General features: G+C 40.8%; 2 protein-coding genes across 4 annotated transcripts in view; both read left to right on the forward strand.

Annotated features, from left to right (window-relative positions):
• The first annotated feature begins 11,917 nt into the window (after nucleotides 1-11,917).
• Nucleotides 11,918-58,452, forward strand: INTU (inturned planar cell polarity protein). 3 transcript variants are annotated; one of them, XM_037129995.2, is made up of 16 exons: nucleotides 11,918-12,125; nucleotides 18,073-18,614; nucleotides 25,352-25,437; nucleotides 29,750-29,956; nucleotides 34,207-34,325; nucleotides 36,000-36,089; nucleotides 38,388-38,465; nucleotides 41,445-41,634; nucleotides 44,381-44,434; nucleotides 47,886-47,948; nucleotides 48,660-48,881; nucleotides 49,497-49,970; nucleotides 51,300-51,397; nucleotides 52,888-53,077; nucleotides 55,379-55,536; nucleotides 56,457-58,452. In XM_037129995.2, the coding sequence occupies exons 1-16, from the start codon at nucleotides 11,983-11,985 to the stop codon at nucleotides 56,566-56,568; spliced, it is 2,826 nt and encodes a 941-aa protein (XP_036985890.2). In that variant the 5' UTR covers nucleotides 11,918-11,982; the 3' UTR covers nucleotides 56,569-58,452. The 3 variants fall into 3 exon arrangements, with proteins under 3 accessions (XP_036985890.2, XP_053514039.1, XP_053514040.1); XM_053658064.1 differs by having other exon boundaries at nucleotides 34,210-34,325; XM_053658065.1 differs by lacking the exon at nucleotides 29,750-29,956.
• A 3,321-nt stretch (nucleotides 58,453-61,773) lies between these two features.
• SLC25A31 (solute carrier family 25 member 31) overlaps nucleotides 61,774-71,912 on the forward strand; it is a 16,885-nt gene continuing 6,746 nt past the window's right edge. Inside the window, exons 1-3 of the mRNA XM_037129968.2 lie at nucleotides 61,774-62,017; nucleotides 70,534-70,661; nucleotides 71,476-71,593. Of these exons, the coding sequence (XP_036985863.2) occupies nucleotides 61,774-62,017; nucleotides 70,534-70,661; nucleotides 71,476-71,593 (490 nt within the window). The remainder of the gene's footprint in view (nucleotides 62,018-70,533; nucleotides 70,662-71,475; nucleotides 71,594-71,912) is intronic.

Raw genomic sequence — 71,912 nt, forward strand, 5'->3', positions numbered from 1 at the left:
AATATCCTTTATTTTGTATCCAATATCAATGTATTTCTAAATCTTGCCTTTCTAGACTATACACATTGAGAACATAATCTTAATTGGCTGTCTGGTCCCTTGCCTGGCTCATAACTGATGCACATAAATGTAATTTGGGAAAATTTCCCATGTATCAGTGCAGTTTAATATGCCTTTTCTAGTCTCTTTATATAGTTATCAAAATGTTCTTACACTTTATTCCATAGTCATTAGAATTTGCAAACTAGCTCAGCAATGAGTGATATCTTCAAGTACAGAGATATCAGGGCCTACTTCCCGTTATTTATAAACCATTCAACCCAACAGCTTTGCTGTTGGAGGCCCCTACTGTCCAGTCCCCTTCCCCAAGACTGCTGGTTTTATGTCTCTAATACTATTCCTTACACCTTTTAAATTGTCTACCGTGAAGGGATTTTTGAACATAACTAATTACGTATTGTTTCTGTGTCCTCATCCGTCTACATCCCCACGACATAAACGCGAGCCAGGTGTGATAACCCCTGACTACCTGTGCAGCCATTACCTCATTTCCTTTCAGGTTTCTCCTCTTAGGTTTCATCTCATTTCTTTAATTCTCAGTTATGTGGACACGAACTCCTTATTTTTCCCACTTCACCATGCCACTACTTCTACTCGGACACGGCAGACCACAAGGCACTTACCGAAAACACCGGGGCTCTGTAGCACTTCCGTCTGCTCCCCCTTCCCACACCGGCTCTCACACATGCTTACGGCAAACCTCACTTGCAGTTGTGTGATGCCCTCAAAGGTAGGGTGAAGGGGTGGTACGGTCAGCAGCTCCCACAAACACTCAGAAGAGCACGTTCAAAACACATCCCTGTATTCTAGGACCAAGTTGCATCTTCCACCTCAAGAAGGTAGGGGTGTCATCGCTGGTCTCTGTGACACTCAGCTGATCCCCAGCTCCTGAAGAGGGGTTACACGGTGGGCCCTAGGGAGAGGACTATGTGGAAGAAAGGTCCCTTCTCCCTTGTTTTGTTTGAAAGATTTGCACACAAAAAGGAGTTAGATCGAGGCAAATCAATTGTATCACTCCATATTATGTATTAAAATGTTTAGGATGAAAACAAAACCTAAATGTACACTCAGTGGTCTGGGAAATGGTAAGGGTATATTACCAGGTTATCAGTGGTGGAGACACAGATGTTCCTGCTCTGTGCCAGCAGAGCGGCAGTGGGGACAGGGCAGAGCCCGGCTGCCTGGAGCTGAGAGCCAACTCCTCAGGAAGTGAAACAAGACGCCTCCACTCTTTAGGAAGATGAAACTGGAACCAAGTGATAGAGGGCTTTTAAAATCATGTCTAAATAATAGCACAGTGATATGCACTTAAGAGTGATCATTAAATATTTGTTAAATAAATGAGAAAACGGCAAAGATGCTACGTTGTTACCGCCTTGTCGTTATGCCTGTTGGTGTCTGGAACAGCACTGATCATTAGCAGAAGGAAAACAGCCATGACCACAGGTTCCAGAGGGCGCCGGTTTCATTACTTACTACTCACGTTCCACAGGCTGTGTGTGCCCAAAGCCCTGTTCTTCTTCCTTATTCCTACTCAGCCTCCTCCGCACCCGCCTCTCAATCCATCCTGCCTCTGTCTAGTGTCTGCTGTGGTCAGAGTTTTGAGGTCTGTTTTTGCTCCATTTTCTAGTGTAATGGTGGACCCTCAAATTCTTCATAAAGGAACACCTACCTACTCAATAAGTAAAACCTTCCTGCTAACTGATAGTAATTTCAACCTGCCGTTAGGCCAAAAGACCCCTCTTAAACAATGAGGCGTAAATGAGATAGAGAAGCCTGTTCTGTCCCTGGTAAAAGCCAAATAAAGCTAATCTCTTTAAGAGTGAAGACTAGATCCAGGTATTTCTGTCCTGTAAAACATCTAGATATCCTACGTTTGCATGCTCTGCAGGGTAGAAAAAAGACACCACTCCACGCTTTTGTCCATGTCGTGTCGTATCTTCTTTTTATCTTGACAACAATTTGAACAGGGGAAGATTTTAATTTTAGTTAAGTCCAGGTTTCTTCATGGATCGTACTTTTGGTGTTTTATTTAAAAAGTCATCACCACGCCCAAAGTCATCCAGATTTTCTCCTATACTATCTTGTATAGGGTAGAATGTATTTTTTTTTTAAGCAAATAGGTCCCCAAAGGAGAATATAGGGTCCACACTAGACAGGTCGGCGACCACCTTTTAGTTATCCTTTTATAGACAGAAACTCAGAAACTAGAACTCAGTCTCTGGTACGTAGTTAGGTAATCAATATATTTACACAGATGGATAGATGGATGATATGGATATGATGTCTTTCGGCAGAATTAAATTTCCACCAAAACAGACACCTAAACTCATCTCTTTTGCCCACTCACTTTCCAGTCTTCTGAGGAGCCCCTCAATATTTCTAGCCCTCCAGGCTGCAGGTGGGAGCTTCTTTAGCTGGGGGCGGTGCCTGACTCGGTGTCCCGGGGCCAGCACTAGGCGGCGAGAAAGCGCAGCTCTGGGTAACCGGGCCAGAGGAGCCCGACGGCTGGCTGCTGGTGCGCGGTTTCTTGCAAGAGCGATTGGACAGTAGTGGAAGGCGGGGACCCATCCTCGAAAAAGGGGCCCTCGGGACTTGGTCAGCCCCGGCGGGGTGGCGGCCAGTAGAGCACCTATCTGCCTTCGGACTCTGGTGCCAGGGTGGCTGCGCCCACCCAGGCTTCCTGTGGGTTATCAAGAGGGCAAAGGAGATGCACAGCCGCTGCCCTCCAGTTCCAGGTTGTCTGGCATCCGAAGCTGCCCGGCTTTTCCATCAGCTCCCGGGTTACCAGCTGCAGACCAAGCTCCGTCCTGGGCAGGCGGCGCCAGGAGCGCAGGGCTGAGAGCTGGGCGCCCCCTCGCCTTCCGCCCGCTACCTGCTGTGGGCCTTCGCGGCGCCGGTCCAGCCGGCATGTTTCAGGTGGGCAGGTCCAGTGTCCCCAAACCTGCGCCCCGGAGTCTGGAGGACCTGGACTCAGTGCAGCGCGTCCTCCTGCACAGGTCAGTGCTGGCCGGGGCTGGGGGCAGACCGCCCTGCGTTCCGGGCCCCGGGGAGGAAGGGGCGACGCCTCCCGGGGTCTCGCGGAAGTCTCCTTGGGATGCTCCCGGTGCGGGGCTTGCGTGGGAGAGGCCGTGGGATCCACGCCCTTGTGTTCCAGAACTCAATGCTCCCGACCCGCGGGCTCTCGCTGCGGGGAGTCTGGTCCCATGCGGTCCGGCATACCCACCCCCAAAAAACACTTTCTAAAGAAGCAAAGAAATTATTAAGCAACACTGTTCTTTAAACATCTCTAGACATTCTCCAGGAAAAAAAATAGTCGAGAGTTTTGTTAGGAGTTTGGTTGTGATTGGCGTTAGAACGAGCCATTTTGAAGAAATCTAATTTTAACACCTCCCCACCCCTAACACACACGCACGCTGGCGTCCGCGAAAGAAATTTTGGGCACAAAAGAAATAACTGCAAGAAAGAAATTTAAGAGTTCCTCTGGAGGGATGAGAACCCCAACTTTCCATAGACTGTTGGTGTATTAACTTACTGCTGGTACCTTTGGCCAGCCTTACCCTTTATGCAAAATAGACTAACAGTAAATTCCCTAGTAACGGTGATGAGTTTATAGAAGAGGGAGAAATAAGAATCCACAAGGAAAACAAGTTCCTTGTCCATTTTGAGATTGAGAGGAGGGATGAAGCGCAGGCATGTAAAGCTGCTTTAACTGTAGCAAAGCCCTGGCTCTGTAAAACGTTACATGGGACAACTCTTCCAGAAGCACAGCAAAAGGATCTGAATACGTTTGTGGTGGGAAAGAGTAAGTGGCGCTTAGTAACTGTTGGAGAGGTTTGTGCGAGTTCTCTCATCTGTAAACGTTTCAAGTGACCCTTTTAAGTCTGCACAAAACCATATGAGCCATAGAAACCCTGTTCTGCTGCAAGTGTGAGGCAAACAGAAACACATCGTGCAAGCAAGGGACTGCGGCTCTTCGGTGTAAAAGCTGTCTTCAGAAACCCACAATTTTCCACAGTTGGCTTCCTTCCCCTTCAGCCCAAGAGAGCCCCTGCCATATACAATAGAATATTACCAAGTGAGCCGCTAACAGGGGATTCTGCTAAATTCCCAAAGACAGTTTCCCCTGCGTGTGAAAAAATTACTGTCCAGAAATAATCCTCCAGAAGTATTAACTAGAAACTCATTCACAGCCCAACTTTGATAAAGCTGGAAGGGGTGTTTGTTTTAAAAGCTGAAGACCTTCCTGCAACAGAATTTCTTCATGTTTTAAAGGTCAGGTGCCAAAAAAAATTCTTAACTAATAACACTACAGTGTTTCAGATCCAAAGCACAAACCTGTCTGAGTGAAACAGGGCAAAAGAATATGTTTGAGATGTACTCATCGAGACTGAGATGATTCTTTCAGAAGTAAGCAGTGGAGAGTTTCTGGGGGGAAAAACCCTGCTCAGTAAATGAAAAGCTACTTTATCTGAATTACAAATAACTGCTCCCACATGCTATAGGAACCAATGGAATCTGAAACCATGAATGTGTGTGTTGGTATCACAGTGAGCAGTGCTTTCTTTTTAACAGTATATGAAAGCCTTTTCACAACGCATTATTTTTATCAGTGGTTATTTATTTGTTACTTAATGTTTTCAAACACAGTTAAACATTTTAATAAACCTATGAAGGTTTTTCTTTCATGGAGCTATATTTTCACACATGTTCAAATATATTTAATCAAATACCCTTTGCTTGTAATATTAGACATAACATAATAGAAATTGGATAACTTTTAAACCATATCCATCTATTCACCATAGTTCTCATTGTGTAGTCCAGTACATGACCTATTATTTTAGGTCAGCTTAACAAAATGTTTAGGTTTTTTCTTTAAAACATCTCTTCTAAGACTAGCCACAAAATGTTGGAAATTGCATTAAAGAGACCAGGAACCTTGAGTCATAGAAAATTTATAGACAAGGGAAACTAGCAGACTAGTCTCTTGGATTTTTATGTCTTATTTTGAAAGATGTCTTCTGAGTGTTTATTTTTTAATTATTTGTATATTTCCTGTTGTGAATATGGTTTTCAAAATGTAAAGCATTAAATTGCTATGCTTTTGAAAAAGATACTGCAGCCAAACCAAAATTGAAACAAAGTTGCAAACTTTTCTCTGCATGTGGTGTTAGCTTTAAAATATGTCAATACTAAAATAACAACATCTTGGCAAAAAAAATGTTCAGCTATCCTGATTTTTGATAAAATGTTACACATAGGTTGTCCAAGTCAGGGAAAAGTTTTTGCATTTCTCAGTAACTTTTACTTAAGAAAATTAACGCATCTGTGATCTTGATTATAAGAAGTACCCAAATACAATAATATTCGCACTCAGTACTTTCAAAGATTTGTTTAAAGTTTTGCACCAGGCTCTGGCAGTGCAATCACTCCCTTGGAGTCCTATTTCAAACTTGGTTGTGTGACTTGGCACAATATTTAACTTGTCTATATTTTCATGTTCTTCTAGTAATATGAAAAGTTAATCCCCACCTTATTGGGTGGTGGTGTGAATTTCAGATGACATATAAGTGCTCTAAATATGTAGAGTTCTAGCCCTGACTGGTGTGACTCAGTGGATTGAGCGCCAGCCTGTGAGCCAAAGGGTTGATGGTTTGATTCCCAATCAGGGCACATGCCTGGGTTCCCAATTGGGAGCGCATGAAAGGCAACCACACATTGATGATTGCCTCTCATGCCTCTCTTTCTCCCTTCTTTTCCCCTCTCTAAAAAATAAATAATCAATTAAAAAATAAAAAATGTAAATGTGAACATAAGGGATTATGTTAACAACTGTCCTAGATATTAAAACAAAGCACAAAGATTGCTATCCTAAAGGCTGAGAAAATTCATCTAAGTGACTTGCAAGGCCTAATGGCTGTTTGGTGCCAGTTGCAGCCAGAACGCTGTTGTGTTCTGACGTCTGAGCCAGAGAGAAAGTGAGCTAGAAGTGAGTCTTTGAAAATGGCCAATGACCTACATGTCATTCTTTTGTCAACAGCAAAATGCACATATTTAAAATACCTTGAATAGGTCAAACTCTCAGGGGTAAAGGTTTGCTCCATTAGATATTATTTATGATAAGCAAGATATCCTTTTAAATTCAAAAAGTATTTGAATTGGGGTTTGGTTGAATCTATAAATTGCTTTGGGTAGTATGGACATTTTGATGACGTTAATTCTTCCAATCCATGAACATGGTATATGTTTCCATTTATTTGTGTCTTCCTTAATTTCTTTCTTCAGCATTGTATAATTTTCTGAGTACAGTTCTTTTACGTCCTTGGTTAGGTTTATTCTTAGGTACTTTATTTTTCTTGTTGCTATAGCAAAGAAGTTTTTTTTTTGCAATGCAATTTACAACAGCCAAGTGCTGGAAACAGCCTAAGTGCCCATCAGTAAATGAGTGGATAACAAAAATTACAGTAAATTTTCACAAAAGAATATTATGCAGCAGAAAGAAAGAAGGAACTCCTAACCTTCACAACAGCATAGATGGAAATGGAGAGCAATATGGGAAGTGAAGTGAGGCAGTGAAAGAAAAATACCATGTGATCTCACCTTTAAGGGGAATCTAATCAACAAAACAAACAAGCAAGCAAAATAGAACTAGAGATAGGGAAATAAAGAACAAACTGACAGTGATCAGAGGGAAGGGAGGAGGGGGATAATGGGGAAAGAAGGGGAAGTGTTGTCAAGGAAGATGTATAAAGGACCCATGGACAAAGACAAGGAGGGGAGATTAGGATTAAATGTGGGAGGTGGGGGTGGGTATGGCGGAGGAGAGTAATGGGGGAAAAATAGGGACAACTGTAACTGAATAAGAATAAAAAAAGAAAAGTGAAAATTCAAAAAAAAACAAATTCAAAAAATAAAACTAAAATAAATAATAGACTCAAAACATTTAAAATAGATAGCTCACACTGCTCTATCTCTTAGGGTGTAAGGCATGAGATTCCAAGGGTTGTCTCACTTGTTTCTCCACAATGCTGCGTAGTAGGCAGGGATTCTCATCGCTGTATTCTGATGAGGAAACTGCCCACGTTCACGTGGTTTAGTACCAGAATCAGGATGAGAACCCAGCTCCTCGGACTGGGGAATGCACAGCACTTATGGCTGGTCAAGCATTTTCTCAGTTGTCATCAACTTACTGTAGGGTTGCACAACGCAGTGACCTTTGCTTTTTTAGGTGCCACTGGGGGCACTTAGCACTCATTTACAAGCTATGATTTTTTTTGGTAATTCATCTGTCTTCCTTTGTTTCCTACTTTCCTCTTCATTGGCAAATTGTCAACCGTTAGCGGTTTCTGCCGCTGTTATCCTCCTTCATGTCTGAAGGCAGCCTCCCTTCCTTCTGGGTGACAGCTAATAATCTCTGGCTGCACGACACTTCACTTAATTTGTTATAATTTCTAAATGAAAATGCCAAGCAAGGGTAATTAGGAGTAAATGAAAGGTTTGGAGCGTGAACTTTGTGCCATCTGCTCCAGTTACTTTTCTGTTTACTTCTTCATTCTCATCTGTATTCCATTATTATTCAAATAGAAGATGCATGATCTTAGAACCACTTCTATACATTTTTACAGATAACTCAATTTTTATATAGGTGAATGATAATTTTAGATCATAATGTAGCTCTATAAAGAGATGATTGCCAAAATGTTACTTTTATATATTATGTTTCTATCCCAGATTTTTAAAATTCCATATTATAAGTCTCAGTTTTTTAAGTGTAATTTGCTGACCTACCAAGTTATTTATTCATGATTTAAAAAATTGTGTGGTTGTCAGTATTACCCCATAGTTCGTGAATTATTATTTCCATGTTCACAAGTAAAGCCATATTAATTAATCTCTAACAAAATTTAAAATTTTTTAATGGCCATGACCTCCTTTGGCCTTGTTTGCATTTACTTCTCAATGCCAGCGTCTATTATTACTAGGGAAAGAGCTCTTGAACCTGCTGAAGGTACTAAATATTTAATTATGCTCTTATCTGGTGTATTTTATGTCAGAATTGTATTGTTTGCCTATTTGAGATGATAATCTATGCAAATAAGGACTTTAAGTCACATATATATGTGACTTAAACGAAACATTTTGAGGCCTCAGAAGATGGCTGGTCATTTGTGAAGTAGAAAATGAGAATATACCCCAATCCAACCCCTGTAAGTCTTCCTGCAATTGCCAGTTAGGAAACAGACAAATTGTAGTATCTTTAAAAGACCCTGAAAAAGGTATCGTACTTTTTTCCTTTCTTCATCCTCTCCAATACATCTAAGGTTGTTAAATATTAATTTAATTAGTACAAATATGACATCTAAAGTTAGAAATCTGATGAGCTCATACCATACCATGAAATAATCATTTAAAATGATGGCTATTATTTCTTCTTTTGTGAAAGATCACAGAAAGTGGTAACTTTATGGGTAGAGAGTATTTTGCCTATTAAACTAACATATAGAAATGAATTAGCCAAGGAAGTTGATAGACCTCAGACATATCTAGTATGAAGGAACATTTTTTTAAAGATATTCTTTTCTGTGGCATTCCTTACTCCAGTTCGACCTTGTATAAGAGGAAGATTAAAAGAAAAAAAAAAAAGCGAGCCAGTCCTTTTTTCCTGGAGCTTGTCATTTGGCAGAGAGCAAAGGCAGATCATCCCTAAATAATTTAGACACTAAGCAGACTGGTACTTGTTATAAAAGAACTTCATGGGCTACATTGTGAGGGAAGGTGGAACCAGGAATTCTTACTGAGATAGGAAGAGAGTCTGGGAAGGCTTCTTGGTACTATTTGAACTGGATCTTGAAGGGAAAATGCAGTGTTTTGGATAAGTAGCATCCTACAGTAAGAGAACTGTGTGAATTAAAAGGCCCGTAAAATAGTTTCCTGGACACTTTTCTGTGCTAGGTATTTAACATGCGTGAACTCACTGGCCCCCAAGCAGTCCCGTGAAGCAGGACCCAACACCCACATTCACAGGTGAGAAGTGGAGCTTGGAGAGGCTGCTCTGCTCAAGATGGCACAGATGATGGGTTCTGGAGCGGGCAGAGGCATGTCTGCTCAGCTCAAAATCCGGGGGTGGGAGCGGGGCCCAGCCCCCTGGGGAAACGGGCAGTGGTGTGAAGCACAGAGCTGAGGAAAGGCTCAGGGCAGCGTTCCCGGGTCGACCTCCACCAGGCACCGCGGGGCACGTGTTTAAAGTCGAGGTTTCCAGGGGGATGGCCCTAGAACTGGGATTCTGCTGCAGTGGGACAGGTGTTAAAATGTGCATGTCTAACAAGGACCCTAGGTCGTTTTTTAATCAAGCAAGTGGAGCACACCTGTTTAACCCAATTAATGTATAGCAGGAAATAAAGGCATCTAACTCTGTAATTGGTGCTCAATTGTTTGTAGAGGTGTACTTTAAAGAAAATCGAACTACACAGTTTGCAATTCATGCTCTAATGGGGTAGCATTGAAGGTTTATGAGCAGGGAATATAATTATTAGATATCTGTAGAAGAATGAAGTCTTATTTATAGGAATAAAATGGATTTTTTGTTTAAACTTAAAATATGCTTTAAAAAATCCAGTAAGGTGCTTTTAAAATGAGGAAAGCTTAACTTAGTAAACAGGTACCTAAATAAAAATAATTTTTAAAAAATTTTACAATGGAATCTTAAGTAATTTTTAACATTTGAGATTGTGGTGAGAATAAGCATGTACGTTTTAACATGAAACATAATATAACTACTGTAGCGACTCCAACTTTTAAAATAATATTGTTTCTCTGATTTTACAATTAATATCTTTTGGGGGATCTCAATTTCAAAAATATTTGGAAATACTTATTTCTCTTGCTTTCGGGATCCACTCTCCTCAAACTTCTGACCAGCTTGCTTCCTCCATCACTTTGAGCTGGCAAGGTTGCTCCGCACTCGTGTTTGCCAGAGGAAAAAAAAAAACACCATCTCATCGGGATTGGCTCAGCATCCTTATTGGAACGGATACGTGGACATCCACGCCTGCACCCTCCTTTGGGAAGTAATGTTGAGGAAAAGGTGTCAGCAAGGTCATACCGTCTGTCTGTGCCCTGAGTGCCATCCCCTCCTGCCACCTCACACACCTCTTTGGGACATTATCCCTTTATGACTTAGTCTCTCAGTTCTCCAGTTTCAGGGATGTGTGGACCTCTTTTAAGGGAAAAACTATCGGGGATTCCCAGGGATGACTTAAACATTTTTTTACCATAATTTTAAATAAACAGCTATAAAAGCTGTGCTATATAGTCTTATATAAGATAAAAGCAATTTTACAAATTAATACACATAAACTACAAAATAAAATTTGGTAGCTGGTATACTAATAGAAAAAGGCACATTTAAAACTGAACACAAATGAAAACATAATGGACATAGTTTAACGTGACAATGGAAACTAAACTGCAACTTGACAGTTTCTATAACTGACACAGGTTCCTTTGGGTTCTCCATGCATGTATCACTTGGGGCTGAGGGGCGACTCATCTCCCAGTACTCTTCTTAGTTTCCAACATTACACCCTATAATAATAAAATAAGTTAAGACCTCCCCTAAGAAATGTGCTGGGGCACTACACACCCTAGTTTGTTTTCCTTTGGGTGTTTCTTTAGAAGTCTGTACTTATCCTGTAATACTTATCACTGTGTGTTATAAAATGCCCATTCGCCTTTCAACCTCCACCACCTGCCCTTGTACTTCAAACCAAATCCCCAGCACCCATTCAGTGATATCATAAAATAATGTTACGGTATATCTTTCATTTTCTTGTTGTAACAGGAATATATTCCCCATTCATTCCTCTTTAAAAAATTTATGTTAAGATCATAATATTCATATATATAAGTGTATAAAAATTTTCCCGCTATTGTTGAACATTTAGATTGCTTTCAGCTTTCCCCTTTTATAAATGTTATTTGCACTCTTTACCATCCAGTGGTTATTGACTTTTAAGTTTGATTCTTGTTTGGATTTGGTTCGTGTAAGGTATTTACTTCATAGTATGTGACTATTTAGCACAGTATGAATAGAACAAGTAATTAGAGCAATGTCTAACTCAATAAATGCTAGCTATTTTGTGCTTTAAAAAATACCTGTGTAGGTTTTTGCAAGTGACAGGTAAAACCTGTTTTAGTGATGAGAACACTTTATTATATTATAAATTTTTGACTTAGAAAATTTCACAATATTGACTTAGCTGATTTGACACAGCATTTGACTTAGCTGACTTCACAATATTGTCACCTATTTGAAGTGCCTGTCTACAATGTCTGCTTGGGAGAACTGTAGCAATGTTTACAAATGCGAAACAATAAGAAAACCAAAGAAGCAATGGCGTGTATGCATTGCGCGTAAAGCAATGTTTGCATTAACACCTGGAGAGTACTGCTTAACAGCATCCCTTCCCAGATCAGACGCAGAAGCCCTGAGGAAGGCAGAAGGTAATTTCCTTTATCTCAAAGGAAACGCAGGCTGAGAGTCTCTAATGTTCCGACAGCTCTTCGGCGGAGAAACAAAGTGCTAACCGGAGGGGGGAAAAAAACTGGGTCTCCACCTGTTTTACTAAGTACACTGCTCCAGAGAAGCGAGCTTAAGAGGAGAGCATGCGGAATTTTAGCTACTTCCATTCCTCCGACACGCCCTCCCAGAAATTTCAGCTCATTGGCTCCTTTCAGTCTTCCTAATCTTCCCGGGGAAGCTTCTCTGTCTCCTTGGCAACCTCAGCTGCCACCAATTGCAGCCAAGGATTGGTGATCACGTGGCCTGTGCCGCCTCTGTAGCGAAGGAAACATGGCGGCTCTGGCAAGTAGTAGATGTGAAATTTGAATCGCTCTACTGTGGCTGCTGCATCTCCGCTGATGGCGACTGCGGCTTTGTGCGGTTCCGGTCAGAGCCCAGAGGGGCTCCTTGGAGACCTGTCTCCGCAGGAAGATGAGGACTGTGATCCTGAAGATGGGGCGAGCGACTCGGGTTCCTATTCGTCCGCCAGTAGCGATTACGAGTAAGGTTCTGGAAGAGGGACAATGAAATCCATCCCTTCGGTGCCCAGAGTGGAGTGTGCACGTGGGTTGGGGGACTGCGGAGTTTTGGGTGGTTGGGACTAAGTGACCTTAAATAGCAGCGATTTTCCACCATTTTCATGTCATGGCACACAAAAAGTAGTTGCTAAAATTCTGGGCCACAACAAAAAACGCTTTTTTTGCCAGTCTGGTAAAAAATAGCTATAATTTTGATTCATTTACGCTGGATGGCAATTGTGTTGGCTGTTGTCATTTTTTTATTTGTCAATCCAAGGTAAAGGAGGTCAGTGTCCCTGACTAAATAATCAGGTGCTGCAGGTTTTTAAAAGTCTTGTGGCACATCTCTTGAAGATCGCTGTTCCACAGTAAGCGGGATTTATTTGTGCCACGTTTCAGTTGTGTTATATCATGAGCCGAAATGAGGTGCCATTCTTTGCTACTGTAGGTTTTTTAGGATTCTCAGATGAGGAATCTCTCCTCTTTCTGGTGGATTCCATAATATATGAGGGTTTGTCTGTTAGAGCAGGGGTGTCAAACTCATTTTCACTGGGGGCCACATCAGTCTTACAGTTGCCTTCAAAGGGCCGAAATAATTTTAGGACTGTATTAATGTAACTACTCCTTAACTGTTAAGGAGTTGAAATTACATTCGGCCCTGTGAAGGCAGCCGAGGCTGATGTGGCCGCCGGTGAAAATGAGTTGACACTCCTGTGTTCATAAAACTGCCCTGTTGCAGTGTCTTCTTGCTTTTTTAGCATCATGGTGTTTGTGACTTCAACCTCATTAGTACTGAGAGCAAAAGGACACCCTACAGGTTTCATAATACAGCTATTTAAAGTACGTAGTTTTTTCCTGTTATAAAAATTAATATATGTGTAAAAGAAAGAAAATCCATAGTTTCACAGTGGAGGGCAACTGCTCTTACCATTTTGGGGGTGTTTTTCCTATATTTTCCTATATACCCTCATGGTTTTCTTGTTTGTGTTCTTTTATCATAATATAATTTTTAAAATGCAGAATACCTAACTATTGCTTTCCACTTTTTTAACCTTAATAATAATGAAAAATTACTTTGCTTCACAGTACTGCCTCTGTTTTAAGGGAATCTCTATCCATTACTACTATGGATTAAGAACTTGTTGGAAAAGTCACTTAGCGGTAGCTTGAAATGACAAAGACTGAAAGGTCCAGGTGCCAAAACATCAACCAACCTGCCCTATAATGGATTGCCATATACGTCACTTTTAGGATGACATTTTTTATGTGTATTAGGAGTAACAGTTACTTGGCAATTACTGTCATCTATAAGTATGTAAAACATTTTTCATTGTCTTTAAAAACATGGAGGAAAAGCATTACTAAAGCTACTTAATATACTCCGGAGCAGGGGTGTCCAACCTGTGGCCCACGGGCCACACGATGCCCAGGATGGCTATGAATGCGGCCCAACACTAAATCGTAAATTTACTTAAAACATTATGAGATTTTTGTGTGGGTGATTGCGTGCTGCAGTGTATTTATGTGTGGCCCAAGACAACTCTTCTTCCAGTGAGGCCCAGGATGCCAAAATGTTGGATACGCCTTCTCTAGAGGCTTAATGAGGACAGATCACATTCTTGAAGACTTGAACAAATTTAAGAATATCACATATTTTGCATAATCTACTACTGTCATTATTTTTAAATAATTAGAAAATTCATGGTTATCAATCGAAGCTGCCAGAAGGAGGTCTGAATTTCATGGAACCGATTTGGTCTTGCTAAGAGAACTATAGGCAGTGAGACTCAAAGTATTGGTTTGCCTACATCTTAAAGTCATATACTTCTAGCTCAGAGAGAATCTGTCACTTGCTTATAGCCACACAGCTGAATGTGGTCATTATAGGAACTCAGGAGACCTGATTTCAACTGGGGCACCCTGATTGGGATAGAATTGAAAGATGAATAAGCTAGTTGTGTTTCCTAGGAAATGAACCATCCAAGAACCTTATGTCAGGAAAATTCGTTACTTCAAAGTATTTTGTAATTCAGAAAAATATATATATATCCATCAAACTTGGACTATAACTGTAACTACACAGTTATTTCTGATGAGAACAAAATAGACTAAACAAAATAAGAACCTCACTGAGAGGCATATACACAATGACAACTTTACAGCTTGTCATTGTACCATGGGCATCTCAGAAAAGAGATGAAAGAGTATTTATATTAATATTGATTATTGTGACCCATATTTTACAAAAATCTGAATTAAAACTGCTAGTTTTAATTCCTTTTTTAAAGTAAACCGTTTGTTTTAGAGTAAGTTTAGATTCACAGCAAAGTTGCCAAGATAGTAGAGTTCCTTCATGTCCTTTAGTGGGTTTGCCCTGATGCTGATAACATCTCACGCAGTTATGGCACGTTATTCAACACGAAGACATTAACACTGGCACTGTGCCGTTAAGTAAACTCCAGACTTTCTTTGGATTTCACCATTCCTCTACTTATGCCCTTTTTCTGTTCCAGAATCCAATCCAGGATATTGTATCGCATTTAGTGATCAAGTGCCCTTAGTCTCTTCTGGTCTGTGGCTGTTCTCGGTCCTCCCTTGTGTTTCATAACCTGCATCTCTTGGTTGGGGTGATGTCAGCCAGGTTTCTCCACAGTGGTTGCTGTTTTTCCCTTTCCACGGTCTGTTCTTTGGAAGCACATCACTAAATCCAGTCTGCGCTCATGGGGAGGAGAGATTAAGCTCTTTCTCCTGGAGTAGGGACTGTCTACACAAAGAACCAATGTCTCCGTGTCTTCTTGGTTCATTTTCTTTTCACTATGCATCACCTTCTTTTACAGAGTCTCAGGTTTATTTCCTGTCATTCTTCCTGTCTCTCTACTCCCTTCCTGTAATTTTTCTTTTTAAAAAAATTTCTTCTTCCTCTTAAAGTGAAGTGGTTTTACCCTAAATGTTGAGAAAATGGATCTCATGTGTTGTGTTGGACATGTAGATGGGTCTTTTGGGCAAAGGTCTCTGCATGCACAGACCTGTAAAGGTGATTATTGTTGTCCACGGTGGGGGGCGGGGCTGGAAACCAAGCACAAAGCCCATCAATAGATGGATGACCAAATGTCTTACAGCGCTGATGAGGACAATTAATGCAGCCATTGGGGATTTCTGAATTGTATTGTTATATTGATAAATGAAAGTGATACAAACATACATTTCTACTTTTTAGAAACAATGACAGAACAATCCTATGTGCTTTTATGTGATTGTAAGAACATAGATTTTTAGTACTGTTTATGTCATGAAATGTAGGGAGGGAAGATGCCGTGTGTGGTGACTGCGTCCCGTCTATGTAGAGTGAGTCTGTGCGTCTGTGTACGTGAAACGGTGCACGAAAGCAGTCGCCAGCTAGAAATCTGGTCGACATTCATCCTTTCCTCTCTGTCATCCTCTCCCCTAATCCGTCTCATAGTCTGGGTGATTCTCCAGCATTTCTTAAATGTTTTTCCTGTTTTTCTTTTTTTTCTGCCTTTGACTTCGTTATTGTCTCTGCTTGGGTGACCAAAAAAAGCCCCCTAAATGGTTTCTTGTCTTGAGTCTCAGCACCTCAAATCGGTCTCTGCCCTCTTGTCAGAGTAGATCTATCCAAGGATAGCTGACAGGTAAACATGAACTTGATCGATGCCCTCTTAGCTCCACTGAAAATCCCAACCCCTTTGCCATGGTCCAAAGGCCGCGCAAAATCAGGCCTTGGCTGCTCCTCCTGTTGTCACTCCTGAGTTAAGCTCCGGCCACCGCAGGCTACCTTAGGTTGTCCACACCGGCCACGCAGACTGTTGCCCAAGGCCTTTGCTTATGCTGTTACTTGTTTTTGGAGTTCTCTTCTTTATCTGCTCCCCAGACTCCTTTCCCTGGTCCCTTATTCTTTTAAAACTCAAGTGCAGTGGACAACAGTGTAGTGATTTGGGGGGGGGGGGGTAATAAGGGGACTAAATGGTAGTAGAAAAAATAATAAAGATTAAATCAGTGAGAAAGAAAACCTCATGTCTGGGGTCTCATCTACCAGAAAGTCTTCCCTACCTCCCCCTTAGTCTCTGGCTAAGCTCAATGACCCCTTTGTAGTACTTACCATGTGTATTGTCATGAATTCTTGCTCAGTTCCTCTTCCCCACCAGACAAGGGAAGGGACTGATGTTTTCATCGTTGTAGTTCTAGATTACTCTTGTGCCTGGCTCTGTTTATTTGCTCTGTGGTTGAATGCCACCCCCTGAGCACTGCCCCCCGCAACTTGCACAGATGTTTAAATCATAACCAAAAAGTGGTTTCATATTTAGATTTTAGAGATTGAAATAAACTTCACATTTAATAGATAGGGGTAAATGTTTTGTTTGGGTCTTATACTGTACTTGTAATGCAAATAACATACCAGATTAAAGAGTGAGATTTGGGATTATAAAACAAACATGTCCGTTCATTGTTTACATCAATCTATATCTTCTTTAAGTAGTTGTGTATAATCATGGTATTTATATCGTGGTTTTTAAAATTGTGGTGCCATTGCTATCAGAAAGTTTTACGGTGGTGACACAGTTGTTTAGGTTGTCCCGTCAGAGCAGAGTGCAGTTATGAAACACTGACTTCTGCAGGTACAGGTGGGGTGATTGGAGCAACTGATGTGTGATGAATGACCTGCAGGAGCTGGTGCCAATTGCCTAAACGATGCCACACACCGGCAACCAACAAGTGCCAAAGAAATACTGGGTTGGCTCTTTGGGGCTAGTTGTGCCCTTGTTGCACCTTTCGCATGTAGTTGAAAATTATGTGTTAATTGCCAACCACAGACTGAGGCAGTAGTTAGTTTCAGCGTTGAGTTATAGAGAAGTGCATTTTTGGACCGATTTTCACAGTGCTTAGAAGGAGACTCGAGTTAAAAGAATGAGAATTGCTGGTACGCACCAAACTGTCGTCTCTGATTGAACTATTAGACACAAATTACACCCTTTCATGCCAGGATATTACAGCTCATGTTTCCAAAAGGACTCTCTCCACTAGTGGTTTTTCCACTGTAGCCAGTTTTGCTTTAGAGAATAGCAGTTTGAAAAGTCAGTGCTGGTACCACCGAAAAGGGTGGAGTTTATGATTAGGTATGTTAGCTTAAGATGAGTATTTTTGTTTTTAATGCTATGTCAGTCATTTTTAGTGGCGATAATTTTATTTCTTTCAGTGGCTTGTTTCCCAGTTAAAAGGTTTTTTTTTTTACAATCACACGATGAATTATGTGATAGTTGGTTTACTTTTCCTACTACAGTTATTTGTAAAAAGGAGTTTTACAGAAATTATAGGCTATAGAAGTGATTAATTGTGATTATGAACTGGTTGTTTTCAGCAATGATTTCTATTAATGGTGAAGGGAGTGTTTCTTTTATTACTAAACAAAGGCTATCAGTACTGGTCTTCAGCCTTCATTTTAACATGACAGCCACACTGAAAAATTTCTCTGCAAATAGTGTATTTATACGTACAATTTCCAAGTGGCTTCTGTCTGTGAATATAATTGCATAATCAACTACTAATGTGAATTATTATCCAGGGACATTGTGTGATGTGAATAACAACCACACGGGGGCCGAACTAAATTTCTTTAAAAAAACAAAAACTTAGATTCTGGAAAGGGACCATCTCATTTTTTTGTTTGCTTTTCAGTCCTTGTAGATTCCTTCTCCCAAAACCCATTCTTCAAAGTGCTACAAAAACCATCCTCCAGAATAAACTATGGGTGCTCACAATAAGTTAGGGATAATGAGATTCTAATAATCAAGGAACTTTTACATCTCCCACCTCCCTGCACCCTGCCCCCACCCTCACCCCTGCGCCAGGAGGACATAGCTGTTTCTTGTACGTTCCACTGCTCTTCAGATGATCTTTTCTTTCTTTTTTCCCCAGTGACCTTGAGCCCGAGTGGCTGGACAGCGTGCAGAAGAATGGGGAGCTGTTTTACTTGGAACTGAGCGAGGGCGAGGAGGAAAGCCTCCTTCCTGAGCCGCCTGTGGTGAACCATGTCCGGTTCAGTGAAAACGAGATCATCATTGAAGAGGATGATTACAGAGAAGGAAGAAAGTATGAGCCCAGACTCAAGCGGTTCACCAAAATTTTAAAAAGTAAAAGACTTTTGCCCAAGCGCAACAATAAGAAAAACAGCAAAGACAGCGGGCCGGTCTCCATTCTGAAGCATCAGCCCCACCAGAAGACGGGGGTCCTTGTCCAACAGAGGTACAAGGACGTGAATGTGTGTGTGAACCCCAAAAAGCTAACGATCACCAAAGCCAAAGAGCAGCTCAAGCTGCTGGAAGTGCTGGTTGGGGTCATCCATCAGACCAAGTGGAGCTGGAGACGAGCTGGAAAGCAGCAGGCGGGCGGGGAGAGGCTGGTGGTCCACGGGCTGCTGCCGGGAGGGCCGGCCATGAAGAGCGGGCAGGTGTTCATCGGTAAGTGCCTCTGCTGACCGTCCGGGCTTGTTTGCCGAGATGGCGGTTAGTGACACCTTGTGAGGACCGTGATCAAACAGAGGTACCGCCAGCGTCTGAACAGACCCTGGGCTACACGGTGACCCCTGGGACCGAAGTGGCATCATTAAGGGCGCTGTGCTACCAGGCACAGTGTTCCGGAAAGAAACTAAAGTGCTTCAGTGCCATTAGTGTACGTGTGCGCCTTGCTCGGGCCAGGGGAGAGCTTAACCGATTTTTGAGTTTTAAATTATATACTTTTATGTCATCTTGGTTATATGTGCTGACACGTAAAAGAAAATAAGCTGATTGCACAGTGATAATTTAGGGTTGAATGACCTATATCCAATAACATGACACAAAAATGTATAATTTATGAATAAAAATACTTGAAAATTGTATGTTTGCACTTGAGTGCACTAAGACCTTGGAGTGGTTTTAACTGTTTTATTTGGCATATTTAGCAACAGTGGTGTTGTACAGAAATTTCCTTTTTCGGGTGCTTGCCATAAAATGTTCCTCCAATTTTGAGGGGGGAAAAATAAATTCACAAGTTATTCTGAACATATACTAAGATGAGCATTTGGCGTTCGACTTAGTAGTCACTTTATTACTTAAAGATAAATTAGACAAATGCAAGAATTATATTATGAGTAAAACTTAAAGGTATTAACAATGCTAAAAGCTCACAGTCTTAAGTCGATCTAGCCTAGGAGATTTAGACAAAGGAACTTTTGCTGATGCTTTAGAAACATTTGAAACTGTTTTTAAATTAAGTCTAAATTTGACTTCTGTGTTCACTGATTCAACAAATGTTTTTGAGCATCTTCCGAGTGCCAGGAATACAAAGGTTAGTGACCTGAACACCCCTGTCCTGGAGCTCCTCCTGGAGAGGAGTGGCTGGGCCGGAATCGGCTGGTGGGTTCACGCAGCAGGGCAGGTGCCGTGATGGGGGTTTGCAGGGACCACTTGTGTGGGAAGGGCAGCTGGGCAAAGGAGGGTTGCAACAGGATCTCCACACTCTCCTCTTACAGCGTCACGCTGATCCTCATCCCCTGGAGAGCTATGGCCTGCATGTCTCCCCCCGCCCACCCCCCTGAATCTGGGTGGGCCTGCGACTACAGCTTAGGTGCTGCTGGGTGACTTAGGAGGTGTTATTAAGGCAAAGGTGATGCTGCTTCTGCCTGGTTTTCTTGGAACCCGGTCGCCCTTCTGTGAGGGAGGCAAGGCCGAGTGAAAAGGCCATCAGCAGAGTCCTGTCCAGTGGCCCCAGCCACCACAGCAACAGCCACCAGATGCGAGTGAAGAAGCCTTCCCGGTACTCCAGCCCCAGCCACCGTCTGGCTGCCACGACAGGAGGAGCCCTGAGTGAGAACATCAGCGGAGCCCAGTTGATCCCAGAACTGGGGGAGATGATAAATGGTGGCTGTTCGTTTTGTTTCGTTACTGAGGTATGGTGACGTATAACATGATATCAGTTTCAAGTGTCCATCATAATGCTTCGATATTTGTGAAGTAATAACCCCAGTAAGTCTAGTTCATACATCACCACACGTAGTTAAAAATCATTGTTGTTTTAAGCTACTGAGTTTGGGGGGAGTGATTCGTTACGCAGCCATTTACACTCTCTCAGATCCTCAACTTTCTTTTTGGAATATGGTAGGATTGGGCCAAAATATCTCCACAGTTGTTTCTTTTAGTTCTGTCAGAGGAGGCCAGAATTTGTGCTTATGAAGTCCTGCCTGGCTGTCGCTGACCCTGTAATTTTAGGGTTCCGTGTGATGGGAGTTCCCGGCTAATGCTACACACAGCCCTTTATACCCCGGGTTCCCCATCTGCGGATTCAACCAACCTCTCCTGGGAGGCACTCCAACAATTGTTACTTTATTGCTGATGAGTACTGTGTAGTTGGGCCTGTGGTGGTTGTACCTGTACTGAACATGCACAGACTTTTTTCTTGTCATTATTCCCTAAATACTGCAGTAGGACACCTGTTTACAAAGCATCCACACTGCATCAGGCATTACAGGTAATCTAGAGATGGTTCAAAGTATGTGGGATGAGGTGTGCAGCTTGTGCAAACAGCCCACCATTTGTGTCAGAGACCTGGGCAGCCGCAGATTTTGGCAGTTGTGACAAAGACCATATGGCCTGCAGCGCCTGAGATACTGCTTACCCTTTGTAGAGGAAGTTTGCTGACCCCAGATATAAAAGGAGGGAAAACTGTGCTGGAACTGTTTGTTGAACCATTTTTTAGCATGAAAATGTCAAACAAGGTTATTGTTGTTTAAATTATAATTTAATAAATCTATGTTACTCGACTGGTAAAATTATAATTATAAAAACTATGTACCAGTACAAAAGTTTTTATTTATTGAGAGGTTTAAAAGGATAAATGTCTTTGATACCTCATTGGTGTGAACACAGGTAAAGACTAAAAATAATTTGCAAGCATGATCGTGGCAGTAGTGTTAGGGTCACTGATGATTTTCCCAACATTTCTGCAGTACTTTCTGTTTCAATGAGAAATAAAAGCTGCATTAACTTGTGCAGCATCACCAGGGAATGGGGTATTTTACCGAGTCAAATGTCCCGATTGATAGTTACAATGTATGAGCTACCATTATTCAAGAACTTCTAGAATGGTAGATGGGCAGAGCCCTTTCTTTCCTCTGCTTTAGTACTTGCAGATTACAGCTGAGGAATTGATATTCCAACTCAAAAAAGATAATAAAAATCATTATCTTAAAACTTGAGAATTTGTCAGTAAATACATGAAGCTTTAATGCATTAACTTAAGTCTATAAAATGTCAGTATGGGAACTGTGTTCCAAAACCCAGATTCTCTTCCCCCTGAAGTCAAATTGGGCTTAATTTAAAGGATCAGTGTAGAGTCACAGTCTGACCCACCCTGCTGTCGGATGCCGCTTTCCCAGTCCTTCTGTGCAGAGGTCCCCCCTTCTAACCAGACTGATTTATGTTTTCCCCATGACCACCAAAGGCACCTTGTGTATCCATCTCAGTTCTTTAAACATTCGTGGTCCCTGACTCAGTTCGTGCTTAGCCCACATTGCTTTGTGTGTCTAGCAGGGTGTATTCATTTTTATTGCTGCTATGACAAATCACCACAAACTTAGTGGTTTAAGAAGGCACAAATTCATCATCGTGTAGTTCTGGAAGTCAGATGTCTAGAATGTTTCTTCCTGCACAAAAAAAGCACCCACGGGGCTGCATTCCTTACAGAGATCCCACAGGGAACCCCTTCCCTTGGCCAGCTTCCAGAGGCCATGTGCGTTCTTTGTCTTATAGTTTTCTTCCTGCATCTTCAAAGCTTTTGGTGTGGGACCCTGAAGTTTCTCTGACTCTGACCCTCCCGTCTCCCTCCTATAAAGACCCTCACTTAGGCTCACTTGGGTCTTCTCCCCACCTCAGGGTCCTTAACCTAACTAAGTACACCTGCAAAGTCTCCGTTGCCACGGCAGGGGAACGCATTCACAGATGGCAATGTGGATATCTTTGGACGATGGTTACTCCGTCTGCCACAGTGGGTTGGTGTTTTTTTGTGGTTTCTGTTTGCTTTGGTAAGATCTATTCTTTTCCCTACATTTATGTGTCATTTGTTTCCAAAGTAATTTCTTAAGCTGTATACTCATTTCATGTAATATAACAGAGCACGATACAAACAGCAGTAAACAAACTTTAGCATATTTTCATAGCCCGTGGGACCTCACGAAGTAGCCCTTCAGGACACAGTTGCTGTTTGCCAGATGTTGAGGAATTGATAGGTTTTCTCAGATGATTAACTTTACACTGAGGAATTGATTTAAGCACTGTGATAAACTGATCTCACCTTTTTATGCTGTATTTGATTCCTGACGGTATCTCTTGATCAATGTTTCTTCTTTTTTCTACCTGCCACTAATCCCTAGACCACTTCTTATTTAACACTTGAAACCAGTTCATGCAGCCGGGTTCCTTTCAGCCTTTGAAACGGGACAGTGCGTCCTGGTGACTCCCCTGCGCTTGTGGAGAAAGAACTTTCCACCAGTGCAGCTGCCAGCTGCCAGGACGTGACGCCCGGGACGCCTGCCTTCTCCGAGTCACCTCACAACAGGCTCAGGACACTCGAGGAGGCAAATCTCTAGGAGAAGGAGAAGCAGGTGTGACACTGCTTCTACAGAGATAAAATTTTCCACTTAAAAGTATTGCACTACACTTAACTCTAAAATGTATTTGCAGATCTTCTATGCTGATACTGGTCTCCTACTTTCAGAGGCTGAGGAGACGTGATGTCCTCTCAGGGGACACTCAGCTGCAGAACTGTGTTCGTCAGGGTTTGGAGAGGGGTCATTTGGAACATTATCCGATGGAGTTTTGCTCTAAAGGAGCAAGTTTTAAATGGTGTCACTGCGTAGGTGTTCTGATCATCTTATGGACAGTGGAGCCCATGGATAGAATGGTCTAGAAGTGGTTTTGTCTTGTGTCAGTACTCCAATATCCTTCATTATTTCTTTCTAAAAAATCTACAGCCACAAATCATGTGATATAGTACATTTGTTTAATCTCCTGTTTTTAAAAAATGGGGGATATGTTGCTTCCCCCTACCACCAGCTTAACCTGAAGTTGGAAGTTTAGTTTGCAAGTTCCTACTTTTAAGAGAAGTTACCAGGCTGCTCAGAGGGCTGCGGTGGTCGGCCGTCATACGGCCTCAGTGCCCGCACCTGCAGAACTGTGAACCGAGCAGCTGGAACCCTAGGGCAGGCTGTTGAGGGCCCTCACGGTGATGACCTGCAAGGTCCGCTGCTCACTCTGCACCCGACCCCTTCTCCTGTGCTAGAGGGTCAGGGAGAGCACGGGAGGCCGGCAGAGAGGGGGGAATAGCAGAGCTAAAGGGACAGCCTTTTCACCTGTTCCATAACCCCCACTCCAGGGCCACATGAAGAGGGCCAGGTGACCCTGCACACATACCTGTAGTGAGTTGTGTTAAAGGGAGAGCAACTTTGACCTTAAGGAACATGAATCTTCTGTAAAGAACAAATACTGGTAGTAAGATATTGAGGGAGCACTCTCTTGATACTGTACATTGAGCAAACTTGACCTTTTCTCTGGAGGGAGACACCACCTTTGTCACCCAAGGCTGTTCGGTGTGCAACGGGGACCACCCAAGCACAGAACTTATTTATAAAAAACTGTGCATTCTCATGTGTTTAAACTTCAGTCACCTTCAGAGTACTCTCCATGTGATACAATACACCTATCGAGACATTTTTTCTACTGGCCCAAACGCTTTTTGAACTCGTCCATTTTAATGCCTTTTAGTGCTTCTGCCTTTTTTGGTTTCACCTCTTCCACACTGGCAAAGCACTTCACTTTGAGGACTTTTTCATCCAGGGAAACAAAAAAAGTGGCTTGGGGTGAGATCAGGTGAATAGGTGGGGTAGGGCACAGGGGTCATGCTGTTTTGGGTCAAAAACTATGGGCAGGTGCACTCGTAAATCACCCATCATGAAATGGGCAAATGAATCGAATGAGTCTCCAAAAAAAATCCAGTGAAGCCAGACACAGCTTCTCACAATAACACCAGCTGGTACACAGATACAGATGGGTTCCCAGAACACTTACCTGGCGGAGGAAGCCTGTATCACAAGGGGCCTGCCCTCCAGAAGATAATTTGGGGTTTTTTTTTTGGGGGGGGGGTCCCGCTCATGCAAGCATCCTTAAATGACAAACCAGAACAAAGACTCTCAGTGCTGTGGTTTGCAAGATAGGCAAACCATGAGAGACCAAACCAATGGAGAATTGTCTATCAGCACTATTTTATCTATATACATGTTTACTGCCCATCTTCCCCAAAGAATATTAAGCTCCATGAAGAGATTTATGTCTGTGTAATTCAGTTCTCTATCTGCAGTGCCTGGCACACAGTAGGTGCTCAATGAATATTTGTAGGATGAATTAATGAGTGGGTAAGTATGAGTTATTTGATCAGATTCGTAGTGATACATTTATGATGAGAAATAACCTTGTTATATGTATATTTCTATTACTGTAGCTTAGTGGTGTTTTGATACTACTCTTAATTATGATGTGAAAGTAAATTTCCATCTTAAGACTGATCCTTTTTATATCAAAGCCCCCAAATGTATAAACATACAAGTTTAAAGAAAAACCATTTCAAAGGAGATTTTTACCAAAACATGCTGTGGATTTTGATATGTATGGGGGGCCTTTGAAACACAGAGCTGTGTGCAGACACAGATCGGTAACAATGAGCACCACAGCATATCAAGTTACCGTGCACTGCAAGGATTTATTCGAATTGCAGCTGAACTTTTTTACTGTGGGTATAAGTGGTTAAATTCAGTTTTGTTATGTGCCGATGCTTGGTTTATGCTACAAATTTTCCACTTATCATCTGGGCTTCCATAATTCCTCCAATTGTCTCAAAAATGAGAATATTCCTGTCTTTAAATACTCATAGGTTGTGTTCAGTCATGGTGCAGTGTTGGGCTGTAGTACAGTTTAGGAAAGCGCGGAGTCGGAGATTTGCTCTGCCGCCAGTGAGCTTTATAACCCTGGACGAGCCCCTGGATGTCGGCACCATGTTTTCCACTGTCCTTCAAAGAGGTCGGAACAGATGCTTTGCAATGCTGCAGTCCTAGATCTTTTTGGCTTGGGGATGTTCACACAGCTACCCTCTATTGTTACGTTTTCTCCAGGCGATGTCCTTGTTGCTGTGAACGATGTCGACGTGACTTCTGAGAACATAGAGAGGGTTCTGTCTTGCATTCCTGGACCTATGCAGGTATGGACGCTCTTTGGTTCTTACGATGAATTACATAAATTAAGTGCATCTTGCACTATTTTCTCTTTTAAAGATTCTGGAAATTATCATGCTTAATGGGTGAGTTCTACTTACATACTTGGGTATTTAAAATGTTTTAGATCGTTAAGATTTTTAGGTCTTGGGGAGTGTTCTTAAAAGAGAACAGTATGCCCTGACTGGTGTGGCTCAGTGGGTTGGGTGTCGTCCCGCAAAGCGAGAGGTTGTTGGTTTGATTCCCAGTCAGGGCACATGCCAGGGTTGTGGGTTCAATCCCTGGTTTGGCATGCCTACGGGAGGCAACTGATCAGTGTTTCTCTCTCTTGCATTGATGTTTCTCCCCTTCTCTTCCTCCCTCCTTTCCCCTCTCTCTGAAAAATAAATAGATAAATATTGTTTAAAAAAAAGAATGAGAGATAGAATTTTCAAATAAAACTTATCCTAAGTAAAGCAGGAAGAAGAATGATAATAAAAACATACATGTTGACCAACTTGCCGTCATAATACCATTTGTGCTGATGAAAATCCAGTTCCTAGAAAAGTCATTTGAAATAGTCATGGAACTGTTTGTTCTCTGACTTGGTAAAATCATTATTGCTATCAAGTTTTTTTCTGTGGCTTTATTTATTTTAAAAACCATACTCTCCTCTTGATTTTTCTGTTATCTAGTTTAGCCTTGCTCCTGAGTTTTTGTTTAGCTATTTAATGAATTATGTTTCATTCCTTGCAGGTAAAAATAGATCTCTTTCATATTAAGGGATTTTGATACTCCAAGCGTTGACATTTTTGTATCTGAGATGGCATTTTCGGGTCATTAGATGTATTTTGAGAGTGCTGTACCTCTTATGTAAGAATGTTCTGCTCTCGTTGGCCTGAAGAATTCACTTTCTCTCTTTCAAGGGGCAAGGAGGACGTAGGTGAGAGACTCCCCTCAGGTGGTAAGCGGGTGACGCAGTTTTGGAGACTGATCGGGATGAACAGAATCCCTGACAAATCAGAATCTGATCTGCATCTGATCTGAGATTCCAGCATATTAGGACACATGATGAAACTTGTTTTCTAAGAAATAGGATTTTCCTACACTCACTGCCTTTGTTAAATCAGTCTCCCTCTCCTTCGCTCTGTCTGTCTGTCTCCCTTGCTCCGTCCCTCCCTCTCTGTCTCTTTCTCAATTCAGCTATCTTTGGAAATGTAAAATTAAAAGTGTAGCGGATTTGCATTTTAGGAGTGTATCGCTCTGGGCGGGACTGGAGGCTGGGCACCAGGTGGTCTGCTTTGGAGGAGTCTGGAAGAGAGGGGATGACGGCTGAGGTGAGGTGTTGGCTGAGGATATATATACGAGAGGAGGAGGCTCCATTTCAGACAGGTGGGAGGCAAAGGGGATAGTTCTTCTGCAGGACAGAGAGGAGTCCAAGGTGCCTTCCAGGTTGCGTCTCGAGTAATTCAGTGAGACTGCCCAGAAGGGCAGAGGGTCAAGGAGAGGGAAGGCGCTTGTTAAATGGGATGAGTTAATGGGATAGACGTGGAAAGAAGGAACATTAAAACAATGATTTTGGAAGTGAGGAGTTGTAGAGAACATGTCCCCAGACCTGAGGACAGGCACATCTTCTCCGGAGCTGGGAGAAGAAGAGAGAACGGACAGACAAACTGTGCAAATCTGAGACCATTTTGAGGGAGACAGGAGGTATGGAACCATGAAACCATTCACGGTTTATCTCTGTGCAAGAACAACAGGAACCTCTTTTTATAAGAAGCCTCATATAAATTATCTTATATGAGATGTTTTGAAAGGTTTCTTTTCCTGTAAAACATATAATATCCTAACATTTACATGCATCAACTCCCTTTTCAAAGTAGCACTTAACTCCTCATTTGGTTATCTATCTCCTTCTTTATTATTTTATCAAGGCAACCAGGTCTGCCAACGCGTACAGCACTTAGCGTGTAAACTTCTTCAGAATGTCTTGCTGAAGTGTAATTATTTTTGAGTTACAGAGCCAACCTGATTTAAATCTGAAGAAGGGTGGCCAAAATAGTTCCCTGAGACCTTTCATGGCCGGCCCTGTGGTGCGTGTATTGGTTTGAGTCTGTAACGGTGGGGAAAGGTCCTCGGACCACAGAGAGCGCTGCTGTTTGCCAAGTGCAGCACTGACGCTGGTTTTCCAGGATCTGGTCTTACGTGTTAGGTTGCTGCTGCTGCCTGAAGTAAACCTGGCGAAGTGTTACTTGAAGTCTACAAGTCATTTCCTTTTGTCGTTGCTGGGGAATCACTGCCTTCCCTGTTCTGAGGTTGCCGTCTCCGAGGACCACCTGTCTGCTGCTTCCCAGCACAGCACAGACCCAGCCCATCTCTGCGACACCTGCTTCACTAGGGTGTCGCTCCTCTGTGCAGCCAAGTCCCCCTGCCCCCGGGCCTCCCCCCAGCCCAGCGCCTGAGAACCCACATCAGAGCTTCCGTCTGTCCTGTCTGAACTGTCATGAAGTCGGCGCTCAGGATTTCTCCAAATTCTAGATTTCTCACATTTCCACGGAACACCCTCAGAGGCCCTCGTTAATTTGGACACTCCTAAATCATTCACAGATAAAAGAGGCCCCCGACCACCCAGCCATTTACTTCATCAGAGCCTGCTCAAGGATTTTATGTGTTCACGGTTGGGTTTATATTTATATTCGTGCACACAAATATTGAGCATCACCGACCACAACAGATGCCACCCTCAGAGAATGGTCTTTCAGGCCACATAATGCCTACATGTTGCTTGTTTGGGTCAAAACCACATGCCAGACACCATTTTCACATCCTAAACTCATTTCTGAAACAGTGTCTTCAACTTCCTCACCTTAACCATATATGAGTTTCCATCACATAAATCTTGATTGTTCTCATGTAGAATCTTTATTTATTTTTTAAAGTTGCGTAATATTTCCACCCCCAAAATACACTAATTTTATACTCAGCCTTCTAGTGAAAACTTCTTTTCGTCAGTGCACACACTGGTGCTTTGAGAGGAGCGGGCGATCCTCGGCCAACCTAGCGACAGACCTCCTTTTGCAAGGAAAGGTGACTGAGGAGTGGAGGCTACCTTTCAGCAGCTGGGAAGGGGCCAAAACCTGGACGCTCGCCAGTGCGGTTTGACATCAGGCCTTGAAATGAAAACCGCCCTGGTAAAACTGACAGATAGTCTTTCTTAGGGCCGCGGGCCAAGTCCCAGCACGCTGATTGTTCTTTACTGTGTTCGCGCATATTCTAAAGGGTTAGAGAAGGATGCTTCAGCCTCACTTCACTTGAAAAAAGCACCAGTTCTAGTTGTGTGAGGTTTTTTTTTAAAAATAATATGTTTTATTGATTATGCCATTACAGTTGTCCCATTCTCCCCCTTCACTCCTCTCCACCTGCACACCCCTCCCCCACCCTTCCCTCCTTTAGTTTATGTCTACGTGTCTCGAGTTCTTTAGATTCTATATCTCCCCTACTATTCTTGCCCTCCCCCCTGTCTATTTTCTACCTACCGTCTATGCTACTTATTTTCTATACCTTCTCCTCCTCCCACTCCCCTATTGCTAATCCTCCATGTGATCTCCATTTCTCTGGCTCTGCTTCTGATCTAGCTGTCCTCTTAGTTTGCTTTTGTTTTAGGTGTGGTTGTGAATTGTGAGTTTGCTGTCCTTTTCACTGTTCATATTTTTATCTTCTTCTTCTTAGATAAATCCCTTTAACATTTTATGTAGTAAGGACTTGGTGATGATGAATTCCTTTAACTTGACCTTATCTGAGAAGCACTTCATCTGCCCTTTTATTCTAAATGAAAGCTTTGCTGGATAGAGTCATCTTTGATGTAGGTCCTTGCCTTTCATGTCTTGGGATACTTCTTTCCAGCCTCTTCTTGCCTCTAAGGTCTCTGTTGAGAAATTAGCTGACAGTCTGATGGGGACTCCTTCATAGGTGACTATGAGGTCGCTTTTAATCCCTAACCTCCTCCGTCACTTTCCCCAGATGAGTCGGTGCTCTCAGTGCCTACGATGTGGTGCTAGCCCTTCTCACACTGTCAGATCACTCTGATTTTTGTCTTTCTGGAGCATTTCCTGTTTGTGGGATAATGTGTGCAGGACACTAGGCCAGAGCCGAGATACAACCATGAACAGAGTGCACAACCTCTGCCCCCCAGGAGCCCACACTGTAGGGTGGCGTCGCTGTGCGTGCCTGAGTGTGTGTGTGTGTACAGAGCCGCCTTTGCAAAAACTGCAGCTGATTTCCCCTCGGTGAAACATCAACGCATTGTTTTAATGTGTAAAGGTGAAACTGACGTTTGAAAATGCATACGCTGTGAAGAAGGAAACGACGCAGCCAGTACAGAAAAAGGCCCAGCCCAACACAGAACGGGATTTAGTCAAGCTTCTCTGGGGAGAGGAGGTCGAAGGCGCCGAGCAGGGTGCGCTCCACACGCCACACGTCGTCCTGTATCTCACCCTGGAGCTGGACTCCGAGGCTTCGAAGGAGGAGGTGAGTGTCTGCTGCAGGTGCTTCTCCAGGTGCTTCTCTAGGTACGAGAGAAACACGGAACGACGACCCTGCACAGTCTCCCAAGGGAAGAGCACGCAGCTTCTCAGTCATTCCGTGTCTGTATGTTTTTGGTATGTTTCTTCTGAGAAGCTCGATGAATCCACTTGTAGAGATGTGAATTTGTTTCTGCTGTCTTCTTTAAAAATTCTGTTTGAACTGACTGCTTCATGGTATTTTGGTTGCCTGTGTCATTACTATTTTTATTCTATACTCTATTTTTTTGTGTACACTCTTAACATTGTATTATATTTGTCTTACACATTCTAAAGTGAAACATTACCTTTACCCTTTTCAAAATGAGTCAAGGCCTTTAAAATGCCTTTGCTCCAGTCATTCCCCCCCGAACCCACATGCTGTTGTCTTGGATATTTTAGGGCCATCATTTTTTTAATTCCACAAATTGGGCATGATTGTACTATTATTAATAATTATTATATTTTACACTTTATAAAATATAAATTATACATTATCAAATTCATGTTTCATACATGTTTCCTGGAGGTGGACCTTCTTTAAATTTATGTACACACTTACCGATTTCTCCTCTCACCACTCTTTCCCACATCTCAGACTGTGCTCACTTGATCATTTTTTCTTTTTCCCAAAACACGTGCTTTAGGAATTTCTTTTTAGTGAAAGTTTGTGTGTGATAAGTTGTTTTCATTATCTACCGCTGATGTGGTTTTCACCCCTTCTCACACATTGAATTAGTCAGAAGAGGCCACCTGCCCTCCTGTCTCAGTGGCTCAATGTAACGTGAGTTGACTTCTCACTTCAATGTGAGCATTTCTGCCAATGCAGTTCAGTGTTTTGAGCCCTTCATTGAGTGGTTCCCTTATTCCCAAGGGCTTCTGTGTCCTCTACTGTGTCTTTGGCCTCCAGTTGGCTGTCGCAAGAAGAGAGGAAGCATGTGGTAACACGTGGCACATTCCTGAGGCCTGTCTTCAAAGTAGCACCATCGCTTCTGCTCGTGCCCCAGTGCCTAGAGCTAGTGATATGGTCTCCCCTGATGCAAGGAGGTGAGAAATGTAGTCAGTCGTCCTGTGTGGCCAGGAAGAAGATGAGGTGAAGACATGGTCTTGCTTATGCTAACCAGGCAGAAAGTGATTTTCTGCAATCTGTTCAAAGATAGTATTCCTTTGTCTTCCGACTTCCATAATTGCTGTTGAGAAGTCTACTGTCAGTCGTTCCTCTGTAAGGAATGTCTTTTGTTTTCTCTGTTCAGTTTCTTGATTCTGCTCTGTTTATACTGGTTTTAACCTCTCCATTGTGTTTTTCCATTTTAATAGTCACAGTTTTATTTTTAGAAGTTTCTGAAAATCTGCAGTGCTACTCCTGGCAGTCCCGTTGCTTGCTCATCTTAGTGAATCTCTGTTTCTCTAAGCATTGCATACAGAGCTCTTCTCTGTTCTGGGTCTGCCCATCTCACTGTCTCTGAGTCCTGAGGGGACTCTGACTTGCCGTGGCTTGCCTTCTTATGTCCTTGGATGTCGTTGGCTGAACTTACTGCTTGCTTTTATCTGTGGGAGTCCTGTGTTTCTAAACTGGCGATGCTTCTAAACTGCTTCTGCTTCTGCCTCTGACCTGGGCACTTCAGCCTGACTCAAGGATCTGGGTTTAACACACGGGTCTTAGGCTTTGCTCACCTCCTGAGCCACTAGCCCAACACTCAGGGTCTTGATCAAAGCTATTGTAGGCATCCACCCTTGGGACAGCCCTGCCTCTGCCCACTCACCACTCCCAGCCGAGGCCCCAGCTTGCTTTGCAGTGGTGGGGAAAGGGGAGTGGAAGGGTGTGGAGAGGACGTCCTTGGAAACCTCTCTACTTCTTCCATGCCCAGCAGTTCAGACAGGCGTGTGCTGGCCATGCATCTAGTTGTTTCATAGCACAGGGGTCTCTCAAAGCATCTACTTCACCATAATGATTCTGCTTGGAGCAGAAGGGAGACCTGAGAAGTTTCTACCTAATTTACATTTCTTTGTTTTTGAAATCCTTGCAGTCTGTATTCTCAATGCCACAGCCATTTTATCCCAGGGTTGGGATTTTCTTCTGTTACTTCTTCACATATCAAAATTTAGCCAGTAACTGAAGTGGAAAAGAAGGGATTCACTTACTCGTATTTTTGTTACTTTTCTGTGTTCTGAAATGCACAAAACCTAGAGTTAATTATTCTGATTTCTTGCATGCATGATTAATCCTTGGTATCTTCAAAACAAATGAGAAGTTTAAGCATCTGCTATATAAAACGCAACAAATTTCTGGGATGGCAGCACCCCGACCCTTTCCAGGCTGTCTTCAAGTAGGATACCACTGAGGCCTTTTGTCTGCCCATGGGAAAGTGTGTAGACAGTTCTCCGCGAGCAGGTTTCTGTCTGTGGACAGCCCAGTATTGACACTGTATTCAGCAGAGGCTTTTTCTTCTCCCTGAATAGAATGGAAGCTGCTGCAGATGCGTGCTGCTAACAAGTGCTGGAAAATGCAGCCAATTAAGCTGGTTAGGAATGGTGGGGGCCAGCCAGGCCTTTCACCGCCAGGCTCTGGGGGCCAGTTGCTGCAGGCAGTGGGAATAGAGGTTTTCTCAAAGGACCTTTTTTACTGGTCATTTTATTTTACAATAAAGTGTCATAGGGTCATTTTGTTTTCACGGGAGTTACATATTTCAGAAAAGCTTTGTTTTCTTTGAGTTACATGATTTGGAAACTTAACCAAAAAACGAAAAAGTATCAAAGGAAATACGGTTATTTGATTCAAGTGCTGTTTGTTATTTGGCCAAATGCAATAAGTTTATTGACTAGCCAAGTTTTAAATGCATTATGAAGACATAACAGGAGATCTCAACTGATACTGGACTTAATTTCTAGAGGTAAAGCATTTAACTGTTTTTACACTAGAAACACTGTGAAGAAATTTGAGTTGTTAGGCAGAATGTATTTGGCCAACATATTCCATAGCAATTTGCATATATCGAATGTGCTATTACTAAGTATAAAAAACAGATGTGTACAGTTTATTTATATTTTTCCTAGTGTAAAAGTTGCCAAGATGTACACACCATGTCATATAATTATTTCTTGTAAAAAGAGGCCAGAACAAGATATAGAACACTCAGAGAGATCAAAAACCAGGGAAAAGATCTGGTAATGTTTTAGGAGACTGGGCTTCTATAGTGTCTATATTCATATTTATGTATATTGCCATTTAACTGTATTAGTGGAAGGTACTCTGAATTCTCCAAGGTTTCTATCTGGAAGTTTTGTTTTGCCTTCTTTTTATTTGCCTTGTAAGGAAAATGGCATGTTGCTTTAAGTAACAGCAAATAAGCGAGGTCCAGAATGATTCATCCCTTTGTGTAAAAGCTTGGGCACATTGCACATCCTGATTTTGAAATCTGTCATTTGGTTAAAACTGCATGTTTCCTGAGAACGTGCTTTTCTTGAAAGCAGAAAAGTAGTTAGCATTTTGTGATTATCTTATAGATGTAGTATTTTTCCATAATTTGGAATGTGCTATCTTTCAAAGATTTCTTTCAGATTAATTGTAGTGAACAAACTCTTTCAAATTCAAGACAAGTACAATTTTATAACATCATATGCTTCTTTCTCCCTATCTGCGCTATTCTAATGTACTTCCATGTTCTCACTTTTTAAGTTCAGTGTTGTCTTGGATTTAAATAAAGATTTAATAAATAATAATGAATTCACAAAAAAATGGCAAAAATTATCTTTTTCAAGTCAGTGTGAAAGTAATTAAATTTAGATATTCCTAAAAATTACATGTGGTATCTATGTGAATATTGACTACAGAAGGTAAAAATATTTGTATAATGAAATATAATAAAAAGTATTAGAATTTGTCATAGAGGAGATTAAAGTTTAGAACATTGTTTGAAATCAGTTGAAATTATTCCAATTAATTAGTGTCCCACTCAGTATATATTTTAGTATTGTGACCAGCTCTGATATTCTCTAACTTATTTTCAAATGTAATATTTTAAATGCTAATTAATGTGTTAAAATTCCAGGCATATTTGCCTTCTTATGTTTGAATAAAACTCCCACTGAAGCTGAAAGGATTCTTTCTGTTGTTGCTGTTCTTTTCTTAATATAAAATCTGAACTTTCCATGACAAAAAAAAATAATGATGGGGATATTTGGGGAGTGTGGTCATGTTTGTTTGTTTTCATTTGACAGCAGGAAATTCTTTACCATTACCCGGTATCCGACGCATCTCAGAAACTGAAAAGTGTGAGAGGGATATTTCTTACACTGTGTGACATGCTGGAAAGTGTAACTGGAACACCAGTTACTAGGTAATGACTGACTTTTATTTAGCATCAGTTCTTTTTCTTTCAAGTTCTTTGCCTTGATTCTGACAAAATACTATAGAAGTATCCATTATCCAGAAATGCTTATTACATATTATACACATATGCAGGTAAAGCTACATTGCATGCTTGTGTATACAAGCATGCAGTGTGGATTTATCTGCAGATACTTTGTTTTTCAACAGTATCTGCAGATACGAAGTCATTTCAACCAGTCGTGTGTTTGAAGTGTAGGTTCGCAACACCACTGTAGAGCTGGGTGTTTTGGTGCATTTTCAGTCACAAAGCCGGGCCAGTGACCTGTACTTTAGAATCTGTTTTGTGTACATGATAGATATATCTTAAGCTTGGCATTATGATGAACCTAGGCTTTTTCATGTTTTTATCTTGATTGTTAACTTTCTGGGTGAGTAATCCCTTTGTGGTTGGTAAAAGTGACTAAATGCTTATTCTGTATTTTTCTATCATAGTTCTTACAACAATAATAAGAAAAAAACAGAATATCCTTTAAGAGGCATATTCAGAATGTAATATCATCTGGGCAAGTTTTTTCAGTGATGGATAAGCAAGACTGAGGTCGAATCGTTTTTGGAAAACTAAAATGCATCATGTCATCAGTTATATAGAAAAATATCCCATTCCACGGGGACTTACGCAGCCCTAACCTTGAAGTGCCACAGTTAACTGACAGGAAGAGGAAGCTCAAAGCTCTTAAGTGTTGTTTAGGGGCTGGTTTCTCTTTTCATAAAATAAATAAATTTATGAAATATAAAATATTTTCTTCCTTAATAATTCAGCAGTTTTTGACTTTACAAAAAAAGTTTGTCTCAAAGTTTAAGAGCCCTCTAGTGCTAATAAAACATCAGATCTTCTATGCTTCAACTTTTCTTTTTTCATTTTTCTGACACCTCTTTGGTTTTGCAAGAAGTAGGATCTGCAAAACAACAGGAAGAAAAATTTTCTTGTTTTTCTAAGCACAAGTCATGTTTAGCTGTAAGACTTCTAATATAGTGTCTATACAGAAAAACTAATTTTCAAGACACTAGGAACTGAGGTTCCATTTGGCGTATACATTTTGTATACATTCGCATTCATAAACTCATGCTGCAGGCACCCTTTTTTCAAACAGCCTTGTTGAGATCTGGTTCATAGACACACAGTTCAGTGGTTTTGTATATTCTCAAATACGCGCAAGCATCCAGAACCAATTTTAGAACATTTGGATCACCTCAGACAGAAACCCTGAACCTTTGGCTGTCGGCCCACAGACCCCTCCCCAAGCCCCAGACCACCACTCGTCTGCGTTCTGTGTCTGTGGATTTCCCTTTTCTGGACATTGTGTGCGAATGGAATCATAATATATGGCTATTTGTCATTTCTCTCACTTAGCATAATGTTTTCAAGGTGCAGGGATCCTAACGATTTTTTTTCTATCATAGGTCTACTTTTTTTTTTAGTTTTTATGAGTTTTAAGAAATATTTTGGAATATATTTTTGTTGTCATACAATTCTTTGGCAGCTAGGGATATGAAAAGAAATATGCTTACTGATCATACGTTTCTTGAATCATACCATATGCAATCTTTCCTGAACGACTATTTATAATTCTATAACATTTAAAGATGTTCTAAATTTATTTTGACTCTATTTTTTTCTTAGCTCATCCCTTCTTTTAAACGGGAAACAAATTAATGTGGCTTATTGGAAAGAAGCTGACAAGTTGTTGTTAATTGGCCTGCCTGCTGAAGAGTAAGTTGAGATTTTTATTTACCTTAAAAATCACTTCTCAAACAGGGCTTACAAAGTCTGTTTCATTAAAATTACGGCATTTTCGACGTTTTTCACAAACTCCTTAAACAGCTGTACCATCTGAAGGTCTGTTGCGCTGGTGTGATAGCTGGAGTGTTGCTGTGTTAAGAACCTCGCAGACGGGGCTGGGAGGGCCCCCTGGTGAAGGCAAGGTGGGAGCTGTCAATCACTCTTCTCGGCCATGTGGCCAGTAGAGGTCACTGAGAGACGAGCTTGTCCTCTGGCCGACTTTGGAGGATATACCATGATTAGGATTTTGCCTGTCTACAGTTTTGTACCGTTGAGACTTTGAATCGCAGTCAGCAAAAAGGTGTTTTGCCCTGGTCTTGAGCACCTTTGGCAAAATAAGGAATATTTAAACCTAAAGTGACTTCTCTAATAGTACATCTTATAATATTATCCTGGTCTCCCTCTTAACTTGTTTGGGAGAATTTTTTAAATATATCTTTTTCATTTTGATACTTTGAGGTCAGAGCAGGGTTAATATCAATAATGATTTGACCACGAACCTAGGGACTGTGTTAGATATTTTACATTTGTAAACCAGTGTCCTTTACTGTTCAAAATCAGCTCCAATGGACTTGATGATTGCTGGCCTCATTCTATAAATGAGGAAAGTAAAACAAAGAGAAAGTTAAATAACTTGCCGAAAGTCACCTAATCAGCAAGAAGCAGCGTTGGAACTTGAACGAGTGTCTGTCTGAATTCTTAGCACTGGATCACTTCCCCAATGTCTTAGCACATGAGAAGCAGGGGGAAGAGGTAGAATCTGGAGAACAGCCCCAAAGAGGTGAATTTAACTCCCGGCAGACCGGTCTGTGTCCCTGTTCAATGATTTATAAAGCTTGTGATTTAGACACTTGCCCACTTTAAGAAGCAATTGGGCAATTTCTGGGAAACTATTATATGGACTTTAGTTTTCCCTCTTGGTCCACAGAACCGTCATATGTTGTCTAACAATTAGGAATCAAATGTAAAATGAATAGGGTAGCATGTAACTGACCCAGCTTCAGAGAACACCATTTTGGACAAATTTTCCAGTCAATCTGAAGACAAATATGACTATATTCTAGTTACTAATGACTGTTAACCACATTTCTTTCATAATATAACAGTGTATTAGTTATTTATTCCTGCATAGCAAATTAACCCAAAGCTTAGGGACTTAAAACAGGAAACATTTATTATCTTACAGGTATTTTTGTGGGTAGGGAGTCCCTGAGCAACTTAGCTGGGTGGTCCTGGCTTGGGCTCCCTTTCTGCAGCTGCCATCAAGTTGGGAGCCGGAACACAGTCTAAAGGTGGCTTATGCTCAGGGCACCGTCAGGAGGCCTCGGCTCCAGGCCACGTGGATGTCTCCGTGCAGCCGCTTGAGCTTCTGCACAACGTGCCAACGGGCTTACCCCAAAGCAAGATCAAAAATAGAGACCGTGGGTGGGGGGAGCCCCAAGGCCTTTTATGACTTAGTTTTAGAACAGATACCCTATCATTTCCACTGTCTACTATTAGCTAAAGTTTCTAAGCCCTGCCCTCACTTGAGGGGAAGGAATTAACGCTGTCTCTTGTGGGGGAAGCACATCAATTTGTGGACGTGTTTTAACAGCACAAACTGGAACTCCAAAGTAGGCTACAGTGGAACACATCAAAGGGATGTGTTTTGAAGGTGACTACAGTCTTCACCCAAGATGTGATCAGTCCTAAGTGTGGGTTCAAACTTCTTCACATGAAGGGATAATGGTGCTGGGGCAAACCCTAGGTGGTGGCTGTCTTTGAACAGCTGACGCGTGCTTTTCTGTCTGAAAGGGAGCTATCGTCATCCCTTGCCATCCCCAGGGGATTGGTTCTGGGACCTGACATGGGATACCAAAATCCACGGGCATCCAAGTCCCTCACATGGAATAGCATAGGACCCTTCTAGGAGACTGCCCAAAGCCCGCGGGCTGGGTTAGGAAAAGCTAGGTTTAGCTGGTGTGGGTTTACAAGGATTGTGGAACATCCATAATACGGCACTTTAGGACGCAGTGGCAGCGGGAAGTGCTTGTCCTTAGACTCCTGGAGAAGCCCACAGGCAGAAGAAAAATGAAATGCAAGGGCAGATAAAGGTACCATAGGCAGGTGGAGAGGGAGAGGAAGGCCCAGCTAAGGAACTGAGCAGGGGCTACAAACTTGACTACTTCTTTTAGATATATATCATGTGATTATATTAAAAGTAAACAAATGTGTTTATGCCTTTTTTAGAGTTCCTCTTCCTCAGCTAAGGAATATGATAGAAGATGCTGCCCAAACCTTAAAATTTATGTATGGTTCTTTAGATAGGTAAGTATGTCTTTGAACTCAACCTCAAGTTTTAAGTACATGATTCTAGACCGGTTTTGCACTTAACTGCTATTCCTTGCTTGGCAAGTTAGTCGTTTGAGTTGCTCACGCATCCCCCACCTTTCTTATTTTACAGCTCTGTGCAGTTTTTCACTTAATCCCATGCTTTTTCTTTTTTGGTCTTGTATGTTACTTGTTACTTTAGTGAAATAAAGATGTAACCTCAATTATATTCTGACTTGATATATTTCTGTAGGGGCAAATATAAGAGCATTTTCATAACAGGAGATTTTAAATATTTTTGTGTGTGTGTTTTTCTCTGATTGTAACACTATTGTCAAATTCACTATTCTAAAATCTGATACTTCCTTTTAAAAAAATGTAAGTGAAAAAGTATGCACTGTTAAAACAAAGAAATGACACAATACAGAAGGTACTGACCAGTTTCCTGTGTATCCTTCTATATGTTTTCTATGTATATGAATATGCATACTCTCTTTTTTACACATGGGTTCATACAGTACCTATTTTTCTGTCTCTTGACCTTTTAACCTTACAACATAATATCATGCATCTTTCTTTATCTAAAGAAGGATTTTTGAGGAAACTGTTCAATATTTGGTCACATAAAACTATGGATGGAAAATAAATTTTTCTCTGTCTGGGATGTTTGTAAGTCCCAGTATTTCAGAGAGCTAAAGTGATACCTGTGCTTTCAGAGCCTTAAACATGTATCAACATATGAATCCAAGGACAGTGTATGCATTTCTCCAAACCACAGCGGCATCAGCTCTCTGTTATCTCTGTGGATCTCTGCTGTCACTGTTCTCAACGCATCCGCCAGGAATGTCTGTGACTGTGCCATCTGGGAGAGTGCTCTGGTTTGCAGTGTCCTCTCTCAGGAGCTGTTCAGCAGGCACTTCCTCTAAAAACCAATTATTTACTCATTAGCATTTTCCAAACGTGTGAGCCACGAAAGACCAGGCAGCCACAAACAGGGCTTTCACCTTTTACTAGTAAGGAAATTTTTAGCCAATTAAGTGTTAGGATGTGGTTATAAACTACCTCCTAAAGTTTATACTAGGTAAGCAAACCTTACTCTGTTTTGCCCTGACTGGAGCTTTGTGTTTTCATAAAACGAGATAATCAAAGAATACATTCCTGCAATGACTTCTGTTCGGAAGATAATCCGTTGGAGTTGTTATGCAAATTTTGGTGGAGGAGGTTGGAGGCAGAGCTTCCATTGATTTGGAAGTATCTCCAAGTTGGCAGCATTTTAACTAGCTTCTTGTTCAAGTGAGAATTTGAAAGGCAAAACCAAGCAATAAATATGAAGATACATTGAGTTCTTAAAACCAAAAAGTACTATGGATCCAATATGTTGTTAAGAGTCACTTTGCAATAATCTTTTAATAACAAGGATTTTTTAATGGAAGATATGAAAGGCCCATTGAGCCACAGAAAACTGATTATACATGAACAAAGATTACTGTTGTGGCCAAAGTAAGGATAAGTTTCCCTCACCATTCTCAGCCAGTCCACCGGCAAGTCCGCATCAGCCCTTCATCCATGTCTCTCCGTCTTCACTGTTACCCCGTCTGGCCGTAGCCATCTCTCACTGCTCCAGTAACTCCCAGCTGGTTTCCTTGCCTGCATTCTTGCCACTTTAACTAATTTATTTTTTGTAAGTCTGATTTTTTATTGAATTTATTGGGGTGACATGGGTGACTTTTATAGATTTCAGGTATATGACTCTATAACACATCATCTGTACATTGTATTGTGTGTTCACCACCCCAACTCAAGTCCACTTTAATTAATTTCCAGACGCAGTTTGAGTGGTCTTTCTACATTATCTGGCTCCTGTCCACCTTTCTCATTTCAGATCTCAAACCCCACCCACCGTTCTGCAGGTGTCTGGCCACCCTTGTTCCCCCTTTGGCTTTTGCGCTCTTTCCTCTCCTTGGACCCCCTTACATTAGGATCTCATTCTAATGTCAAGGTCAGGGAAAGAGTCCTCCCCAGGGACTCTTCCCCCACCATTTGCTCTAAAATAGTCAACCGGTTACATCACACATTCACATGGTCCTGTTCTCTGTAGAGTCCTTTGTCAGAGTTCCTGTTCTTACTGTTTGTTCACTTGTCTTTCTCTACGAGAACGTGGGCTCCACAGGAGCAGAGGCCTTGTCTTTTGTCTTGGTATTTTCATTGCTGTACCTCCAGCAATGAGAATAGTGCCTGGAGCACAGTAGGCGCTCAAGCAATTTGTTGAATGAATCGATGACTAGAATTCTGACATATGCCAGTTATTGTGTTACTGTTCCAATGCGTGGTTGCGGGCGATGCTCTATTACTTTTCCATGGCTAAAACCAAGGTTGTCTCTCCCCCTCTTCAGAGTTTTCCAATAGTTATGCCTTCGTTAGTAAAGAGGGGAGGAAATAACTTAGGCTAATTAATGTGCTTACTAAGTAAGAAGCCTACTATGTACTTATAGTAATTATATACCAGATACTTTAAGTGTGAATGTGAAATTCAGAGAAAGCTTAGATAGTTTTCCTGTGATAGCCACCTTTTAAGTGCAATGATAAGATTCAAAGCTAGATCTGTCCTATTACAAAGCTCAAAATCTCTTGATTTTTCTATATTGCCTGCAAGATATTGAGAGTTGTAAATGGTTGATAATCAGAGGTAAAAACAGCTTACATTTTTTGCAAAAAGGGTATCTCAGCCCTTTCTGTTGTAGTTACATTATTTATATTTGCCCCGTGATGCTTCCATAGTACCATCTACTCATGCATTTGAGATTACATTTTAGGGTAAAAACTGTGACAGGGTGGATTTCTTAACACACTCCATCAGTAACACCATGGCAATAATCCTTAGGGATATGGCGAGAAAGACCCAGTCCCCTTAGCAGTGTTCAAAAGATGGCCACCATTGCCATGTGCCGTTCTAACGCAGAGCTCTTGGTCCTTCAGTGCCTTCGGCCAGGTTGAGAACGTCCCTCGAGTGGACCACTTTTTCGAACTGTTCTTTCAAAGAGCACTGCTGCCTGCCAGGCCACACGGCAGGGCCAGTCCCGAGGCGCAGCAGTACGAGGCCTCCAGTGCAGTTCTGTTGGATGGTCTGCCCGGAGTGCGGTGGCTCCCACTTCCGCAGGAAATCAAGGTAATCGAAGGCGTCACAAAATAAGAATCAGAACCAGCCGTCTTTTCCCTCTCTGTCTTCTCCCTTTTTCTTTTTCCCTTAACTTTTTGTTCTTTTCAAGATGGTGGGTAAGCGTTAGAAAGGCGTTAGATGGTGAAATAGGGGGTCCAGTGAGTAAACTTAGACAAATTTTCTTTCTACATAGAAGTGAGCTCTTTCATCTTATTACAATATTTAAGCTTTGTCCAAACTCGGGATACTTTTCAGAAATCATAAATGTAGGGTATATCTTACTTATGAATTTTGTGACTTTGATTTTGTAATGCAGGGCTATGTTGGGGTTTGTTTCTCATAGATTAAAGCTAGATGAAATGATTGGCTAACAAACAATATTCTTAGCTGAAGTACAGATCTCCATAATGATAGCAAAATCTTCTTTTTTCTGTAACTACAGGTACTTACTGTTTGGGGGAGCAGTGTCTTTAGACTTTTGACACATTAAAATTAAATGTTATCTTCCCCCTAAGAAAATTGAGCACATTTTAAAACATAGCCTGTTTTAGCTTTATAAATTCCATGTGAAGGCTTCCTCTTATATTCAGGTTTCTTTTTTATTGTTCTTTTTTCTTAATTTAGCTTGCATTTGATTAAAAGAACTATATGCTTTTACTTATCTCAATGGGAAAGAAGATTAGACTGAGAAATCACTCTGCGGATTCTGGTGTGTATTTTTTAATTTGTTGCCCCAAACCATACCAGTTGCGTATCTCACCAAAGCTTTTATTGCTTTGACCCTTGTCAAGTCTAACACTACTGTCTGGAGATCAGTCGTCTTGTGCCAGGTTCTCAGACCTGTGCTGTGTGCTTTGGGAAATCCCGAGAAGTCTCCCCAGGATGCTTGCAAGTCAGGTGGGCAGGTGAAGTTCATACACAGAAGACACTGAGGATATAGCTGAGATTTTTTTCTGTATTTTGTGGTCTGGTTAAGAAAATTAGGAACAAAATTTCTGGAAAGAGAGATACCTTCTATAAAGTGACCTAAAGGTGTCTGGTAAATGTAAGGTTTTAAAAACTAATAACTCTTAAAGTTTTTGTTTTTGTTTTACCAGCAAACTCAAAGAACTTGCACACTTTTCTTTTCTTTGAAATTGCTTACTGTGTTAAAAATAATAGAGTTTAGTGACTCTGTATCTTCCAATGAAAAGTATTAAGGAATTGTATGTGTTAAAAAAATCAAGTTAAGCCCTGGCTGGTGTGGCCCAGTTGGTGGAGTCTCCTCCTGTAAACCTAAAGGGTGAGTGTTTGATTCCCAGTCGGGGCACAGGCCCAGGTTGCAGGTTCAGCCGCTGGTCAGGACACATATGAGAGGCGACCCGCCCATCTTTCTTTTGCTCATGTCAATATTTCTCTCCCTCTTCCTCTCCCTCCCTTCCCCTCTCTCTAAAATCAATGTCCTTGAGTGAGGGTTTTTTTTAAAATTTAGTTGAAAACATACATATATGAAGTTACTTGTGCCTGATAAATTTGAGGTAGAAAGTCATTTTAACTTGGAATAAAACTTGCTCTGAGTTTAGTATACAATGAGGTCTTCAGTTTTTTTCCCCAGGTGTTTGAGAATTTCTTTATTTTGTTTGTCAGATGTTCTCTTTTTCAAAATTCGTTTTTCCTAAGTTACACTGGAATAATTAAGAGAAAAGATACTCTACCTTTTGTCTTAAGGAACATGAGGAAACAATGATAGCAACCTTGTACATTAGCCTATGGAGGCCTGTAGCAGGGACAGCAATTCATTAAACAGTAACGTTTCTGAAATCAAAATCTCAAGTGGAAAACTGTAGCTGCCAAAAGGAGAGTGTGAAGTATTTGTTGGAGGCAGAAAAATGTAGATCACAGAGGAGTAATAAGCCATACTGCGGGAAGTGCATTGAAAGGCTTGACCAATGTGTCTGAAGCATCGTCATTTCAGACACACACAGTGTGTGGAGCAGCCCTGCAGAGAGGGCCTTGGATTTTAGAAAAGATAAAAATTTTTAAAAAGGTCTCTTTTTGCAAATAGCATATGTGCTACAAACTGTAATTACCATTTTTAATTGATGTATATGCATTACAGATTAAACTGCTGATCATATTCACTATTTTTAAATTGTGAATGCTTTAGGAAAAAGTGAATAAAGGAGTTCGGGCAATTTCTATAGAAACAAGAGCTAAATCCTGAGTAAAAGATTTTTCTAATCACTCTGTAGGGTGGTTAAGCTGTGCCAGATTCCAGGGGGCACTTGCCTTCATGTTTCAATCCATGAATAAAGATTAATAGTCCTTTTAAACAAAACGTAGGCGAGAGACAGGGAAGAACACTGATATTTTCCAAGAATCTATCTATTAAGAAATATAGAAGAAATAAGAAAGCAAAAACTCAAAATAGATAGGCTACATTACAATTTTTTTCCTTTAACAATTTTAATACGTTAAAATTTTTCTCACTTAAAACTACAAACAATTTGTTGATTTCATAAATTGTTTTATATTGAATGCAGAGTGAAGCTCATTTTGCAATTGTGATTTAATAAAAAAATGCCTATATATTAAATTAATTTTTTTGCATTGGAAAGTTTAAAAACAAGATGTTCTGTTTGGGACAGTTGTTAAATAATACAAAGAAGAAAGGCATTTATTCAACTCTTCAAGTAATTATTAAACACTTTTATATGGCCATCATTAAAAAGTAATTATGAGTTGAATGATTGTATTACTCTTTTATTCCTCGTAGGTGGAATTAGACACAGCATTGAGTGACTTGGAAGCTGCAGATTTTGCAGAACTGGTAAGAGAAGCAGTGAATTTTAGGAAAGACTCAGTGTTGATTTGTCATTTGCAAATTAGTCATTATTCTAAATATTTTATAAGTGGGAATGTAATAATCTTGAAATGCAAAATACTAGGTCTCTATCTTGATGAGGACAAAATCTATTTTGTTTGCCTTAAGATGTTCTACTCAGTTAAGAATAATTGTTATATAATGTATATGTAATGATTAATTACATTAGTATCATTAAGAACTGGGCTTTGTGAGACAGGACATACATGTAATGTTGATTTAATCAATGAAAAACCCTGTAGATCTGAATTTAAATGAAAAGTATATGATTTGTTTTGTTTTGTTAAATGTATAATCTTTATCAAATATATTTTCCCATTACCATTTAGTTTTCTTATGTCCCCTTCCCCCCAGTAATCACCACACTGTTGTCCATGTCTGTGAGTCCTTTTTCCTTTTTGCTTGATCCCTCCAGCCTTTAACTTCCCCCCGCCACTAGCCGTCATCTGTTCTCCGTCTGTGAGTCTGTCTCTCTTTTGCTTGTTAGTTCAGTTTGTTCATTAGATGTGTTCAGTTTGTTCCACATATGAGTGAAATCGTATGGTATTTGTTTTGCTTTGACTGGCTTTTTTCACTTAGCATAATGTTCTCTAGGTCCATCCATATGTTGCAAAGGGTAAAATTTTCTTCTTTTATGGCCAAGTAGAATTCCTTTGTGTAAATGTCCCATAGTTGTTTTACCCACTCATCTGTTTTTTTTTTTTTTAAGATTTTATTTATTTTTCTTTAGAGGGGAAGGGAAGGAGAGAGGGAGAGAAATATCAATGTATGGTTGCCTCTCATGTGTCCCCTGCTGAAAACTGGCCTGCAACCCAGGCATGTGCCCTGACTGGGAATTAAACCACGATCCTCTGGTTCGCAGGCCCTTGCTCAATCCACTGAGCTGCACCAGCCAGGGCTATGCACTCATCTGTTGATGGACACTTGGGCTGCTTCCATATCTTGACGATTGTCAATAACTCTGCAATGAACATAGATGTGCTTATGTTCTTTTGAATTAGTGTTTTAGGTTCCTTTGGATATATTCCCAGAAGTGGGACCACTGGGTCAAAAGGCAGATCCAACTTTTTGAGGTGTCTCCAAACTGCTTTCCACAGTGGCTGCACCAGTCTGCACTCCCACCAACAGTGCAAAGGGTTCCCTTTACTCCACATCCTCGCCAGTTTTTAATACTTAAAAAAACGTATTTCCTAGCTCTGCCCAATGAAAAAGCCCAGACATTGTGGCCATCCCAGCACTCATGACTCATGAGCACCACTAGCACCCAGGCTGTCGTGCATCAGTAATATTTCTTGCCAAGAGGAGCCGAGACTCCAGAAAATGTAAATACTGATGGGAACTAGTATAAAGGACACATGGACACCAACTAAGGGGGGATGGAAATGGGAGGGAGGTGGGGAGCACTAGGGGTGGGCTGGGATGGGGGTAAAAGACAGAAAACTGTACTTGAACAACAATTAAATTTTTTAAAAATGTAAATACTGGTAACTGGATATTAGGTGAGAGTAACCCTTTAGGTGCGGTGATGCTATTAGGGTTATATATGTATTTTAAGTCTTTCTGCTTTAGAGACACCCTCTGAAGTATTTACAAGTGAGATGACATAACATCTGGGGTTGATTTGGAAAGAATTCAACAGGAAGCAAGAAGAAGGAGGGAGGGATATAGATGCAACAGAATTAGCTGTGTACTGGTCACAATTGAAGGTGGCGAGAGGTACATAGGAGCTACTTACACTATTCTAGTTTTATGTGTGCTAAAATTTTAGTAATGAAAGTTTAAAAAAGCACATCAGAAGTTAGGGAGTCAAAGCAATGGGGGTGGATCATCCTTAAGAAGAAATACTGTAAAAGTGGGGAAAGGATGTTAATTTGAAGGGTGACTTAGTCTTAACTAAGATCCCGAGCAAAAGGAAGGGTATTTTGTGAAGATAATGGAAATTTAAGTATGTGAACTCTTTATACGTCATAAGTTTTTTTACTAATGGAGTTTGTTTAGATAGGTACTAATCATTAGGAGCAGTTTAGATATAAAGAATTAAAGTTTCTGGGTTTTAAGCACTTACATCCAATCGGTTTAATGAAAGTCTAGTCTCTGCCTTTATTGAGCATCATTTTGATGAGCAGTGGAACTGGCAGTATTTTCTGTGGTTAGAAAAGGACCTGTTGGGATTCCTTGGATACAATATCAAGTCGATTCATAAAAGAAAAAAATGGTAAACTGAGAATGTAAAATGGTACAGCTACTTTGGAAAACAGTTTGTCAGTTTCTTAATAACCTTTTTAAAGGTTATTTACCTGGTTTTTACCTCTTCTGCAGTGTCGTATAAATCAGATCACACAGGAGGTAGTTTGGGAGTCTGACTTCTTTCATTTAGTATAATGCATTTGAGATTCACTCACATCATTGAACGTATCAGTAGTTCGGTCTGAGTAGTATTCCACTGTGTGAATGTATCATCATGCTATCCATTCCCCAATTGGAGGATATTAAGATCATTTCCAGTTTTTAGTTTTCTTTAGGTTTTATTGTTTTCTTAATTACAAAATTAATGCATACATATTGGATAAAAATGCAAACCTGGTTATTAAAAGCAAATGTCCTCTCTCCTCATCCCTCTCCCCAGTTCCATGCCCAACTGTAACTGCTCTTACAGTTTGGAGCGTGTTCTTCCTGACCTTCTTCTGTACACATCCCCACATACAAGCCAACACCCAGGTACATGTACACACAAGCGTGTTGCCGGGGCTGCTGTTTCTAACGGAAAGTGCACCATAGTGGTGTTTTGTTCTGCAGCCTGCGTTCGTTGCTGAACAGTGTATCCTGAACTATTTCGTACCTGCTCATATAGATCAGCCTTAGTTTTCAACAAAGGTATGATATTCTCTGTTATGAACATACCTAATTTCGTTAACCATTCTCCATTGTTGAAACTCACTTTATCTTCAATTTTGCATATTACAAATAATTAATTATTATATAATTAAAGAGTATATATATATATATATATTTTTTTAAGTTTTGCATACTACTCAGTGGTCTCCAAATAGGTTGTGCCAATTTGTATTTTCAAAAAGAGTATGTGGTAATATTAGCTGTTCTAAATGATGTATAGTGTAGAAGCTTTTTGTCTTGATACATTCATTTAATGGTAATCCCTCTTAAACAGATCTTATGTTTATTCTTAGATGTCTCTAATCAATAGTTTCCTTTAAGAATCAAAAATAAGACTGCTCTCAAAGTACTTACTTTGTACATTATCTTTCACTCTAATGCCTTAGATTATTAATTTCTAATAAAGGTACTATGAAAAGTTTAGCAACTAAAGAATATAATTGCCATTTTAACTGTTGTTGCTTAACTGGGATTTTTAAATTCACTGTGTTTTTTCCCCCAGTCTGAGGATTACCACGACATGAGGCGGCTGTATACAATTTTAGGGTCTTCTCTGTTTTACAAGGTAAGTCGAAGCTTGAGTCTTTTATGAATGTCAGACTGCTATATGAACAGACCTAAATTTTCTCAGACTTTTACAACATGAGAAGTACATCTGTTCTTTTCTTATGGTACCCTAAAATTAACTTCTTCAAACTTATAGCTACATATTTACAAGTACAGTGACCATTCTGGTTTCATTGTGTTCTAAAGCATTTGAAAATTTGTAAAGGAGAAACTGTACTCAAAGAACTAAGTATGTGAGAGAGGAAAGAGTGCCTTCCAAATTTCCTGTTGCAGGGGTATGCTGGTTTCTTATCTTCAGACGTAGCCAGGCATCTTTTTAAGAAATCTTTTAACATTAAGGAGTCGACTTCCAAGTAAAGCTGGTTAAGCACCAAACGAATTTAAGTATTTTCACTTTTCAGTTCCTGACTCTCTACTTTCCATCCTCAGAATTCAGTTCTGTTCTGATTTTGCCAAACACTCAGGTTTGACACTACTCAGAGGTGATACTGCGTTGTGCTGCCACCTACCTGTTGTAGATGTGTGTTATCATAAATATTTGATCTCTAGTTGACCTCTCAGGGAAATAATTTTTGTTATGTCTTTATTCCATTTGGAACTGGAATATTTTAAGCCAACTGAAAAAGTACCTATAAAATCTGACAAATATCTTACAGGATTGTTGCTCCATGCCCCTGGTTGACTCCTGTTCTTTGTGGTTAAATTCAAGGGCTATTTGATATGCAGCCATTTACCTAAGGATGATCTTATTGATGTTGCTGTATACTGTCGCCACTACGGCCTACTGCCATTAGCAGCAAAACAAAGGATCGGTCAGCTGGTGATATGGAGAGAAGTGTTTCCTCGATGTCACCGCCAACCCTCCACAGACTCAGACCCTGAAGCCTTCCAGGAGCCTGAAGGGAGACATTTTTTGCTAATTGTTGGCTGGGTGAGTTCTCCTTGGTTTCTTTCTTGTTCTTTTTTTTTTTTTTTTTGGCCTTTTACTAGCTAAATACACAAATATTATGATTTAAAATTATGAGCTCGTCGGATTCCAGTATTCGAGAAATATTACATGCCCCTTATTTCTTTTCTTTAGCATCCATTTAAAACTCATGGAGAACCAGTAATGAAACCCAGGATGAGATTTTTAGCAGGTTCTTTAGTCTTTTGTTCCCATTTCTGTAGTGGTTTTATCCCCTGGTTTGTTTTGGGAAATAGAGGGAAACATACAAAAAAATACAGAATCAGAATAAGTAGGTGATTATAAATGAAAGGACTTCTAGTAATTGAGGCTCTTTGAAAGCTACGCTAGAAATTCCATGTGCCATAAGTGGTGACTGATAGCACATCAGGATAAGGCAGTGTGAGATTTGTTCTCCAGGGTGAGCAAGAAGGACTGAGAATCACTAAGAAGGAAATGGGAGGGAGGAGTTTTTCCTAATTTTCACATGGTTATGCCATATGCCCACATGTCTTCAGTGTTCATAAACTGATGCATGCATATTGCATATAAATGTCTTCATGTAGCTAAATGTATCCTAATAACTTTTTCTTCTTATAGAGGCATTTTGTGTTGTGTGTACTGTTAGAAGCTGGAGGCTGTGCCTCCAAAGCTGTTGGGAATCCTGGACCAGATTGCATATACGTGGATCAGGTCAAGACAACTCTTCACCAGCTGCAGGGAGTGGACTGCCGCATAAATGAACAGCTGGAATCTTCTCCAAGCCCCTGCTTGTCTTGTGCTGACTGGTTCCTTGCTGGGTCCCATGAAAAATTAGATGGTTTGACAGCCTCACCGATCCTCAGTAAGCTACAAGGTACTTCCAAAGTAGCAACCTCTCCCACGTGCAGAAGAACTCTTTTTGGTGACTGTTCCCTGAAGACGCGGAAGCCCAGTCCTTCCCGAAACAGTGGAGGATCTGACAACGGTTGCGAAGGTGGAGAAGCCGGTGGCCTGAGCCCCCACACGACACCAGATGCAGAGCGGAAGCAAAGAGAAGCTGATGGCTCAGAAGAAAGTGGGGCCTTGCTTAAGGTGCGTGTGCTGTCAAGTGTGTGCCTTCTGGGGGCCAGGCTGTCTTTCCAGTCCTTGTTTTATAATCACAATTATACAACCTAGGATTCTGTAACAATCTAGGATTTTTAGTGGCAGATCATTCTTCATTTGAACTGGTGGGGGTTTTAGCCACTGTTGGAAAACCAGTGATTCAGAACCAAAAAGAAGAAGAAATAGTGAGTGATATCCAGGACATCTGCTTTAACACTGCTTACAAGAAGGGGAACTCTTTAGTCCTGCCTTGCCTGTTCATCTCTTTCTTCTCTGTTCAGTGTTAACAGGGAACAGCCCAGGAGCAGGCATTTAGTGATCTGACTACATAGCCAATAAAAGGTTCAGCAGAAACAAAAACAGAATCAGTAACTTAAAATATGTGTGAGTGTCTTGTTCTATTTTTTTTTTAATCTGTACCTGTGAATATTGGGTCTCCATACTCAAGAGCTGAAAATGTGACTGTCAAGGGAAGAGAATGTTCATTTTTCGGACTGCTTATCTGTCATTTCCTATGTGTGTGTTTTTTCCCCATGAAAACACTGTACTATATCCAAATGATTATCAAAGTAATCACCCTGAGAAGCGATTCCTACCTATTTTAGTAATCTTTCATTTTTGAAACATTTTTGGAAGTTATCATTTGGGTGGATAGAGGTGACAAAGCATGAAGAAGGCGGAGTCTGAGGAGGGGCAGGAGTGACCTAGGAGATTCTGGGTGCCGTGGCATAGCCAGCCGTAAACTTGACCTCCCAGTTCCAAACAACAGAGCCTAAAGTGCATGTATTGAGGAAGTGCTCGCAGTGGTACTGTACTTAGTATCCCAGTCAGTGAGATGGGTAGGAAATAGAGTTTAAGACTATTTGGAAAGTATTAAGGAACCATGAACAACTCCTAAGAAAAATCGAATTAATCTCTAAACTTTAGCCGTCCAACAAATATCGAGCAAACACCTACTCTGTGCCCAGGGCTATGCGACACAAAGGAGATAAAATGGTGACTAAGGCACAGCCCCTGCCTTTGAGGGGTGCCTTCTGGAGAGGGAGACAAGTACATACATATGTAAATTACAACGGCACTTGGGAAAGGCTCCAGAGTGGCCCTGGTAGGGAGGGAGAACTCAAGTCTTCTTATGACACGGCCCCGGGGTCCCCGTGAGCAAAGATAGCTCAGGAGACACAAGTCAGCATTGAAAATGTTGAAGGTAACGTTGCAAAGTAGCAAAGAGTTCTCTTAGAAGGATATTTAGTTTTTACATTATTTTATATTCGACTCCATTCTTAGATATAAACTGACCTACTTAACTATATTTTTTAGGTCATTAAAAAGAAGTCTGCTCTTCTAAATCCGTTTCATTTGGGGAACTTGAAAAAGGACCTTTCAGAAAAAGAATTGGAAATATATAACACAATGAAGTAAGCAACTGCCTTGTAATATTCTTTTCTCCTTAAACTCTGCCTTCAAGGAAATTTTACAATGAGAAAGTACAAGTCCATAGCCTATAGAGATTTTATTCAACAATTGTAGTTACAGTGTTTCTTGCATATCAAACGTAATATCTATGCTATTTCTCTGATGTTCTTCATTACACATATAGGAAACATAAGAGATAAAAAACACACAAAGTAATAATTCAGATGTGAAAGCCGCCCTTTATCTCTCTCCCACAGGTAAGCTCCCCTTTGCGTGTCCAATTTTTAAAGTAGAGTTTACTGTTCTCAGAGGGGGTGCCGTGCTGAATGCCCAGATAAGGGCACCCCTCATCCCGTAGTGCTTGTTCCCTGTGCCCCGCAGGCACGATCAGGGCAGGATCCAGGCTCAGTGCAGAAATAGGCCTCTTCCTTGCCTCTGCACCCAGGGCCGAAAAAATAATCAACTGAAGGAATTTTTTACTATAGACGTTAGAATCAGAATGGGACAGCTTGTGCGTTTGAGTTGCCAATGGGAAATTGCTGTCGATGTATTTAAAGACTGCCAACCAGAAGTCAGTAGTGGAGAGAAGAAAGAGAGGTTCAGCGAAGCGAGTTTCAGAGTCAGCTGAGCTCTGTTGCTTCGCTATGGGACAGCCTGGTAAAAACAGGATGCTACTGTTTAATACCTGCAGGGTCAGTGTGAGAAGTGAGACCCAAGATATTTTAAAGCACCTGTCTTCTCACACAGAGGGCATTCAGCATATTATTATTTTGTTGTTCTTTGGCTCCGCTCACTAATGGTAGAAACAAGCAGTATGTATAAATTCTGCTGGCCTGAGACCTAACGAGGGGAAGAAAGGAGAGAGAAGAATGGAGAAATGAAAATAGTAAGAGAACACAGAAAAAGCAGACTGCAGTAATGAGAAATAGACTGCAACTAGTGATTGCCGTGGTATTTGAGAATGTTAAACAAGCTTCGCCCTTGGTAGTAGTTTTATTTTTCTTCAGGACTGTCAGTTTAACTATCATGGTATAAGGCTTTAATGCTGCTAACTTAAATGTGTTTAGTTTGGAAGATTTTTTCATATATGTGATCTACCTTTGACTGGTAGCATGTTCCTCACTTGTAGAGATCTGGGCCAGGTGTGGGCTGAGTTAGTCATTACCAACAACGGAAAAAGAGGAAGTTGGCCAGTTTGGATTGTTTTGCAAAGGGACGATTCAGTTACTTGTGAATGAATTGGTGTTTCTTTATCCTTGCATAATACACAATGCTTGCCTCCATTAAGGGAATCAATAATAACCCTAGTCTGTACTTCAGTGAAGGAGGAAGAGGGAATTCAATGTTTGGCTTTGTTTCCATTGCCTAATTCCCCTCCCGATATTATATTCTAGATTTTTTAAAAACTCATTAGGAGGCTTCCCAATTTAAAATGGAGCAATATTTCTAAGTTTACTTCAATATCTTTTTTCTTTTACTTTTTTTTTTCAAGGTTGACATCTGGTCCAGAGAACACACTTTTCCACTACGTTGCCTTAGAAACAGTGCAAGGGATCTTTATTACTCCTACCCACGAAGACGTGGCCTGGCTGGGCGGCTCTGTCCACCCCGAGCTAATAAAGAATTTCCATCAGTGCTGTCTCTCCATTCGTGCAGTTTTCCAGCAGACCTTGATGCAAGAGGTGGGCACTGCTCTAAATATAGCATTCTGCTGGTTTCATTTCCCGATCTCCAGATGTTCTCTCTAAAAGCCCTTTCTTTAACTAGTATGTCCAGTAATGACTGTTTTCATTAAATTTTTGTAAGTCACCCACTCTAACTGGATGGCATAAGGATTGTTATACTCACAGTCCGTAACTTCAAAGATCTGTTTTACGATGCTGAGTTCCATGTCTTAGATTACCATTTCAGGAAGTGGCAGGCCTGCGCTTTTGTAAGGCAAAGTAGCCTGTCCTAGCTTAGAATGTAAATTAGGCTCCGGAGTTTGATATCTGTGACTCAGCCATTGTGGTAACACTGATAATTCCTTAAGTATTCAACCAGCAGGGAAGGTAATTTGGAACATAATGGGATAAGGTCCAGCAGTAGACACAATACTGTTGCAAATGTTTTAGCCACTTGGTTGATTGGTTGCTTGCTTGCTTTTCCATCCAGAATGAAATTTCATTTAATATTGTGCCTTCTGGAAAGTAGTAATGTGTATTGATTAAAGATAAGTATTTCTAGAAAAAGATAAACTTATAGAAGTTTAGTTGTGATTCTTCACTCATCACAGACCCACCCCCCAAAAAAACTCTCTGAAGATGATTATAATGTATATAGCAACATGTGTATTCAGGATGTAAATTTGTGAAGAAATGGGGTTTAAAGGTGGAAGAACATTGGGCTAGGACTAGGAATCCCAGGCCGAGCCTCACCTTTTCCTGTTTCCTCAGCTATAAAGTGAGTAGACCCGGTTATATAATTTCTTGGGGTTCATTTAACAGTAAAATTCTGTATCTTATAGGATTTCTTCTTCAAGCTAACAGAAATTGGTATTCAGCAAAATGTTATGTTCAACCAGATATCCCTATGCATTTTGCATTCCTATGTTCCTCCTTTCCTATTTAACGCAACTGATAGAGTCTATAAGGGAACATCTCACTTGCTTGTTCAATAATAGTTAGTAATATAAATTAGCCTTCCCCATATAATATAAATATTGGGACACCCACTGTTCAGCAGACACTATTCTGGGTACTGGCAGTACAGCAGTGAACAAAACAAAGGCCCTTTCCTCATGAAGCCTATATTCTAATAGGGGCCACTAGGAATAGCCCCTATTAGCAAGTAGTGAACAAGTTAGCAAGTAGTGAAAGATGTCAGGTAGGATCAGTTTGAAAATGAATAACAAAACAAGGATGAGAGGTGTTACTATTCCGAGAGATCCCTCTAAGCATGTCAGGTAATATGTGAAGAGACAGCTGAGCGAAGTGAGAGAGGGAGCCCAGTGGGGAATCTGGCGGCAGAGCTTCCAGACAAGAGGGAACAGCAGGTGCAAAGCCACAGAAGTCAGAGTAGCCACAAGCACCAGAGCGGCAGCGTGGGCCCGAGAGTGGTGGGCGTTGAGATGGCCCAGGCCGCAGGGCGAATCATGTGTGGCCCGACAGGTGGGAGGTTCTCGGACTGGTGTGGGCAGATCAGGGACACAATGCTTGGTTCTGAACGGATCACTCCGGCTGCCGTGGGAGAACAGGCGCTGATGGGTGGCAGCGGTGGCCGCGGGACCAGTCAGGAGCTATGGAAAATCTTCAAGGCAAGGAACACAGTGGCTTCTGGACTCTGGATGCATTCCAGAGAGTGAGCCCAAAGGGTTTGTCCTTGGGTCAGATCAGGGTTTTGAGAGGAAAAAGAACTGAGGACCACTCCACCGTTTTGGCTGGAGCCTTACGAAAAGTCTTGATATTCCACAGAAGTCATCATTTTGCTAATGATTTAATCAATGGGAAACTTAGTATGCATCAGAGGAAGAGAATGTACTGCTTTAAGTTTAATATGTTTTAAGTTTTTATAATAATGATCTATTTAGTAATCTACTCATTCAGCTCCTACTATGTACCAAGCACTTTTAAAAAATACAAAGACTTTTGTATTTTGTATATCGTTTTGTATTTTGTATATTGTCTCTGCCCTGAAAAAGAATCTTATGTGCTGGGGAAGAAAGACCTATAAACTGCTAAGACAATACAATATAAACACTGATTTAGAGCTATGACCCAAATGTTCCCTGGGGAGTCAAGGGACGCTTGCTCCATCCAGTCTCTCTTAGGAGGTAGTATGTAAAGTAAGTATGAAGAAGAGGAGAAATTTGCCTGCGGTTAGGAGGAGAATGTCTTTGCAGGCTCTTAAGTATTAGGATCAGCCAGTTCAGACATATATGTGAAGACATTTTTAAGTAACACTGTTAATCCCAGCTCATATTAATAATGCCTATTCACCTACAGAAAAAGAAAGCACCAAATGTTGCAGATGGTTCAGATTCCACGGACTCGGTCTCTGCTCTGAACCCTGTGAAGGAGCACGGGGTGCTGTTCGAGTGCTCACCTGAACACTGGACGGACCAGAAGAAAGCGCCCCCGGTCGTGGCGTACTGGGTGGTCGGGTGAGTGGGGAAGGCATGTCGGGGAGTAAAGCGCTAGCAAAAGGAAAGAAAAGTAGTGGTAAGGGAGAGAAAGGCTTAAGATGTAGGCATGTAACTATTCATCTAACTATCATATTTTACTATATTTTAGAGTTTTACTTTATTTGCTAAGTCTGTCCTTTAAATTCTTCCCAAGTTTTCTTCTACTAAAGACAAAAAGTTAACTCAGTTACAAAATTATATTAGTAATAATCTAAAAAAACCCCATCATTTCACAATTTTACTGCTGTTTCCTTCCTTCTGGCCCTACTTCCTTCTTTCCTTCTCTCCTCCCTCCACTCTCTTTCCCCTCTGCCCCCACCAGCTGCAAGCCCCTGCTGGACCTGGCTCCTGCCCACCGCTGTTCCCACTGCCCGCCACCTTTCTCTCCCGTCCCATATACACAGCACCTGGGCACAGTCGAATCTCATTCCTGCTATTCGTTGTGTGTGGGATGTTCCGCCTCTTACCCTTTGCATGTGGCTCCTTGATCTTCACACCAGTGCTAAGAGGTCACCTCCTCAAAAAAAAGATCTGTACTCTCTTCCCTGCATTAAAAGAGCTGCTCAGGGATACTCTATTATATAACCTTTATTATTCATTTTCTTGCTTGTTTGTGGTCTCCCTGCTCCTCAGGCCAGAATATCAGCTTTATGAGGCCTGCCTTGAACGCCACTGGCGCCTAGCACATAGACTGATAAACATATAACATTTAGTAAATGGAGCTGTGCCTGGCAAACTGTGCTGGCAGGTGGGTGGTACGGCAGACAGAAAAGGAGTCACACTCATTGTATCTGACGGTTTTACATCTAGCAAAAGAAAAAAAGAAATAAAATAAATGGAAAGTGAACGTTTTTTTCCTTTGTTTTTTGAATTTCTAAAGTAAGTGTTTTTCTCTGCAGGAGACTCTTTCTTCACCCCAAAGTTCAAGAACTTTATATCTGTTTTCATGACTCGGTCACAGAAGTTGCCATTGAGATGGCCTTTAAGTTGTTCTTCGGGTTGACCTTGTAACTGTTTTCTTGCTGCACAGCGATGCTGCGTGGAGCCCCGGGCAGCCTCAGGATTGCAGAGATCCACACACAACGATAAGGGTTAGCTTCTTTTCACTGTTCACTATTGAACATGACATCGCTAAATATCAAGAGCATTTCCCATTGGATTTTATGCACTCGATCTTGTGTGGTATTGTGAGACTTTTGAAAAAAGATTCATGATCAAAGTATGAAGAAGGAATTGTTCATTTATTTCCATTTTGGTATATAACATTAATTTATTGACTACTTTGAAATAATATTGTGTTTTATATAAAATTAATATAGGAAATACTTGTCTTGGAAAAGTACTCAATTCATTGTGTATTTATCTTAAGACTCATATTGAATTATGAAGTCGGGGAGCGTGACTGGGCCCTGAAACTGCATAGTGCCATGACTGTGAGCAAGTCTTTGTACCTCTCTGAGCTCAGGGCATTGTGGGATCCAGGGTGGGAAGGCACTTTGTTTAAAAGTATTTATTAAATGTCTTAAATTCCTTGATATTTCCCCCCCCAAATGCCACGACCTAATTTAATATTGAGAATTATTAATAAATGCAGCTACTGATCACCTGAGATTTTCAAACAGACTGAAAGCTATCATAAAGGACTTTTTTTGTGTGTGCTTCATTTAATGAAATTTTAATCTGTTGAATAGCTTTTCTGGTGTCACAGAATCATATTGGCCCCTGCTAAATAACTGAAATAAAAAGACAGAGTAAACTACTGGTGTTAAGTAGGGGAAGTCATTTGTTGGACTATAGATGTATAATGTCCGTGCTGTAGAGACTGCAGTTTTTTAAAATGAAACCAAACATCATCTTGGTTTTAAGTAAACATTTCAAGTAAACTTAGCAGACTATTTCCCAAATATGGTCATAGCCACATCCGAAAGTAGATCAGTCTGGTTACTGGGTAATAAATGCCTGTCTACCACCACCTTATTCAAAAAGTGGACAAAGCGACGGTGCCTGTACCACAGAAGTGTATACTCTTTAGCAGGTACAGAAACATTCTGAAGTTGGATTTTGTTAGCATCCTGCAAATGGTCCCTTTCACCAAGATTATTAATGCAAAAGATTATATAACAACCATTTTTTAAAATATCAAGTACTGTCTTATTACCATGTTATGTAATATGCTGTATATATTGTATTTTTTGCCATATGAACAACTGTTGTTCATATGGCAAAACATACAATAATCAACAAGTAATAATAGAAGAATAAGCTGTGTTTTGTTACTCACAACTGTAAACCTGCTTTTGCCCCTCTCCCTGTATTTTTAGTCCTCCAAAATTCCCTTTTAGAGTCTCCTTCTTTTCCTCCCTCCTTCCCCTTTAACTGTCACTGGTCCATTTTTGTGGGGTTAGAGAACTGTACTTAGCAAGGGAGAGTTGTTTATTTGTGCCAAGGGACTGTTAATGATGATGCATACAGGTGAGATAGTACATTTCCAGTGCCTGCTTTTTTATATTTCTAATACAAATGGGAAATGCCTATGAAATCAATTTAGTAGGTTTGTCTGTTTTGAGCATTCTTGAAAATATTATGAATAATTGTTTGTTGTGTGTGTGAGTTCCCTCTAAACAGTGCCTGGCACATGTTATGTGCTAGAAAAGTGTTAGCTGCTGCTACCAGTATCACCCAATACCCACTGGTTGAAAACCAGTGTTTTCAGCTAAATCATCCCAGCTACTGTACACAAGATGTTGGAAAGAAGCTGAGGAAAAATATTCAGCATTAAACACTTTGAAAAACGAGGATTTATACTTTGGTAATTTTTAAAAATACTCTTAAATGTTATTAAAACTTTATACACTAAACTGTGTGAAGGAATTTAATTTGTATAGCTATATTTCTATATTCTATATAATTGAAGCTATTTTTATACTATATTGGTAGTTTTTAATAAAGATGGTTTGGAGATTTGTTTCTGGTTGTGTTGCCTCTTCATGCATGGGTCCAAAAAATGTTGACTGAATTTCTACTCTGTGCCAAGCACTGTTCTGGTTGCTGGGGATGCAGCAGTGGGGGGAAATACAAAAAAATGATAAAACAGCTAAAAGTCCCCACCCTCGTGGGGGTAAGGAGTACGAAGGCCATGAAACTCTGTACTTTTAATATCAACGTATAAGTCACCAGCACTGTTTTTTGTCCTATCAATTAGTCAATAAAATGAAATGCAGCAAGTTAAAGTAAACATTTTCAGTTCAGTCTATTGAAAAGAGCTGTTCTAAAGCATTTAAGGTAAAAAAAAAAGCTACATTTCTAAGTACTTTCAGTTCTGTTGTCTTCTATCATTGAATATATATCATAAATCAGCTTGAGGATATCATAAAGAGATACGTTGTAAACATCCTCAACTATAGAGTCAAATGCTGGGGTAGGGAAAAAGGAGGCAAAAAAAGAGGAAACTGCCCTAAGGAGTAGCTTGTCTGTCCACTGAGATACTTACATTCTGTTTAACCAGAGACATTGCCTTTGACCTCTCTTGGCACCTTGGAGTAAGATATAAGTGATCACCTCCTTAAGTTTCTCCCTATGTACTTGTTAACATTTCAAACTCCCTTTAAGGAGATTGCAACCTTTCATTTTTCAGATTTTTGCAAATAAAACACCAATCATTTATTTCTTGAATTTACAATGGATGTCATAAAGGATTTTGAGGTCGAGGCAATGAAAGACTTTAAATTTTTTAAGACTAGAAATAGTGAGTAATGCAATTGCTTCAGAAAGATTAGTCTGGTGACAACACGTAAAATGAGAGACTCTGGCTGAAAAACTAGCCTCTGCAGAAAGGAAAGTAGCATGAAACACCAGACCAGCGGGACGTGCCATCATATTTCATTTGTAATCAAAATAGTGACAAAATTCCTACTCTGGAATCCTTTTGGCCTACAGATTTGGTTTTCAACTAGCATGAAAAGTATTGTAACACACTTAATGAAGGAAAAATGAAAACCTAAGTTCAAAACTGTGAGTGACTCAGGTTTTCTGCAGGTCCTACAGAGAGTCTATGAGAAACCATTCAACAGGCTGCAAAGGGAATTGGGAAAAGGTTACAGAGGGATCGCTAGGATACGCGCATTTTTAAAAGGGAGGGAGAAGGACATGATATACTGAGTATTCTTGTCCAAAGAAGTCAAACCTGAGTCCGACCAGCCTCAGAGGTTTCACAGTGCAGTGGGCGAGAGGCCTGGGTGTCACCAAGACATCTGGGCCTCCGTGAGCTCAAAACTTTCCTTGGTATGTAATACTGAGACAGTCAGTGGCTGCCAGTTTCATTCTCAGCCTCTCATTCTCAGGGGAGTTTTCCAGCAGCTGCATGGGGTGTTGCAACTGCAGCTGCATGGGGACATTGCAACTGCCTGAAAAGCAGTTATTAGGGGGACCCAAAAAACCCTGGAATTTATTTATAAAAAATTGTGTATTTACTTTTACATGTTTAAATTTCAGTTTCCTTTAAAGTACTCTTCATTTGATGCAATCCACCTGTCCAGACATTTTTTCCACTGCTCAGAACAGTTTTTGAACACTTTGATACTTTGTAGTTCTTCTACCATTTTTGGCTTCCCCTCTTCCATATTGGCAAAATGTTTCCCTTTGAGTATTTTTTTTCTTCTGGGGAAATAAAAAAAGTCACTCAAAACGAGATCAGGTGAATGGGGACGGTGGGGCATGGGGGAGTCATGTCATTGTAGGTCAAAAACTACTGAATACAGCACAGTGTGAGCGGTTGTGCTCGTAAATCACCCATCAAAAAATGGGTAAACACAGTGAAAGTCTTCAAAAAAAAATTCACTGAAGCCAAACACAGCCTCTCACAACAATGCCAGTTGGTACAGTTGATACATATGTACCAACCTGGGGGTACATCTTAGGGTTCCCAAAACACTCACCTAGCTTGGGAAGCTTGTACTTTAAGAAGTCTGCCCTCCAGAGAGTAATTCTGTTGTTTTTTTTGGGGGGGGGGCCCTCCTATGTAAATCTAGCTGTCCTTTCTTCAGATAAAGAGATTCCCCAAAAATATCAAACAAGGCTATTCTCACTACATTTTTTTTGATATATTTTTAAACTTGTTTAAATTTTTTATGTATAGTTGTCTCCATTCCCCCCCACCATAAGTTATTTTAAATGTGTTTTTTTTTAAAGATTTTATTTATCTTTAGAGGGGAAGGGAAGGAGAGGGAGAAAAACATCAATGTATGGTTGCCCCTCCAGTGTCCCCCCCCTGGGAACTGACCCGCAACCCATGCATGTGCCCTGACTGGGAATGGAACTGCGATACTCTGGTTCGCAGGCCCATGCTCAATCCACTGAGCTACACCAGCCAGGGCAAAATGTTGTGTGTTTTTAAGTTAATAGTTTTAAATTATGTTTCAGTTTATGAAATGGGACATAACAATTCATGTAACAAAAAAACAGAAGCTTCTTTGTGCTCTTAATTTTTAAGAGTGAAAAAGGGGTCCTAAAATCAAAAAGTGTGTGAACCCCAGTTCTAGAATGGGTCACTGGTAACCTGCACATTAGAATTCTCCCAGTCCAAGCATTAAAATTAAACGCTATTCCCCCGTCTTCTTTGATGGTGAAGTCTGGACAGAGAAGCACCGATTTCAATAAAACAAGGGGGCAAGAGGAACATAGTGAATTACGCTTTCTGGGTGCAATCAGTAAAACCAATGATGATGTGAGTAAACGACCCCTGCAAAAGAAGCAGAAACTAAAACGATTTCTAAGAGAAAAATTCAGAGTAACCTTGGGAACAAATCTACACTCGGTTAATCCCGCACGTTGGCTGACTGCTCTAGTTTGTACACTAGCAATTCTTGAACGAAATAGCTCTGCCGGCTCCCTTTCTGCATCTACCCTGCTCAGAACCCACGTGCTCCGCACACAGGCGTCAAGGAAAACCCCGCGCACTGAGCCACACCCACTCGACACCGAGGGGGTGAAGGCGTGTAGGGAGTCACGTGCAGGCAGTCACGTGGCCACCACCAGGTGGCGGGAGGCGGTTGATAGCGCATGCGCAGCTTCCTGACCCTCACGCGGTGCATTGTTTCCCGGCTTCCTCAGCGCCGATTTCCCGCCAGGACGACGCTGAAGCGGTTTTGTGCTCCCTTCGTAGTTTCACCCGGCTGGTTTCAACCCGCGTGTGTTGGTTTTTCACGGCCGACGTCGACCATGCAGCAGGACCCTCCGAAGAAGAAGCAGGAGAAGAAGGGGGAGAAGCGGCTCTTCGATGCCTCGTCCTTCGGGAAGGACCTGCTGGCCGGCGGGGTCGCGGCGGCTGTGTCGAAGACCGCAGTGGCGCCTATCGAGCGCGTGAAGCTGCTGCTGCAAGTGCAGGCATCGTCCAAGCAGATCAGCCCCGAGGCGCAGTACAAAGGCATGGTGGACTGCCTGGTGCGGATTCCCCGGGAGCAGGGTGCGTACAGGCGGCCACGCGGCCCTCTCCCCTGGGGTGCTGGGGGATGGAGGGTGAAACACCTGCGGGAGCCTTGGCCGAGTCCGCCCGTGGGTGGGTGATGCACTTGTTTCTTCACCTTTGAGAATTCAGTTACCGGAGCCAGTCTGGGCCCAAAAGCCCTGGACGTGACCAGTCCAGGTGCGGGGGAGGCCTCCACCTCCTCTTTGTCTCAGTGTCGCCATCGCAGCAGGATTTACGTCTAGGCGCCCCCGTGCCTGGCTCAGGGGACGGCCCACCCCGACGGGGGTGGCTCCCAGGACCAGGGGAGGTGCTGTTAGGTACTTTGCTGTGTTAACAAATGCCTAAGTTGCTTAAAGGATTGTTGAAATAATACGTTTGAGAAATACTCCAAAGATGGGAGCTTTGGAGCCCCCCAGTGCCCCGGTCCATATTCACTGAGTAGAGGCTCTGCCTCTTCTTGAGAACTACTGAAGACCAGGACTGAACCTGAAGGGGGCACACACCTATGCACAGAGTCGAGGGGGAGCAAAATAATGAGAACATAGTATTTTAACGCAGTATATATTTTTTTAATCCAAGGCGAGCAAAATAAAATTTTGGAAAAAGGATCAGTATTACCATTTTTGAGGGGTTTTTTTTGGGGGGGGTCAGACCCTGTCTTTATTTAAAGTTTTAAATTTTTTTGTTTATTCTGGGGCTTCCCCCCCCATTATTATGGAAAGATGTCAAGGAATAAATAGTGAAAGTGCTTTGTCAATCACCGAGGGCTGTCCTGTTGCAGAATAACTCCTAAATTAGCTCAGTGGATGCCAGGATAATTTATCAGACACTTTCTATGATCCACCCATATAATTGGATTCAATTGAAAACTTCATACGAACTTTGAAAAGGAAACAGGCCTATTTGATTGTGTGTTCTGAACAGGGAGGGAAGTGGCTTCAACTCCAGTGCAGTACTTTCTTCCACCCCTAACCGTCGTCGGGCAGGTCACTCTCCCCATAAAAAGGTGTTCTCTCCTTAGGGATGTGGTGGCGACTCTTCTCGATCTGTCCAGCGCAGTTTTCGAGGTCCAAGGTAGACCCTTAAGGCATTATCTAAACTGTGAATCTAAAATGCCTTCCAAGAGCTGAGCCCTGGTGAGTGGTTCACATCTCCGCACCCCAATTATTTCATCAGAACAAGCTGCTCATTTCCCCTAAGGTTTTCACAGGAAAAGTAGGAACTTATCTCTCCTTGCTTGATATTCTAAGACCTCTTCAGAGAAGTAGGAGCTGCTTTATTATTAACCACTCTGCTTTAACTATTTAGTCTGGTAAAGTTAAATATTCTGGTCAGATTGTGTTGCCCACTGCTAATTTATTTTATATTTTAAATGTTCTTTTTAATATTTAAATTTAAAAATATTCAATGTTGCTCTTATTAATCAAGATCATTCTGAATTGTTATTGCTGGTCCTGCTTTCTGTGCCTTCAAAGAGGAGATGGTAATAGCAGAACTTTAAGACGTTTTCTATTCTTATATACAAGGCTGCCTTATGAGTGCAGTATAGACTACAGTATATATTCTATGCTCAGAGGTTAGTAATTCACAACAGGGATTATATTGCCATCTAGGGGCTTTTATGGAAACTTGTGGGGAATGTTTTGTTTAGCACAAAGATGGGTGTAATCTTTAATTGCAATAATTTGAAAGGCAGAAGCTGGGGAGGCTAAACATCTTGCTGCTGTACATGGCCAGCCCTGCACAACGAGGACTTAACCTGCAACCTGAAAGACTAAGATCTCCCACTGGACCTTCAGGCAGCAGTGAAACCTGTGCATGATTATCTTAGCTTTGAACCTAACTCTGGTTTTCTCATAAACACAAACTCTCTGAACATAGTTCTAGTAAACATTGATTCTAGTAATGCAGGCACCATGTAAGTAGAGGGAAGATTGTACTTCGTTTTGCTCATGATTTCACTGAGAGTTGTTCTTCATTGTGAAAACTGAGAGCCACTCTGCTTGTGATATTGGATCACCACTTACATCATCTGCATTTGTAACTGTTGAACCCATGATCATTGAACATATATATAAATATATTTGTAAACCCCTGTTTTCAAAATTCAATGTGTACCTAAAATATAATGATTCATTATGAGTAGAAGCAAGACTCTGTCTATAGTGTGACCATCCCTCACCAATTTACTAGTTAAAATACACATTTTATTATAAATTCCTTTAATTTCTCTTTTATATAACAGTGAGGGCATTATATGGATTTTTAAAAAATTGGCGAAGAGGCCACTGTATTTGAATTCTGTTCCTAGATAGTAAGGTATTTACAGTAGATACTTACATAGAGAGGACATGAACCTGGTAGGGTTTAGATCACTGTGCTAGATCATTTGGGAATTTAGTACCCAGTCACATTCTGAGGTTGTATTTTCTGGAATTTGCTTTTTTCTCTCTTGTTTTTTTTGTTTGCTCTTACTTTGCTAACTTTTCCTTTCTTTGGGTAACATGGATGAGTCTGAAAGGCACAACTTTCAGAAGTTGGCACAACTAGCTATTCTGTCACTGCTTCCTTACCTGTTCTTTTCTTTTTTTCCAGCCCAAGGATGAATCTCTTTATTCTTGGTCTGAAAATAGCTTTAAACATCTCTTTGGGTGTCTTTGATACTTTTTATAAGCTTTCCTTGGATTATAAAAGCTTCTGGATCTATCCTCACTAATGCTATTTTTTAAAGATTTACTCTGTATTGTAGTTGTTTTTTTATCTTCCAATGTGTATGTGCACTTTTATTTAATACTGCTTAAATCTTTATAACACACGTGATGCACGTTTATTACAGAAAACTAGAAAGTATAATAGAGAAGTAAAAAGTAAAAACAAATGACTGCTAAAATTACTACAGTTAACATTTTGGTGTCTATGCTGTGATTTTTCACTGAACAGAATATGCATCTGTGATATATATTTTTAATTAAAACAATTGTTGTATTTAATATATTATCAAATAGCCTTTTAAAGATCTGAACTATATGCAGCCTCATTTTTAAGAGCTTACCAGCACTCCTCATTTAGAAGTTCTGGGCATTATTTTTAATCTGAACTTCTCCAAACTTATTTTTTTGAAGGGTAAAGCAGTGAGGTTTTCATAAAAATCTTGAAGATTATGTTTTGGGGTATGAAAATAAAATATTAAATATTCACTTTATTTAAATAAAATGGGAAAATAAACTTTATGGATATTTCATATGTGAATTCACTCTGGCACTTATGCTTGAGCCAAATGTTAGTTACTTTCCACAGGACACTAAGGCATTCTGAAAAAGAAATAGGAGTTAGTTACACAGTGTAAAGGGGATGACAGGCACTAATCCTCAGTTAATATATAGTAAACATTATAGTTTATGTTTGCTCAATTAAATGAACTTATAGAGACAAGAAGACTATTTGAATAGTCAATAAAACTATTTGAAATAAAGATGTATGTACACTATTTTTTTAAGATTTTATTTATTTTTAGAGAGAAGGAAAGGGAGGGAGAAAGAGAGGGAGAGAAACATCATGCATGGTTGCCTCTCACAGTCTCCCAACTGGCCACCCTGCCTGCAGCCCAGGCATGTGCCCTGACTGGGAATCAGACCTGGGACCCTTTGGCTCGTAGGTTCGTATGCAACCCACTGAGCCATACCAGCCAGAGCCATGTACACTATTCTTAAGAATTAACCTCGCCCTAAGGATGCCTTGAGATAATAGCAAAAGATGTCATGAGAATGTCATGATTAGCAAGATATCTAAAAATACTGCTCAAATAAGTTCTCATTTATGCTCTAATATCTTCTAACTGGGAGTTTTCCCCTAGCCCTTTATCTATGTAGCCCTTTGTCATTCTCTGTCTCTATTTTTGTTCTTATGACCACCTGACGTATTTGTATAGTTCTTATGGTCACCTGATATTTGTTCATTGTCTCTTTCCTTGGCCCCTTTCCTAAAACGTAAGGCCTGTAAGACCCAGAACTTTGTTCCTGGTGTTATCCACAGCAGGTCTGCTATGTGCTAGGTATCAAATAAAAGTTTTTAAAATGAAGAATCTTTATCTGATTTTTTAATTTCTATTTTGGGTATATCTTAGAAATGTACAGAATAAGGATAGTAGGAAAGGCATATAACTTTTAAAAATATATGTATACATATTTATGAGACATGCTAACTTACATACTCATGTATTTTTACTGATGGACATTCTGTCCAAACATACTGGGGCTGGGGCCTGCTGATCTAGAATATATATGTGCCCAGCACTCCCATTCTTGGCTTTAAGTTGACCAGTGAGTGGCCTGGTAATTTTTTCCTATTTTCTCACCAGTTCTGTTTTAGTTTTTTCTCAGAATTAGGTTCAGAGTATGTTTTTTATTGCTCTTAAATTTTGAAGAGATTATTTTTTTCTTAGCAATTAAGTCAATAACTTAGCTATTCAGCTGTTATTAAAGATACTATAATGCTGTGTTTTTCTCTACCAATTTTGTGATTATGTGTTAGAAAACTTTTTTATTTTGTATTACTAAAGAATCAAAATACTCCTGCATTTGTACCACTCTTGCTTTTTTCCCTTGTTTTTGATTCTGACCAAAAAGAAGAAAAGACTACTGTTTTTTATTGAGAATGGATTTTTATAGAGGCAGTAGAGATTTTTTTAATATATTTTATTGATTATGCTATTACAGTTGTCCCATTTCCCCCCTTCATTCCCCTCCAACCTGCACACCCCCTCCCACCCACATTCCCCCACTTTAGTTCATGTCCATGTGTTATAAGTTCTTTAGCTTCTACATTTCCCATACTATTCTTGCCTTCCCCTTGTCTATTTTCTACCTACCATCTATGCTACTTATTCTCTGTATCTTTCCCCCCTCTCTCCTCCTTCTACTACCCTGTTGCTAACCCTCCATGTGATCTCCTTCTGTGGTGCTGTTCCTGTTCTAGTTGTTTGCTTAGTTTGTTTTGTTTTTGTTTTAGGTGTGGTTAATAATTGTGAGTTTGCTGTCATTTTACTGTACATGTTTTTTATTTTCTTTTTCTTAGATAAGTCCCTTTAACATTTCATAAAATAAGGGCTTAGTGATGATGGACTCCTTTAACTTGACCTTATCTGAGAAGCATTTTATCTGCCCTTCCATTCTAAATGAAAGCTTTGCTGGATAAAGCCATCTTGGATGTAGGTCTTTGGATTTCATGACTTGGAATACTTCTTTCCAGCCCCTTCTTGCCCGTAAGGTCTCTTTTGAGAAATCTGCTGAGTCTGATGGGAACTCCTTTGTAAGTGACTGTCCCCTTATCTCTTGCTGCTTCTAGGATTCTCTCCTTCATTTTAAACTTGGCTAATGTAATTATGATGTGCCTTAGTGTGTTCCTCCTTGGGTCCACCTTCTTTGGGACTTTCTGAGCTTCCTGGACTTCCTGGAAGTCTATTTCCTTTGCCAGATTGGGGAAGTTCTCCGTTATTGTTTGTTCAATAAGTTTTCTATTTGTTGTTCTTCTTCTTCCCCTTCTGGTACCCCTATAATTTAGATGTTGGCATGTTTAAAAATGTCCTGGAGGTTCCTAAGCCTCTCCTCATTTTTTGAATTCTTGTTTCTTCATTCTTTTCTGTTTGGTTCGTTGTTTCTTCCTTCTAGTCCACTCCATTGATTTGAGTCCCAGTTTCCTTCCCATCACTATTGGTTCCCTGTGCATTTTTCTTCATTTTACTTAGTGTAGTCTTCATTTTTTTCATCTAATTTGTGGCCAAATTCAACCAGTTCTGTGAGCATCCTGATCACTAGTGCTTTGAACTGTGAATCTGATAGGTTGACTATCTCTTGGTTGCTTAGAAGTATTGGCTCTGGGGCTTTAATCTGTTCTTCTGCTTGAGCCATAATGTTTTGGTCTGGTCATTACTGTTAGGTATGAAGGGCGGAGCCCTTAGGTGTTCCCCAGGGCAGGGCAACCCAGTGGTTGGGTTGTGATGTTGTAAGTGGGGGTGGGGTCAGAGAGGGAACAATGGTGCTTGCCCTACTCTGTGTTGGATTTCAGTCCCTTCCACTGCTTCCCCCCAGCAAATTTGGCCCTTCTGGTGCTGATTCCTGGGTGGGTGGACTTGTATATGATCTAGGACCCTGTGGGTCTCTCCAACCAACTCTCCTGTGAGGCTGAGAGTCTCTCCCTGCACCTCAACACCCACAGGTGTTTTCAAGTGGTGTTTTGAGGCTTTATTTCCCGGTGCTGGGACCCTGGGTTGCGCGGTCTGTCTCACTTCCCAATTTCACCTGGTTTATCTGCACAAGAATGTGGGACTGCCCGGTCAGCCAGCTGCCTTGCGTGCAGTGCCTTGCTTTACAATCACTGCCTTGCTGGGTCGGCCCGCTGCCGTCTTGCGTTTCCAGGGTGCCTTGCATGCCCGTGCCAGGTGCCACCGTTTTTTGTGCTGTGGACCCCTCTCCACCCGGCTCTGCCTCACCTACCAGTCTGGATGAATGTGTCTATTTTATCTCCTTGGTTGTCCAACTTACAATTCAATTTTCTGTCAGTTCTGGTTGTTCTTTTGTTTCTAAATTGTTGTTGTCCTTATTTTGGTTGTGCGAGGAGGCACAGTGTGTCTGTCTATGCCTTTCTTGGCTGGAAGTCCCATAGAGAGGCAGTAAAGATTCAGTAGCTCTAGTCAGATCTGGAATCAAGTTCCAGCCTTTCCCTTACCTTGTGACCTTGAACTGTCTTTTTTTTTTTTTTTTAAAATTAATGACTTGAAAGAGAGGGGAAGACACAGAAACATGGATTTCTTGTTCCTTATTCATGCATTCATTGGTTGCTTCTTGTGCGTACCTTGTTCACAGATGCAACCTGTAGCCTTGCTGTATCTGGCCAATGCTTTAAGCAACCTGAGCTACCAGGCCAGGGCCTGAACTTCCTTTTTTTATTTAATCCTCACCTCAGGATGTATTTATTGATTTTAGGTAGGGAGAGGGATGGAGGAAGGGAGGGAGGAAGAGAGGAAGAAAGAAACACATTGATGTGAGAGAGAAACACCAATTTGGTTACCTTCCATACACACCCTGACTGTAACCGAGGTACGTGCCCTGACCCCGGGATCAAAGCTACAACCTATTATGGTGAATGTGACATTGCTCCAATCAGCTGAGCTGCCAGGGCTGAATTGTTTTTATTTAACCTTTCTCAGCTTCAACTGCCTCATTTGAATGCTGCATACCTGATGATATGGTCATTGTGAGGGTTAAACAAGATAACACCTATAAAATATTCAACCATGTGTTTATTGAATAGTTAGTGCCCAATACATTTTAACTCTTTAATCATGTGTGTATTCCTAAATTTGCATACCTGTATTTCTGATCATTTCCGATTCATTCTGTATCTGGGATAAACTTATGTAGGAGAGGAAAAATTTTTCATCTACCTTTATAGGTTCTTTGGGTGTTCTAATAATCAAATGAATAGAAGACAGATTAACAGGAGAAAAACACATTCGATTGCTTGCGTACAGGCCCCTGTAAGAATCTAAGAACCACAGGCAGTCACACAGTTGAGGCTTATGCTTTTCTGAACTGAGAAGATGATAAAAGTCTGGGTCTTCTAGGAAGGAAGGCAATTTATAGGAAGATAGGGAAAACATGTTTTGTAAACAAATGTTTATTGTGCTGCCCTGAGACGGTGGCGGGGGGGGGCACAGAAGGAAGTTTGAACAGACAGGTCCTGCTCAGCTCCCCCTACCTTATCATACTTCACCCATCCTCTTTGTAGTTATCTCTGGTGATGGTTCTCTTTTTGGACCAAGCCCGAACTCTAAATTATCTCTGGTAGTTAAGGGGAAGGTTAAAAAAAAATAGATATTTCCTGTTTCTTAAAAACAACCCAAATAATTTACACTCCAGAGATGCATTTTGGAGTGGCTAATTTTGCTCCTCTACGCTTACTTGCATTACACAGAGAGTAAACTTTTGAGATCTGAGGGAGCTCATTTCTTCATGCTTAAAATAAAGAGACTAAGAGTACCTACTTCATGGGAGAGTATGAGGATTAAATGAATAAAAACCAGTCCTTCCAGAGTAGAGCTTTGGAATCAAACAGGTAACTTGATTCTAAGTCCTGGTTTGGCTGTTCAGTAACCACGTCCTTCGATAGTTTTCAGATTTTTTAAAGTTTCAGTTTGTGCATGTATAAAATGGATTCTATAGAACCTACATTGTAAGCATAATGTGATGACTAAATGAAATACACATACAAAGCCTTAGCCAGTGACTGGCACATATCAAATGCTTAGTAGATGGTAGCTTTTGCCATTACACGTTAAATGCACTAGTAAAGACTGAATCGGCTATAAGTACTAAGAAGGTTATTTCTTGGCTATTAAATACACTTTTTAATTGTCTTTGTGCAGTTGCTTTATATTCAGCTTAGGATTCACCAAGATTCTGGATTTTTCACCCCATAAATGTACTTACTTACATTTAGTATGTTTTCTTTTGTAGGTTTCTTCAGTTTTTGGCGTGGCAATTTGGCAAATGTTATTCGGTATTTTCCAACACAAGCTCTAAATTTTGCTTTTAAGGACAAATACAAACAACTTTTCATGTCTGGAGTTAATAAAGAAAAACAGGCAAGTATGTTTTAGTATCTCTAAAAACTTTAAAGAAATAGTTGGGTTTGTCTTACCTGTGATGTTGGGAGGATGTGCTCAAGTGGCAGGAAAAGTAATAATTTAAATATAGTAACTGTTAACATGTAATGTGTGTTAAGTTATAGAAATTACATATGAAAACAATTATAGTAACTTTCACACATTTCTCTAAACCTTTTAACATAATTTTAATAAGGGATTTTTTGTCTCAGTATTTCTCTGAATAAGTGCTATTGTAATATAAATTATATTTCATAATCATTTTACTGTACTAGGAAAATTCAGCATTCTAATAAAATGCTTTTGCTTTTCTTAAACAATAACAAAAAAAAACAAACAGTCAAGAGATATGTATTCCTACCTCTGAGGTAATTTATGCCCTGGAAAGTAAATTGTTTCTTCTTTATGACTAAGGACATATTTAGCTGAGATTAGAGTGTACAGTGTATAACCTAAAGAGATGACTATCTCATGTGGCCACTTTCACTGATTGGGCTACTTTCACTGGAGGTCATTAAAGTATTTTGGAATTCAGCATGTCATCATCTAAACTGCACCTTCTAGACTGCCTGGTAAAAAACAAAGGCTACATAGACACGAAGAGAAGTATTCTGGGTAGTATGGTATGTGATACTACAGATGTGTACTATAGGAAAGCTGGCCTTTTAACCTTGAGAAAAATAAGACTTTTACACAATCAAGTCCTGTAGTTTAATAACCACTTATTAATTTAATATGTTAATTTAATTCTGTAGTTTAATAACCACTATTTAATTCAATTTTAATTTAATAGTTCTGGAGGTGGTTTTTGGCAAACCTGGTTTCTGGCGGAGCGGCTGGGGCAACATCCTTATGTGTAGTATATCCACTAGATTTTGCCCGAACCCGATTAGGTGCTGATATTGGAAAAGGTACGGGATTTTTAGAAAGACTAACTCTTCTTTCTTTGTGTTTTGATCGGTGTGTTATTTATTGTAGTTATGCTATAACAACTGTGTTTGTTACAGTCTAAAAATTTTATTTGCAACCTAATGGTAGGGTCATGGGGCCTAGAGATGACTACTGTTTTCTTTTCCCTTTAAAGAGAGAAGGGGATGGCTGACACTGTCTTAACAAAACAGAACAGAGACTACTAACTCCCTTCCATTTTACTCCTTGAGAGACGCCGCCTAGATCCCTCATACATCTGTTTCCTGCCTCAGCTGTGCCTCCTGTCTAGGTTTGACATCC

Source organism: Artibeus jamaicensis, unplaced genomic scaffold (assembly GCF_021234435.1).
Source record: "Artibeus jamaicensis isolate MK-2021 breed Jamaican fruit bat unplaced genomic scaffold, CSHL_Jam_final scaffold_537, whole genome shotgun sequence".
NCBI lineage: Eukaryota > Metazoa > Chordata > Mammalia > Chiroptera > Phyllostomidae > Artibeus > Artibeus jamaicensis.

Bases quoted from the DNA above. Each gene is read 5' to 3' on its own strand.
- INTU (XM_037129995.2), top strand. From the start codon at position 11,983: ATGGCGACTGCGGCTTTGTGCGGTTCCGGTCAGAGCCCAGAGGGGCTC. The intron at 25,438-29,749 runs GTATGGACGCTC...TAATGTGTAAAG, and splicing joins GCATTCCTGGACCTATGCAG to GTGAAACTGACGTTTGAAAA. The intron at 34,326-35,999 runs GTAATGACTGAC...TTTTTTTCTTAG, and splicing joins ACTGGAACACCAGTTACTAG to CTCATCCCTTCTTTTAAACG.